This window comes from Haliotis rufescens, unplaced genomic scaffold (genome assembly GCF_023055435.1).
Source record: "Haliotis rufescens isolate VD_foot unplaced genomic scaffold, xgHalRufe1.0.p SCAF_5, whole genome shotgun sequence".
Classification (NCBI taxonomy): domain Eukaryota; kingdom Metazoa; phylum Mollusca; class Gastropoda; order Lepetellida; family Haliotidae; genus Haliotis; species Haliotis rufescens.
Window position 1 is genome coordinate 47,669,995 of NW_025964223.1, and position 60,948 is coordinate 47,730,942.

The following is a 60,948-nucleotide window of genomic DNA, read 5'->3' on the forward strand; positions in this document are numbered from 1 at the left end:
CTCTGTGATGTATGCATGTTGTGCATCGCTGAACATGTTTACACGACTCGCAATGCTCGGTCGCTCTTGTGCATAAGTTCCTATCTTTTTTTCAAGTAATAATATTGCCATTTTTGAGCATCTGCCACCTTAACATATATATTGTTTCCATACATTATAAGCAAGGCAAGACTGTAGACTGTGCGATGAGTATGGTTGTGCATGGTGATTGACACATGATTGTTTCCCTGATAATGTGCAGGTGGATATCCTGTGCCACGCTCTGATGTCTTGTGGCCGAGGAGACCTGGCAGCGGAACTCAGAGACAGGAAAATTGAGTTCAAACGTCAGCGATCATTTAGTGCTAGAGGTAGGCAATGGATTTCACTTCTATTTGATTTCACAACAGAAGCTATTCCCTTCTTACAATATCCACATAGAAAGCAGCAACTGCTAAAGTGGAACAGTCAATTCAGTATGCAACTTGAACAATCTAACAATCATATGGAGATCAAGCATTGGACGTAATAAATGTCATATTTTTTTGCTGTAACATATGTTATATCTACGAAGATATTATAACATTTCCAAGTAACTAAAAGCAACAAAAGCCTTCCCATTTTCATAAGAAGTCTCTGCTGAAAATAAGGTCGATTGTACGATTCCCACTATATCATGTGGTGTATATAAATCACTTTTTAATAGTGATAATACCAGGTGTTCGCGAAAAGGGGAGCGTATCCTGTCCCACCTGTGGCACCCGTCACAAACACATACAAATTAAAGGCAAGGGAATTGTGCAACTGAAAAAACACACGGGAACATATGCACAAGTCCAAATAGGGAATTGCATTATGTTTTACACTGATGTGTCACATTTGGAAATGTCCTCCACATGTTTACCATTACAGATTGAAAGTCGCGACACGGCACTATTATCAATATTTTGTACAGATCATACATCGATCATATTCTAAAATACTGTCCCAAGATTTCACGTCAATAACACATTATATTATATGCAGTCAAATTGCCATACTGTTTTCATCGATCAGATTCCTACCTGCGGAAGGCGTTTGTGAAGATAGCGCGAGATCAGAGCGTGATAGCGAACTGGAAGCACTTTGCGAGGCGGTTGGGTGTGAGCGAGTCGGATATGGTGGACATTGAGAGAAGCCGTCCCACCAGCCAGGACCGGTGCTACTCCAGCCTACAACTCTGGCGGGAACAGAACGGGGACAACGCCACCCTGGCCACACTCTCACAGAAACTCAGAGTCTGCAGACACAGACAACTTGCAAGTATGGGAACTAACCTCAACATTTCAATCTTCATTCTCATCTTCCCCATTTTCCTAATCCTCATCCTCGGCATGGTTGATGTCATCGTGTTGTCTTACATTCCTTCGTCTATTCGTCTTAACACTTCTACCAACCTCTGGCTCTTTCACCATCACCATCATAGCTTCACATAAGCATTTATGTTTATGAACATGTATGAAATTGTCTGCATGTAAACAAATTTTCTCATACTCTAACTTCTCTACGAGTATTGAGATATTCACCATTCTTTTTATGTAATTGCGGGTATTAATGTTTTCACAAGTCCTTTAGTTACGTTCAACCACATTAATATTCCTAATATTCTTTTTTTTCTGTCAACAGGGGACATTGAATCGATTGCCTAGATGATCGTCACCGTGAAGGAAACATACTCTCAATCTAGACCACAAGCAATATGTCGAATATGAGAATATTGTAACAATAACCTGTTGCCAGCATAGGACATAGCAACGTGTTCATAAATTGTCTACTAAGATGTATTCAGGAGAATTATATCCTGGTAGGCATGACTGTTAACATTAGAGAGAAACAGGACCTATTCGTGACAGTCATTACATACGTTGTACATTAATTTTGCAAAGGGATATTATTAGCCCTATTGTTAGGTTAACTGTGACGCTACTACGAGGTCATTTTCTTAAGTTAATTCAGTCTGTACTCTAAGATACTCTTTGTAAAGTTAACTTTGTCACTACCATAGGGTTAATATATTTTCAGTGTGCTTTGTCAGTATAGAAGCTGTTTATCGTTTAAGAACATTGTCACGTTTCATTTATGAATTAAAAGTAAAATGGTGACATATGTTTAGGCACGCTTAAACTTCCTTCAAAATACTACAATGCACATGCTTATACCAATAGCGCACGGCTGTGATATAAATGTACGGTAGTTTTTTTATTTGACCTTCGGACGATATTTCGTCCTATATATGTGACAAAGGGTACCTGTCACGTTTATTGACATATAACGGTTTATTTTTAACATTTCCAGTAGCAAAGAAGTATTGACTGTGTGAAAGTTATTCGTCAAACTATTGATATTTATTTACTTTGTAGTACTACATGTACATGTATTTTCAGTTATGATTTTTTTCATAAAAGGAGATATTATTATATTCTGTTGAATTCCAATTGCCAAATGATTCTCCAGTATTTGTAGATTTACACATGTACTTATAAATTTATAAATAATCTATCCTGTTATACGTTTAATTGATCATATAGATGACCATGCACATGTATACAGTTATTGCAATAAACTGTTACCCGTTTCTAGAAAACACCGTGTCTTAAGCTTCATCACACCATGGTCATTGTAACCTAAGTTGAAGATGCGTGGTGGTATGATTGAGCGAGTTGGGTTTACTGCCGCTTTGAACAGTATTCCAGTTTGTATTCTAGTATTCAGTTTGGTGTGGGAGGAAAGCCTTGAGTCATACACATACACAAAGTTACATCGTCAAAGATAGGAAATTGATTGTCTTTTATTCCAATTTTGAGACGCTTGCAGCAAATATTTCGTGATTGTAAACAGATATGGTTCACGTCCATAGTTAAGATGACTAAATCGTGTGTTTCCATATAATAGTACGTCCTGTACCTGAAACCCTCATCCTGTTTCAGACATATGGGTATTCTTCCATTCCACTGGGTATCTGGTTTGCAGGATAGAGGTCTAACTTGCCGTGCTGGACATCAACTGTGATTTCCGATGGTGCCATTGTTATAGTGTATATATGCACTTATATTTTCGGGTACACGGTCATTCCCCCTTAAGTATTCATTCTGAACAAAGATAACATTACTAAACATGGTGACCATAGAAATAGTTACATGTCTAGCTTCAAGGACAATGTCCGCTGAAGTTCTCCGAGAACAAATGTGTGAAATGATGGTCGTCTTCATTGATAAGTTAACGTATATCTGAAAATTGGGGATAATACATTTATAAGTTGGCATCCCCATGGGCACCAATTGTGTTTACCTTCTTGTTGATTTGTTTCTTTAAGCATATGAATCGTAATTTTCGCTCGGATTGGCAAAAACCAAACAAGGGGATTTGGCCAAGAAGTTTAACTATAAGTTTCAGCTATATCGATGATCTAAACGACTGTATGACAAAATGGATGACTTCATGTTTCCAATAGTTTACTTTCTAATAATGTCGGGCAATATTCCAGCAGCTCCAGCCTTTGGTGTATGCATTTCACAAATTTCCAATCTTTTACGCATCAGTGAAAAAAAAGGATGTCAGATGCAAATCCTCATTTCACTTGTTCCCTTGTTTTTCTTTTCAGGTGAACAATTGATTTGCCTTGAAATGTGTTTGTGACAGGTGCCACAGGTAGTGCAGGATACGATCACCTTCTCTTGAAAATCCGGTATCATCACCATTCATAAACACATGCTCATGATATAGTTGGAATCATACCTTGGACAATGGGTATTTCTAAGGAAAAGGAAAGAATGGTGTGGCTTTTATTTATATCCCGATGTTCTGTTGAGGAGAGGCACCGTGTCCCTGATGATGTTCAAAAGCTGATAAAGTTGCCTTTGAGCTAGTTCAATTATAATCATGATCTTTTGAGAAATGTCGAGGTCCTATGCTAACGTTTGAGACTGAGCGGAAACATGAAACGTCAACGCCAGGGAATAACCAATCTCGATTATCCGACGAAACAATTTCCATTGGGCGTGAAAGGCAAAATGGCACTGAAAAATATATGAATGGATCAGTGAATATCAGTGATAACACCAGGGGCGGTCGGGTAGCCTAGTGGTTAAACCGTTCGCTCGTCACGCCGAACACCCGGGTTCGATTCCCGACATGGGTACAATGTGTGAAGCCCATTTTTGGTGTCCCCATCCATGATATCACTTGAATATTGCTAAAAGCGGCGTAAAACCATACTCATTCACTAGTGATGACACCAGGTGTTCGTGAAAAGGGGCAAGCATATCCTGCCCTGCACCATTGTTCATAATCTTCCATCTCAGAAGAAATATTACATCCTCGCCTCGTCATTTAGGTACGTTTGGTTACCTCGTATTGTTGGATGAGTGTCTGCATTGGCTGCTGACTGGAGGCTGTGATTTGGGGATTAAGGACTTTACGGTGTACTGATTGATTAAGAATTCCCGTCCCTATGACCACACCTGACCACCCGATCCATTAAAGAAAGTTCCAGTGAGTAAGGCGAGAAAACGCCATGTGAAGGTCAAAGCATGAGACGCATCCTGTTGACGAACGACGTGTCTTATTGACTACGTTCCTCTGAATGTGTAACCATAATATTTCCGGAAAGGCTTGATCAGTTCTTTGATGGCGGAACCTTGAATTGAAAAGTTTACATGTAGTTGTAAGCAATAGATGCCTTTCAATGAAAGACATCTTAAGTTCTTAAGTTCTTAAGTACTTAGCAACTGAGAAATGTAGAAGCCATCAGCTGAAGCTGATGGTACTTTGCTGGGCATGACGGGGCAATTCACGATTGGAAAATCGAAATCATCCCACTTGTTGCAGATCATGGTACAGGGGCTGTCGTTATTTTTAATTTATGTGCACACATCAAGATGTGACACTGAATATGGTTTCTTAGTTGTTTCTTTCCAAGGCGTGTACGTAAAGACAGAAAATACTGTTTAACTTCCATCAAGTAGACTATAGGGTCCTTCATGTTTTATCAAGTAAGATAGGGTAATGAATAAAACATCACGTGGTGGATTCTGATATTCGAAACCCCCTCCTTAATCTATGGGTTTGATATATGAAACTAAAACTACAATCGTAGACAATCCGCTCACTGGCGTCCTGTCAAATTACCAGCGAGAATACATTATGATTTAAATTTGCTGTTGTCTGACGTGCTCGTGAATCATTAAGCTGAGTGGCATTTGAACCTTTCTGACAGACTAGAGTTTCCTTCCTCAAACATGTGAAAGGTATTCAGGGCGGATTGCTGACAATGCATTTTGTTAATATACACATTAAATTAAGTAAGGGGTCATATGCAAGGACGTTTATGTCTGTAAAACGTAACACCAAAACGCATCCGATATCTTGCACGTGCTGCACGCAGTAGCGCCACTTAAATGTGTTTTATGTCATTCCTGACTTTGACACTTACAAGACAGGTCGATTAATCTCCGAACATTTTCTGTCAATCTTATTGATTATGCTTATGATGCAGTTGTGATTTACTTGATTTCATTGATTGTTTGTGTATAAGCGATGAGGCGTCTACGGGGTATTGGCTGGAAAGTCAGCAATACGTTCAATGTTTCGCAGTCTGGTTAGCAGACTATGGAACAGATACAAACAAAACCAAAACTGTCGACCCCAATTAAAAAAAAAAATTCCTAAAATACATTTACCACCACAAAAATCACTTACACATAACCTTATTTATATTTTTAATTTTAATCAATGAATCATGTTTGAAAGTATAAATATACGTCATGGAGTACTTTCTTATTGTGTATTTACTCAAGAAATACTGTTTATATATCAGACATAAGAAATCGATATATCTCTTGAGTTAATAACATATTTACTATTCTAGAGACTTGAACTGCTCATGGGATATTCTGAGCATCAATCCTCCTCAATGATACAATGGCCAACATTTCGGAGAAAAATGCTTATTCCTTCATCATTCACCTGATAAAGGAGCAAGCATATACTCCGCAACGTTGTGTTCCTCATAATAAAGAAGTTGACATCCATATATTCTCTTCCTTATGTGTATCACTTCTAAATGCCTTTCAAAGACCTTCGCGTAAAAATACTGTATTTAGTCACGTTCAATAGTGACGTCATCTGGTTTGTTCTATGACGTTTCCGTATTTGTAAAAGTGGGTCAGTGACATTCGTGTTGATTGCCTTCGTCGGGCAGTTAATGGAAGACCTCGGGCTTCTGCTATTAATGCCCTGAAAAATAGCGTTACCCTTATAACATTGCTGAACACAGTGAGCCTGTTGAAATTATATCATCATGAAATATGACCGTCTGGACGAGCTGATGTTTTTTTATGTAAGTTAAAGGTTTCTAGCTAAGGCAACAGATGAAGACTGGATCCCTGCGGAGGTGTTTATAACAGTAGCTATGTGAGTTACTGATTGAATTAATTTGTTTAAAGCCATTTTAGTAAGGTTCTGCTTCCAGAAGCATGGAACAATGGGAAGATCATTAGAATATCATTGTATCAAAAGGGTGACCCAAAGGAGCCAAATAATTATCGGGTAAATTCACTCCTTAATGTAATGGGTAACTTGTTTACAATTATATATAATTGAATCAAGATTGAGTAAAATGAATAGAAATGTATATAAGATACACGACTCTCAAGCAGATTTCTATAAATAAACATGTATTGCGTATATACGGCTTCCATAGATGTCAGAAAAGTTCTTGACTTTGGACAAGAGGAAACAATTACTCTTTTTATAGGTGAAGAGTGTAGTTGTCACGGTTGAATGTATAATATTGTTGCCAGAATGTGTGATTGTGTGAAAGCATGTGTAAAGTGCAGAGTTATTTTCCATGTTTTCAATAGTCAAGCAATGCTGTATACATCTATTCATCTCATTTATTATGTTTTAACAACACCTCATGTATTTGTATTTAGCGGACCTTATTAGAAATAGTGGACCTTTAATGCTGCGATACAAATGGTATTAAAATTGTACTTAAATGAACAATTACATATATTTGAAATACTCCAAGGCGTGTGACACTTTGGCCAACCAAGCAAAATGAATATGATGCCAATCATGCATATGTTTTATAAATATATAAACCGGTTCATTGAATGTTGCTTGTAAATTAAATAATCTAAAATTGTATCAATCTTGACATATAGTGCTGAAAATATGAGGCTTTAAATTCAGAGATAAAATTGTTTCATTGTTTATCAAACTTTTTTTCTAATATAAACATTCAATCATGCTGTGTGTTGTCTTCAGTCAAAATATTAATCCCAAAGCGAACTTTAGTATCCTTAATCAAATGTTTGAATATATTTTATTTTCACCTTTTCATCCGACGCTTGCAGCAAATTAAAAACGGTTCTCGTGAAAATTAGTTTTTTTGTGAAAAGTGATGGCTGCAGGAGGACCCAGGCCACGTGTTTGGAAAGTCAATAGGTATAGGGTGAAAGTGATATGCACTTCCTCATAGGTTGGTTTATTACTTATTATCAATTGCCGTCATGGTGTTCGAAACAAGTGGGCCCACATGTGTATATCGCTAAGCTTCGTTGGGTGGGTTTAGTGCTGATAATCAATATCCGTAAAACCTGAAAATTAACTCGAAAATTTGATTGGAGTCGGTGGCTTTCCACGGAGAGTTATTGTCCTTTCTTTACTCAAGGATCCCATTGATGCCTTTCTCGAAGATTCTGGTCTGCACTTAAAGTTCTGTGCGGAGCGTGTACACCTTTGCCGCCAACTTGCCTCTGTACTTTTTCATAACAACAGGGAGATCTCGTTACTTTTCTATCCCTCAACATTGCCGAATTTGGGTAACTAGCTTGCGTGTACACCTTTGCCGCCAACTTGCCTCTGTACTTTTTCATAACAACAGGGAGATCTCGTTACTTTTCTATCCCTCAACATTGCCGAATTTGGGTAACCTGCCTATCTTCCACATGTACAAATTTCACAACTATAGGTTTAGGAGAGTTTTTTGTACGGCCATTTGTAGTGTGGCGTTACAGCCGGTGAATGTTTGCAACATCCAAGCCGGAAGTAAATCCCAGGTCCGAGAAAAGTTTCTGACACGCTATACCTGGTTGTTCACTGTCGGGGCTACCATAGACAAGCACGTTTTGTTTTCGGGAATACATTTCTTGTATAAGCAGTTTATTTTCCTATTCTTTTCTGATATCAGCGAACTCCTATCTAATATTTTCAATTTCGATATGCTCAGTGTTCATCTCGATATTTGTACTAAGTTATCAGTCACATCACGAATTTTCACTATTATCTCATTTATTTCTACCGTTTTTATATTCACTATTGCATTTATACTATTCGATTCGCATGAGGTAAGGCATCGCGAAATGATCATTATTTAGAAAACAAATGTTTGTTATAAAGTTTGTTATAAACTATATTCAAACGGATATCGGAGTATGAAATAATAACAGGTCATATATTGATCAAGGAAGTTTGTCAACGTACTTTCATATCTGTCACATGATCACCATTGAGTGTACACTTTACTGCCTTCCTATGTGCTATGAACAAATAACGCAAAGGCGATAACGTTTGAGGTGATAGGAACCACTTCAAACTGCAGACTTTGTGAGAGAGTAGTATGTGAGTTTAGCAGAGTTATCTGTTTCTCAAACCAGTCGTCGGCGACAGGGATCTACTTCACACTGGTCGTATCTGAAACCAGCCGTGATTCTCGTCCTTAATGCACACGACAAGTAAAGGTAGGGAAAGTTGACACGACAACGAATGTTTATTCTGATGGAGTAACCCTGAAACAATTCGATATGTGTGACCTGTTAAAGCAGTGTAGGTTGACATCCTTGAGGTTAAATATCCTTGTTTATTCAAAATGAAATTAGATACCATGCACATGTGAAATCCAGTGCATCACCCCGTTTCTGAAACCCCAGGGAGAAGTATTAAGCCAAAACGGAAACATACATGTACATGCACAAATTCCATGAAGCATCTTTTCACTTCTTTTTTTCATTTTGACTAAAAAGGTCAATTTTCATAACGTATTTCATTGGTATTATTGGTCATTTGGTTTTCGTTTTGTCAATGCATTGGTGTTCAAAATGGCATCCGTTATCTCTGCGTTCTAAATGTCCATGTCACCACAGCGCTTCCCTCTCACTTAATTGTCCGGCTTCAGTCACCATTCGGCAAAGTCCGGCGGCCGTCTTTGTCCAGTGTCTTGACATTCATTGTAAGAGTTCTTATTCTCTAATTGTTTGATCGTATATTTTGATCATGTATGTGTTTGATAGATTTTATCTCGTATATGTATGCAAACTTATTCATGTATTGAAATTGTTTTCGTAACTTTGATTTTCACGCAGGAGCGGGATATTTCTCATGTATTTATGGTCATTTGTACCTCCTCAATAATTGTTCTTATCTGGTTGTACCGTTGGATAGCTTATGTTCAGCTATTCAGTTTGGTACCCATTTCTTCCGTATTGGTGTAGTAGCTAGTTTGCTCCGGGTTTTCTCTATGTTTTGTTACTATACCTGGCTATTGCATTCCCCGGCTGACCAGAACAGGTTGTCCTCTTCGAGGTCCGCTCACGCGTATATAACCCTCGGCGAAATCACGGGTCTTCATCGACAGGGATCGCTAGACCGCATAGGGGTCGTCATATTACTGGGTGGTCATTCGAAACTCAGGTTTCGGTCGTAAGTAATTACGCGGCACTTCTAACTGACTTACCCTGGTTTTGTGGAATTGAGCTAAACATATTAGCTGGGGGTTTTCATACTCCGTTTTTCTGACGATCACCAACTGGATAACCAACTTTCCCTCGATTGACTGGTTTAGGTGAAATACCTATTTACGACTGTGAGTCAGGTGACTATTTTATTCAAGTGCCTGTTTTTAATGATTGTGAGTCAGGATACCCCGTAGAACAAGTAGTCTTTAGTCTGTGAGACTCGTTTGATATTCAGGCATTTTCGTCTATTTCATTACCAAAGAGATGTATTTCTAAGATAGGCCCTATGTGTTTGTTTCCAATGTGTTCCATGTGTTTAACCCAGCCGAGTCTATTCCGAGTTAATTAAATCTCATGTGTTAATTGGTCGTGGCCGATTTAACAGGCTGTCTATGCACCTTGTCAATTACCCTGTCAAAGTATTGATTTAGCTAGCCCCTTTTGTATTACTTTATACAGTTGCTTAGCTAATCAGCTTGTATATTTGTATATGATCGTTGTCAGTGTAAAAAAAGTATCCATTGTATTACCATCTATAGTTACAACTAGCTGATAATAAACCTGTGAACCTTTTATTTGGTAACGCATGAACTGATGTATACAAATAGATCAGTGTTGATATGCCTCTGTCACATTACGTATTGCATTGCTGATCCCATTTCAGTATGGAAATGCTCGGTTCACGTGAATTGAAATTGTTCCTGTTCGCATTTCCTGTTGAATATTAACAGGATATTATGCAGGGTGTGTTGACAATATTGTTAGACTAATCATCAATAATTATATTTGTTTTCATAAGCCAAACTGTCAAATATTCCTTATTTGATTCTTAATTTCATGGCGTGAATGGATGAAACAGCCTAATGTGGGAGGAAAGCGCGAAGTCTTAGATGTAGGTCTTAGGTGTTGACCACATGAGTTAAACGCATTTTTTTTCTAGAAATCGAATTCACGACATAGCGTTCTGGCACGCGAAAAGAACTCAATTCGTCATGTTGAATTGTGATGCTTTAGAGGATCCGTTCACATTAATATGTACTTCAATCTCAACCTCCAGTGCCCTATTCATACACCAATCTATCCCCATGAAATACATGTAGTCGGGTTATGTATTTCTTTATCATTTGTTATGTCTTTAAAAATCCAAATTGTAATGTAAATATTCTATATTGTTTTACTCGTACGCATATCATTATTTTGGACGTAGTGATATTCAATGTTTAAACCGAGGAAAAGTTTTGATATTTCCTTCTCTGTTTTCTGTATAGTGACGCGCTCACTCGCATTCTCTTTTCTCTGACCACCGCCGTGTAGCTGGTCATCATCAGTGGTTCGCATATAGAGCCATAGCGCATACTTCGAGGTAAGAAATTTAGCCAGTGATACATCCGCAAGAGCCAGGTCTTTTGCGATCGCGCTAACTTCCGGACTACGCCGCACAGAGTTTTTTTTAACCTCCTCCCACTGTTGGTATGCTCGCATTCTTTGACTATATAGTTGATTAGGCAAACCCTCGATAGTGACTTCTACTTTTGTAATCTTAGGGTTGTAGAATGCCTCGGATTCTCTGGACCATGGTTTAGAAGGGTCTCCAAACAACGTTAAAATATGCTTCACTTATCAAGCAGGCACATTCAGATTGATGTTCCACGTCGTACCACCTTTGTCCCTGGTGATCTTACGATGGCGAAGCACACGGTCATACAAAATGACTGGACTTCCAGTATACTGATTACGAACGTGTCTTGCTAATTCGGGATCTGTTACCATATCATACTCCAGTGAGATAGTGTCAACAAAATAGCTTGCTTCTGTGTCATTAGTGGCTTTGATAACTCTGTTGTAGTCATTAAAAGTGAGTTCATATTCCTAGAAATGATTGATAGGACATGTGCTCACTGGTAATTTAAAGTCAAGTGGAATATAGAAGCGGTTACCTAATGCATCAACTATAGTCTTATCTTCTTCGATGGTACGATCACCACCAGCAGAACCTACTCACAGTGTCGTTGCATTCCGATTAGGTCTTGTGTCAATAACTAGATAATGCTATAATTATAAGTTTTCCTGTTCTTTTGCTGGTCGCCAAACATCCATGTAACAGTAGTATACATCACTGTCGTCAAATCTCAAGACCACTTACCAGTAAGTTGAATCGTGATTTCATGATCAAGGAATGAAGTTCTTCGATAAATTTGTCGTGTGTATGTTGGTGGTGTACAATAATAAAATATAAAATGTATTGACACAACTGAAAGTGGTATTACTCTGAGTTTGCAAAAAATCGAGAAAATCGTTTTTGAGAAGTCTCATGGTATCTATTTCACTTGTCTCAAATACATGTACTTTCTGTGAATATATGGTTAATCTTTGAGACAGCGATTTGGTGGTACACGTGTTGGACCAAGCAATATATCCCTCTGTGTACGGATTTTAAGAAGCTTTGGTATTCAGTACAAAAAAGGAATGGACAGGTCTTCATATTTTAGCGTCAAGTAATAAGTTGATAGTAAAGATGTATGGTTTTCTGTGGTCTTCTGTGTGGCATTATTTGATATGTCCCTTCCTCTACCTACACTAACCCCTAATTGCACACATGCATCAAACATCTACTTCCACCACAAGCTGCACAAGTGAATGCATCACTATTTCAAGTGTAGGAAAACCTTGGTTTTTATCAGAATATAAACATTAATACAATCAAGTAATACAATCAAGGAGAACGATAGGATTCTGCTATCTTTTTATACGCTTTATTACTTATATGTCTGTATTCGTTATTTTCGCAATGCCATATTGTCAGATCGCTACTGATGTAATAGTCACAGGGATTATGCAAGGTAACGTCGCTCGTGTAATTTAGCATGATATAAACTGATTAAAGAATTGCATTCACCGATCATTCACCCTTTTTCGCTTTCCAGGTACCATCATGTCCATCAGAGGTCATCAGTTTGGTAGTGACAGTTCTTGTTTCATTCATCCGCTTTTCCATTTCTAGGATACCAACATATGCATGTGGTGATGGACACTGCGCGTGTACCACAACATGTGCGGACTGCAAAGGGAAGAAATTGACCTTTATACCAAGAATTGATGCGGGTATAACATCACTAGATATCTCAAGAAATGTCTTCACAGCCTTATCACATGCTTCATTTGTTAATGTAACAACGCGGAATATAATAATCTTGAAGATCCGTGACTGTAAAATCCAACATCTGGCAGCGGACACATTCGAAGGATTCACAAATCTCACAAAACTGTGGATGGATGACAACCCAGTTTCTATTATCTCTTTGATTCCTGCTTTGACTACTTCAGAGTTCCCGCGTATATCTTTATTAAATGCGAGCCGTCTGAATATCACTGACATGATATTCATCCATTATATGAAGGCAGATCGATTAGAGCATATTTATCTTCGTCATAACAAAATTAGTGTTTACAACCACTCTGTATTTTCGAACAAAAGACATATAGCAACAGTGTACGTTAAATATAATCGCATTAGTCAACTTACATTTGTTACGTCCATGTCATTTCAAAGGTTTCGTATCTCCGAAAATATGATTACAGCATGCCCTACATTTTGTGAAAACGACGGTGATACTCCAATCTTTCCAAACTTAAGGTATTTGGATCTTGGTTACAACAATTTGCATGATATCAGTTATCTTTTCAAATGTCTGCCCAAATTGGAAACACTTTATCTAAATGGAAATCCGATAGTACATGTGTTCAGCAATACTTTTGTTAAACTCCCTAATTTAACTATACTCTCGATGAGATCTCTGCCATCGAAACCAGACATTGAATCCTATGCGTTCAATAACAGTCATCTGAGAGAATTATATCTCACTAACAGTCATTTATCTTTTGATACACATGTCCATGAAGATGCTTTAAGGGGCATAAACCTACATATCCTTGATGTAACGGCAAACAGATTTAGGGATGTGACAGAAGATCAAATGCTAAATTTCTTTGGACACTTAAAATACGTACAGAATTTTGGTATGGGTTCTTGTCAACTTCAAAACATTCCTCGGTTCCTTTATAGACTGAAATATTTGGAGAGTATTTCTTTGTACAGTAATATAATTTCAAACATTCCAGAAGGTAGATTTTCCAATCTGACCCACCTGAAAAAATTATGGCTGGACCAAAATAAGATAGCTTCTATCACTGAACATGCCATACCAAGAAACATACGAGAACAATTATCTATCATTAATCTAGCAGACAATCCTTTCACCTGTGATTGTAATCTGAGGTGGTTTATCGACTGGGTACAAAGAAACAGCTCCTTATTTAAGCAGTACCCAAGACGATATGTATGCAGCAGCCCTAACACTAAGAGACACATAATGCTAAAGGATATTCATTTCAGTCCGAATGCTTGTTACCTTATGTTAAATACTACCATAACTGTGTTAGTAACCCTCTCAGTAATCATATTTGTTGTATGCTTAATATCCTTCCTGTATAAGCTTCGGTGGCGTATTCGTCATCTAATTTACATGAAATACTACCGCTCAAAACGACAAAGGAATCCAGCAAATATCCAAGACTATACATTCGATGCCTACGTAATTCTCAGTGATGAGGATGAAGACTGGGTGGTGGACGAAATGATCCCCAAACTGGAGGAACAGCATCAGCTGAAGCTGTGTATTCCCTACAGAAATTTCTGTTCAGGCTACATCCTTGACAACATCGACTCAGCCATACAGACAAGCCGCCACATCATCGTCGTCCTGTCCCCCTCCTTTGCTGATAGCGACTGGTGCCAAGCAAGTTTGACGATGGCTCAGACCTTCGTCCTGGATACTAGAGCTAACCCTCTCATTACAGTGCTACTGGGAGAGCCAGACGCCCGTAATTTGAGTCACTCCCTACACAAGCTACACCGCGACACGGCCCACATCACATGGGGGGAGGAGGACGATGCAAGAGAGACATTTTGGGGACGACTCGTGGCAGTTCTCAAAATTAATGAGAATCAGTGCGCATGCGTTCCGTTGAGGGGTTTGAGGCTTCACTCGACGAAATATAAATCGTATTCGACAAAAAGCATGAAGTAGCCACTATATATACATCGCATAATATCTATATTACTTCTTACATTGTCGCATTAGTTTCATGATCTTATGTCAATCTCTTTTCCTTATTTACACTGTTCAGTTGTGAATAAATTTATTCAAACATTGCATCATTCTTTTATTCATTTATTCATGCAGTTTGTGTTGGCGCTATTGAAATGTAATGGTAACTGAATTCCTAATAATCAAGCGAAACAGATGTGTTGAAGTAGGTTTCAGGTAGTCAAGCTTTACTTCCTTATTTTATAGGTGGCAAGCATTGTATAATGCCGCTACGTATACATGAGTTGACAGAGATCAACCTAAAGTTTCCTCATAATACAGATATGCAGATAAAGTGTACTGGGTGTAACCCTTGGATGCCTGGAGGGAGATACATAGACACATAAACAGACGTTGTTTATGCACGCACGCACACACAACTTCTGCATTCGTCTTCTCTGTAGCATTTTATTGTCATTCATTTTATGTCAATGCAGGGTGATTAAAACTACTTTCGTTATTTGTATTGCAGCATTTAATAGAGAAATAAATTCCGAGGACACAAGTCATCTTTGGTATTTGTACTATAATAACATATACCCCAGTTATCCACATTTTAGCCGTTAGCATACGTTGACTTTAGTCATTTATACAGGCCATGCGACTTTCATGAATTTTCAAGTAATTTTAAACCATCTTGATGACATGTTTGGAGTTATCTCTTTATAATTTATATGTTTAATTTATAAAACCAGAGCAGGTAGTATTTTAAACATCTAAATTCCGAAAAGCCGTACTATAGTGAAATTCACAGTGCAAAAAGGCGGAGACAAACATAAAAGGTTTTGACCACTATATATAAAACATGATTCTTTCATAACTGATTCCTTTTATTAAATTAATAAGAGATTACCAGGTAATATGAATTGAGAACAAAATAGAACTCATTACAATTGTGTATATTTGAGATGAATGACAGACGGAAAGTTGCAGATCATGAATGTTCACACTTTTGTAATCATATAAGCATTCAAAGCTCGTCACTAATATCCAACCATTGCACTGGCGAGAAATGGTCCTCGCCTGTCAACTCGTTTTATATTAGACAGGAACCCAGTCTATGATTGCACGTGTGAATTACATGAACATATTTTAACCGAGTTCCACAGATATAACTCAATGCAGAATTAATATAAACTGTTTATGTGATTTAGAACATAGTCAACACATATTTGCATATTGAACTTCAAAACAATATTGGCGGCAGGATAGTAGATCAATGGCTAACGTGTCCCTGGTTCGATTCCCGCTGTCGGCACATTGTTTGAAGCCGATTTAAGTGGCCCATCTGCGTTTAACAGCTAAGTTAGAGCGGCTATTACAGAACTGCATGCGAAAAAACATATTTATTCTTATATATTATTTTGACTTATGACAAATACAGTCAAACAGGCCGTTTTTATTCAATATTTAAAGGTCATCCGGTCAAAATATACGCAGAAAATAAGATTAAAGCGCACATAAAATATTGTATATTATGAGATTTACCTAATATTTTTGCATATTGAAGTTAGTTTACACATTTTAGGATTGGGTTAGTCGGAAACTTTTCATTTCTATAATATATAAAGGGTAATCAATTTATTACCAATACTTCAGGTGCAATTATATATCAAAGCATATAAGCTATAGGCATCATCAAGGGTCGTAGACGAGTATGTATGTGGTAAAATCTAAGCTTTCTCATATCTGACAAAGGTAGTTAATTAACGAAGAAAGGGCAACCGTAACAGTAGCTGGCCAAACTATGAACGTGAGTGAGTGAGCATGGTTTTACGCCGCTTTCAGCAATATCCCAGCAATATCACGGCGGGGGACACCAGAAAATTGGCTTCACACCTTGTACCCATGTCGGGAATCGAACCCGGGTCTTCGGCGTGACGAGCGAACGCTTTAACCACGAGGCTAAACGGGTATGGATAGTCTACGGGTATGATATGTAATATACTAAAGAGGTTCCACTGGCACGCCCTATAACGGGTATGAGTTGTCTACCAGTATCTTAATAACATACTAAAGAGGTTCCACTGGCTCGCCCTATAACGGGTATGAGTTATCTACGAGTATCATAATAACATACAAAAGAGGTTCCACTGGCACGCCCTATAACGGGTATGGATAGTCTACGGGTATCATATGTAATATACTAAAGAGGTTCCACTGACACGCCCTATAACGGGTATGAGTTGTCTACGAGTATCATAATAACATACTAAAGAGGTTCCACTGGGAAGCCCTATAACAGATATGAGAAGTCTACGAGTAACATAGGGCATGGATAGGTTCACGAAATCCATACATAACATGAACAATGAACGTTAACAAAGATGTTGCAGCAATAATACAACTATTCTGTGGCTGCGGCCTGCAAGTAGTCTGGACGAGACGGATGAACAGTTGTGTTCGATCTTCGCCTAATCACAATCAGTCAGGATTTGCTGGTTACCATCGGATTCCCATGGTAGTCGGCTCTTGTGGCAAGTTGCTCTAACCATCCGATTCCTATGGTAGTCGGCTCTTGTGGCAAGTTGCTGTTACCATCCGATTCCCATGGTAGTCAGCTCTTGTGGCAAGTTGCTGTTACCATCCGATTCCCATGGTAGTCGGTTCTTGTGGCAGGATGCTGGTTACCATCCGATTCCCATGGTAGTCAGCTCTTGTGGCAAGTTGCTGTTACCATCCGATTCCCATGGTAGTCGGCTCTTGTAGCAAGTTGCTGTTACCATCCGATTCCCATGGTAGTCGGTTCTTGTGGCAAGATGCTGGTTACCATCCGATTCCTATGGTAGTCGGTTCTTGTGGCAAGTTGCTGTTACCATCCGATTCCTATGGTAGTCGGCTCTTGTGGCAAGTTGCTGTTACCATCCGATTCCCATGGTAGTCGGCTCTTGTGGCAAGTTGCTGTTACCATCCGATTCCCATGGTAGTCAGCTCTTGTGGCAAGTTGCTGTTACCATCCGATTTCCATGGTAGTCGGCTCTTGTGGCAAGTTGATGTTGCCATCCGATTCCCATGGTAGTCAGCTCTTGTGGCAAGTTGCTGTTGCCATCCGATTCCCATGGTGGTCGGCTCTTGTGGCAAGTTGCTGTTACCATCCGATTCCCATGGTAGTCAGCTCTTGTGGCAAGTTGCTGTTACCATCCGATTTCCATGGTAGTCGGCTCTTGTGGCAAGTTGATGTTGCCATCCGATTCCCATGGTAGTCAGTTCTTGTGGCAAGTTGCTGTTGCCATCCGATTCCCATGGTGGTCGGCTCTTGTGGCAAGTTGCTGTTACATGTACATGTTCTGTGGACCTAGTCTGTCCTTGAATCACCACGCCTCTCTCCTTGATCCGAGAACATTATTAATTCTAAATATGTCACGCTAGCGGCAGTGTGTGTAGTTCGCGAGTAAGGCTATTCAGAAATGATTGTATATGTGGCCAAGGCTCCATGTCCTCAAACCGGGACGTCATTACAGTGTATCATAGAGGATTGTAGTCAGTGGTCATTGTTTGTCAAGCCGATACTGGCACCCACAGAAGGCGTCATTCATGGGATAGAGTTACCCAGTATGCCCTCAACAAACACTGTACTTTTGTGGTCGGTGTCACCGTGTCAGTCGCAAATAACTTTTTGTTGAATTGAAAACGTCAACGCTATTTATTACGTTCCGAGGTCTATTTAAAAGTGTCCTGTAACTGGACGTTCTGGCGACTAGTTTGATACAAGCAAATCCCATTTCGTTTTCAGCGTTGACTGTTGACAGTTGCTTGGGCTTCTGTACAGTCTCCAACAGAAACGCGTTACGTCTGGTGCTCAGACAAGAGGTTTTGTTCGAAATATGCTTCTGTTCACCCTGCAGTGAAAAGGGTACCTGTTTGGTAAGTGAGTGAGTGAGTATGGTTTTATGCCGCTTTTAGCAATATTCGAGCAATATCAAGGCGGAGGCACCAGAATTGGCTTCACACATTGTACCCATGTGGGGAATCGAACCCGGGTATTCGGCGTGACGAGCGAACGCTTTAACCACAATACTACCCCACCGCCCTCCCTTCAGGTAAGATGGTAATGTGACATCATAGAGCCTCACACGCAGCTTGCGATGTGTACTGCCAAGAGTAGATGGGAATTAGTAGTAGTCGTAAATACAGATTAAAATAAATAAATGCAGCAAAGAGGGTTGTGGGTGATCCTCAGTCAGGCTGGTTAGGCTCATCATCAGCTCAGGGCCCTTGCCTCCTCTACACGCCGCCCAGACAGCGAATGGAGAAAAAAACGTCCACCGGTTAGCGCTGCCTAGTCGAACCCACCCAGAACTTCCCAACACTGAAGCAGAGACTGTATACGTGCTTATTCCAACGAATTTTGTCTTTAGCAATTTCCGTGACGACTTCTACATATTCTGAGTCGTACCATTGATAGACAAACCACAATCATCGCGAAGACGGTAATAAACGTATCGAGTTACTCAATCGTGTTCGCTTACGATACTGTGTTTGTCCCAAAGCTGGGCATCCACGGTCAATGTGTTGGACAGTCTCATTAAATACATTGCATAATTTACATTTCATATTTACATTTTGATGCTGTGTTTGGTGCATTTTGAGGGGTGTTGGGTATCTGTGCTGAGGAGGTCCAGGATGATAACCTTCCTCATTGCTAAGCAAAAAGCTTAAGGATTTAGTGACAAACATAAAAGCAAAGAACTTAAATAATCGTCCTGAAATATATTCCTCTTCTAATAGAATATGACACGGTTGATTGTACCCTTATAGCCCTGTGGATCGTTGCCCATTCTATCAAGCGATGACCAGTGTCTGGCCCAGACTCGATTATTAGCATGTCCCCTAGAATGGCTGGACCGCTGCAATTGGACATACACTCTATGCTCAAAAACCTCAAGAAACGCAGTTCGAAGAGGTAAATATAACCTTCAGTAATAATTTAATATTCACCTTCCCGAACATGGGTATGGTGCTGACAAACCAACGATCATAAAAGTTGTGACTATGGGATTCGAACAAACGGATCAGTCGACCCTGGACAAATCTGCACTTGGTCAATCGTTATTTCCCGTTTAAAGTAAAGGGACAATATTTATGTTATGATCTTTGTTTAATATTTAATATTGTGATGTGACAGCGAGCAGTGAAGTTCTATGATTATCCGCATTACGTAACATTTGCGTGACATGACATTAAGTGATCTCGACCCATTAAGTCACGCGTCACGAGTTATTTAAAATGATTACCTATTATTTATTATTTTAATAAGTATAGAATAAAAAAACTTTAAGATGTATTTGAGTTACTATAGCTAACTGACAAACAACTCATATATTCGTAATGATATAGAAAACGTTACAGAAACCCAATCTTTTATTTACGAGACAGGTTACCAGCCTAACAACCGTGTCACTGATACAACCAGTACCGTGGGCTTGGCTTCACACAACCTGACCTCGCTACTATGTCAAGTTACAATAAAATTAATCAATAAATTGTTGACTCGCGTTTAATGAAATGCACATTTGATCACCGAGTACGTGTTCATAAAAATATATATAATAGATTTAAAGTATTCTTTAATATCAACCTTATGTCACAGCAACAATCAAATTCCAATTTGTAAGAGGTTATATCTACAATAAACGCCAAAATGCAATGTCAATAAGATTAATAAGAAAGTGAGGTAAATTACATTATTAACGACATAAAAGTGTCGAACTTGGATTGCTACAGGTTTTAATAATAAGTGCAATATGGAAAATTATACACACTGCTCTGCATAAAGATAGATAATTCTTCCAATGTACTGTGTCTGCATGAAAGGTACTTTTTGGGTTACTCGTAAACAGACGAAAAAAGATTTTGACATAATCAAAAGCACAAGCATATATTGAACATGATGGAGGATATTATTTTAACGTATTTTTAATCACAAGCACAAGCATTGTACGCTGAAATGTCGAATCATAAGCTATTATGATATATGCATGTATACATATGTGTATGTATAAATATAAAATAATTCACCTTCGTATTCTTCCCACAAAGTGCAAATACCTCCGGCAATACAGTCAATGACCTATCGATTTTCCTACATGAATATAAACGACTTCAATAACCATGTGTCTAATGAGAAGAAATGCTCCCTGATACATAACAAGCAAAGCCATGCCATTCAGATCGTGCTTATGAAACTTGCCCCCGTGTCATATGAAGGTACATATAGAACACTCGGCATATTCAACAGGGTGGGTGAGATTGGCGATCTAAGAACACGGTCTGACTAACGTCAACCAGAAACCTAGTTAGCTCAGTTATATCATTGACACAACTCCCTACCACATGGTTGAAGAATATCTTGACTCGGACCCCCACTCATCTGTTGCCTAGCACGCCCTCCGGACAGCCTAAACTTGCCACCTGAACAATGTACTAATACAGAAGGGCCATTGATGTGTATGTGTCCACCGTACGATTGATATAGACGTCAAGCGAGGTTTTCTACACCGCTGGCAGGGACCCAAATATCGCTCATTCAGTGTGTTTACATTAAATCACTGTTGGGGAATAAATAGGCTATTGAACACTGCCCGCCGCGATAAGGGCTGACACATGCGCAGAACCCTGCTGGTTGACTTGAAAGGCAGCTATCATTAATGGTGGCTGTCGAGGCAAGGTGTATATGTACCGTAATGATTGTCTGACAACTGACGGAAGGTGTACTCCTTATATCCCAGCTTCATGTAGTCCTACGGCACAGTAATGGTAAGTATTGTGGAAACATCGCGGTAAAATATCAAGATATGCTAGTTACAATGTGTGCATATGTTTCAGTTATAGTTAGAACAACAGGCTAGGGTTAAGGTACTCAACAAGCTCCTGTGTTTGACATAACAGTACTACCAAGTGTGACAGTATGCATTTTCCCGGCTTATGTTTGTGAATGTACTCTTAACCTATATGTAAAATGCGACCATGATCGATTAATTAATTAATCTTTTGTAAACTCTGATTATCAGAATGCAAGCATATTGTTTAATATTCCTGTTCCAATGTTACCCTTTTCGAAGTTACACCAACATCCCAGTTTCTGCGGGGGCCTAGTGGTTAAAGCGTTCGCTCGTCACGCCAAACCCCGGCCGCTTCATACCAAAAGACGTAAAAAGATTGTACTTGTTGTTACCCTGTCTGGCACACGGCATTAAGGGGCTAAAACAAGGACTGGTCGGCTCGGAGTCAGTATACTGTGTCTGAGTGGGGTATTCATGTTAAACTGCGGCATGGTATCTCAGTGTGCTAGCACTATAAATCGGCAACAGTCCGGACTAGTACAAGCACACACACACACACACACACACACACACACACACACACACACACACACACACACACACACACACACACACACACACACACACACACACACACACACACACACACACACACACACACACACACACACACGTCGCTATATAAGTGCAATAATCTTGTCCAAATTATTAAATCTCTCCTATTAACATTAATACCTTAGTTTGGTCTTAAATAGTCGTACTCCAGCTTGAAACGCTTGGGTTGTCTTAACTTCAGTTACTTTATTGCTGTAGTTGTTAACATGTTCTCATAACAAAGTATGTTGTTTAATATTAGGCTTGTAATACTGCGCACTTAACGCCATGCATAGCGATCTGACCCACCACATGGCTTATTGACTCATGATCAAGGCGACGTCTCCCTGGTAAGGTTGCCGACTATTTATGTGTTTGGGGCGTGCTACTGTGTTTCATCGGAATTTAGATTTAGTTTTTACCCGAGTACTGAAAACTGAACCTGCCGATACTGAAATATGTCAAAACCAAACTCTGGCTAGTCTAAATACCGGATCAGGGATGCGAACGTTGTGTTCGTATAATAACAGCAAAAGACCCACCTCCCGCTGAAATATCACTAATCCTGACCACTGTATAAATCGAACTTTATTTTTGGTCCCACACAAGTACGGTTTCGACCGCCCCCATGGTGCTTTTGATAAAGAGTCTGCCCGGAGAGCCGAAGTTGATGGTTCGATCCCCGGTCGCGTCATACCAATAGACGTTATAAATTAAAAATGTGTACATGGCGCTCGGCACTGAGGAGATAAAACAAGGATTGGTCGGCACGGAGTCAGTATACAGTGTCTGAGTCGGGTATATAAGCGCAATACTCTTGAATGCCAAGTTAAACCCAATTTCACCTCACCACCGAATATGTATACTATCATATCGCCCCTTAAGTGGCTTGTCTGATTTCTACAAGATCCTACTGACGAAGGTCGATATCCATAACGGAGACTGGAACACTGTGAATGAAATGAAATAAAGTTATAGGGAAAATGTAAAGTTGTAAGTACATTTGTATGTTCATATACAACTATACGCCGTTAACCCCAGCGGATCCGTACCCAGTAAGATTGTCCGGATTAACGACTTCTCGTTATAGGGTCATGTTCCTCTGTATTTGTACCGATAGGAGTAACATGTTCTGGCCCAACGTTGTTTGTTCTGTATATTGGGTCATGTTCCTCTGTCTTTGTACCGATAGGAGAAGCATGTTCTGGCCCAACGTTGTTTCTTCTGTATATTGGGTCATGTTCCTCTGTCTTTGTACCGATAGGAGTAACATGTTCTGGCCCAACGTTGTTTCTTCTGTATATTGGGTCATGTTCCTCTGTCTTTGTACCGATAGGAGTAACATGTTCTGGCCCAACGTTGTTTCTTCTGTATATTGGGTCATGTTCCTCTGTCTTTGTACCGATAGGAGTAACATGTTCTGGGCTGACGGTGTTTCTTCTGTATATTGGGTCATGTCCCCCTGTATTTGTACCGATAGGAGAAGCATGTTCTGGCCCAACGTTGTTTCTTCTGTATATTGGGTCATGTTCCTCTGTCTTTGTACCGATAGGAGTAACATGTTCTGGGCTGACGGTGTTTCTTCTGTATATTGGGTCATGTCCCCCTGTATTTGTACCGATAGGAGTAACATGTTCTGGCCCAACGTTGTTTCTTCTGTATATTGGGTCATGTTCCTCTGTATTTGTACCGATAGGAGTAACATGTTCTGGCCCAACGTTGTTTCTTCTGTATATTGGGTCATGGTCCTCTGTATTTGTACCGATAGGAGTAACATGTTCTGGCCCAACGTTGTTTCTTCTGTATATTGGGTCATGTTCCTCTGTATTTGTACCGATAGGAGTAACATGTTCTGGCCCAACGTTGTTTCTTCTGTATATTGGGTCATGTTCCTCTGTATTTGTACCGATAGGAGTAACATGTTCTGGCCCAACGTTGTTTCTTCTGTATATTGGGTCATGTTCCTCTGTATTTGTACCGATAGGAGTAACATGTTCTGGCCCAACGTTGTTTCTTCTGTATATTGGGTCATGGTCCTCTGTATTTGTACCGATAGGAGTAACATGTTCTGGCCCAACGTTGTTTCTTCTGTATATTGGGTCATGTTCCTCTGTCTTTGTACCGATAGGAGAAGCATGTTCTGGGCTGACGGTGTTTCTTCTGTATATTGGGTCATGTTCCTCTGTCTTTGTACCGATAGGAGTAACATGTTCTGGCCCAACGGTGTTTCTTCTGTATATTGGGTCATGTTCCTCTGTCTTTGTACCGATAGGAGTAGCATGTTCCGGGCTGACGGTGTTTGTTCTGTATGTTGGGTCATGTCCCCCTGTATTTGTACCGATAGGAGTAGCATGTTCTGGGCTGATAGTGTTTCTTCTGTATATTGGGTCATGTTCCTCTGTCTTTGTACCGATAGGAGCAGCATCTTCTGGGCTGACGGTGTTTCTTCTGTATATTGGGTCATGTTCCTCTGTATTTGTACCGATAGGAGTAACATGTTCTGGGCTGATAGTGTTTCTTCTGTATATTGGGTCATGTTCCTCTGTCTTTGTACCGATAGGAGTAGCATGTTCTAGGCTGACGGTGTTTCTTCTGTATGTTGGGTCATGTCCCCCTGTATTTGTACCGATAGGAGTAGCATGTTCTGGGCTGATAGTGTTTCTTCTGTATATTGGGTCATGTTCCTCTGTCTTTGTACCGATAGGAGCAGCATCTTCTGGGCTGACGGTGTTTCTTCTGTATATTGGGTCATGTTCCTCTGTCTTTGTACCGATAGGAGTAACATGTTCTGGGCTGATAGTGTTTCTTCTGTATATTGGGTCATGTTCCTCTGTCTTTGTACCGATAGGAGAAGCATGTTCTGGGCTGATAGTGTTTCTTCTGTATATTGGGTCATGTTCCTCTGTCTTTGTACCGATAGGAGTAGCATGTTCTAGGCTGACGGTGTTTCTTCTGTATATTGGGTCATGTTCCTCTGTCGTTGTACCGATAGGAGAAGCATGTTCTGGGCTGACGGTGTTTCTTCTGTATATTGGGTCATGTTCCTCTGTCTTTGTACCGATAGGAGTAACATGTTCTGGGCTGATAGTGTTTCTTCTGTATATTGGGTCATGTTCCTCTGTCTTTGTACCGATAGGAGAAGCATGTTCTGGGCTGATAGTGTTTCTTCTGTATATTGGGTCATGTTCCTCTGTCTTTGTACCGATAGGAGCAGCATCTTCTGAGCTGACGGTGTTTCTTCTGTATATTGGATCATGTTCCTCTGTCTTTGTACCGATAGGAGTAGCATGTTCTGGGCTGATAGTGTTTCTTCTGTATATTGGGTCATGTCCCCCTGTATTTATACCGATAGGAGTAGCATGTTCTGGGCTGACGGTGTTTCTTCTGTATATTGGGTCATGTCCCCCTGTATTTGTACCGATAGGAGAAGCATGTTCTGGGCTGATAATGTTTCTTCTGTATGTTGGGTCATGAACCCCTGTATTTATACCGATAGGAGTAGCATGTTCTGGGCTGACGGTGTTTCTTCTGTATGTTAGGTCATGTCCCCCTGTATTTGTACCGATAGGAGTAGCATGTTCTGGGCTGACGGTGTTTCTTCTGTATCCTGGGTCATGAACCCCTGTATTTGTACCGATAGGAGTAGCATGTTCTAGGCTGACGGTGTTTCTTCTGTATATTGGGTCAAGTTCCTCTGTCTTTGTACCGATAGGAGCAGCATGTTCTTGGCTGACGGTGTTTCTTCTGTATATTGGGTCATGTTCCTCTGTCGTTGTACCGATAGGAGAAGCATCTTCTGGGCTGACGGTGTTTCTTCTGTATATTGGGTCATGTTCCTCTGTCTTTGTACCGATAGGAGTAGCATGTTCTGGGCTGACGGTGTTTCTTCTGTATATTGGGTCATGTTCCTCTGTCTTTGTACCGATAGGAGAAGCATGTTCTGGGCTGACGGTGTTTCTTCTGTATATTGGGTCATGTTCCTCTGTCTTTGTACCGATAGGAGTAGCATGTTCTGGGCTGATAGTGTTTCTTCTGTATATTGGGTCATGTTCCTCTGTCTTTGTACCGATAGGAGTAGCATGTTCTGGGCTGACGGTGTTTCTTCTGTATATTTGGTCATGTTCCCCTGTATTTGTACCGATAGGAGTAGCATGTTCTGGGCTGACGGTGTTTCTTCTGTATGTTTGGTCATGTTCCTCTGTCTTTGTACCGATAGGAGTAGCATGTTCTGGGCTGACGGTGTTTCTTCTGTATGTTAGGTCATGTCCCCCTGTATTTGTACCGATAGGAGTAGCATGTTCTGGGCTGACGGTGTTTCTTCTGTATCCTGGGTCATGTCCCCCTGTATTTGTACCGATAGGAGTAGCATGTTCTGGGCTGACGGTGTTTCTTCTGTATATTGGGTCAAGTTCCTCTGTCTTTGTACCGATAGGAGTAGCATGTTCTTGGCTGATAGTGTTTCTTCTGTATATTGGGTCATGTTCCTCTGTCTTTGTACCGATAGGAGAAGCATGTTCTGGGCTGACGGTGTTTCTTCTGTATATTGGGTCATGTTCCTCTGTCTTTGTACCGATAGGAGTAGCATGTTCTGGGCTGACGGTGTTTCTTCTGTATATTGGGTCATGTTCCTCTGTCTTTGTACCGATAGGAGAAGCATGTTCTGGGCTGACGGTGTTTCTTCTGTATATTTGGGTCATGTTCCTCTGTCTTTGTACCGATAGGAGTAGCATGTTCTGGGCTGATAGTGTTTCTTCTGTATATTGGGTCATGTTCCTCTGTCTTTGTACCGATAGGAGTAGCATGTTCTGGGCTGATAGTGTTTCTTCTGTATATTTGGTCATGTTCCTCTGTATTTGTACCGATAGGAGTAGCATGTTCTGGGCTGACGGTGTTTCTTCTGTATGTTGGGTCATGTTCCTCTGTCTTTGTACCGATAGGAGTAACATGTTCTGGGCTGACGGTGTTTCTTCTGTATATTGGGTCATGTTCCTCTGTATTTGTACCGATAGGAGAAGCATATTCTGGGCTGATAATGTTTCTTCTGTATGTTGGGTCATGAACCCCTGTATTTGTACCGATAGGAGTAGCATGTTCTGGGCTGATAGTGTTTCTTCTGTATATTGGGTCATGTCCCCCTGTATTTGTATCGATAGGAGTAGCATGTTCTGGGCTGACGGTGTTTCTTCTGTATATTGGGTCATGTCCCCCTGTATTTGTACCGATAGGAGTAGCATGTTCTGGGCTGATAGTGTTTCTTCTGTATATTGGGTCATGTCCCCCTGTATTTGTATCGATAGGAGTAGCATGTTCTGGGCTGACGGTGTTTCTTCTGTATGTTGGGTCATGTTCCTCTGTATTTGTACCGATAGGAGCAGCATGTTCTGGGCTGATAGTGTTTCTTCTGTATATTGGGTCATGTCCCCCTGTATTTGTATCGAGAATGAGTAGCATGTTCTAGGCTGACGGTGTTTCTTCTGTATATTGGGTCATGTTCCTCTGTATTTGTACCGATAGGAGTAGCATCTTCTGGGCTGACGGTGTTTCTTCTGTATATTGGGTCATGTTCCTCTGTCTTTGTACCGATAGGAGTAGCATGTTCTGGGCCAACGGTGTTTCCTCTGTATATTAAGAACCTATGTATCTTACACGTATCACGTTTTGAGTAGTTAGATATTGATATACGTTTAAGCTTTTTTCAGAAATAGTATTAATGCAACTGAGATTATTTCATTCTACTTTGAACTATCAGTATCTAATAATGATAGGCCCATTGTAAACCCGAATATGTATATACGTTAAAGGCATATGCACAGTAAGGATTTTTCATATTTTTACCCAAATAAATATAGTCGAGGAAAAACATTGTTGCACATTTTCATCCATTTGATACTACACCGGCTTACGTGTATTAACCATGAGCAGGTTGGGATACAAAGTGACGCTCTCATACCGAACCGAATCACAACGGTGAAACCATATCCAATCGGGTGATACAAATGTACATATCATATTAAATCACCCGTATGACGAAACCATGGATGACGGAAGTCCGGACCAGCAGCCTTTCTCTGTGTGTATATCACCCGAGTGATATGATGTATTTTTAACATGAAGCAATCAGGGAGTCTCGCCTAGAGACGTGGCCTTGCATTCTGACAAGCCATTCATAAAACCATACCTTATAACATATGCCCCAATGTTCATATCCTGCAGTATACTTCATATTTTAATATATCAAAAACATCGTAAAACGATATGCACTGACAAGTCGTTATCCCTTTTTCAAATTGAAATATTTCACGTGTGGATTTGTCCAAAGTAACTCATAATTTGTTGTATATTGTCATAGAGTCATGGCGGCACTTAACATTTTCCCATAATAGCTATATTGTATCAGCTAAATACACCAAGATCACAAAATGTTCTTTTCCTCAGGACGGTTCCACTCACGAGCATATGACAATGTAATGGCAACCCAAAATTCTTTCTACCACGAACGCCGCAGTGTTTAACAAGTGCAAAGCGATTAAAGGACTCAACTTGCACGCCACGATGATCAATCGCGTATAGAATATTTGAAGATAAGGAGCTGGAAAATATTCCAGTTAACACAGAAACGATAATGATCCATGCTAATTTGATCCCTTCTTTGCAAGGTTGGATAAGATCATATCTTTAAATCTCGACTTGACAGTCGGTAGTGTGCACTTGTGAATACGTTGTCTTTACGCACACACGAATAGTTCACCTCTGTGGTTAAAGTATAGACGACCTGGTTTGTCTGGACGCAATCAAAACGTTTTACAACCCAATCTGCAGTGGGTTTTACTCCAGTTGTGTTAAGGGGTATAAAGTCATTCCACTCCGTGCCTTTTCAGTACCATTACTCTTGCGTGTTAAATACAGCAAAATGTCTCCACGGTTTTATGAATGACTGTTCAGATTCGATTTGAAAATATAACTAAATTTATAAATTAGTTTTCCTTTAGTGGTTCTTGTTATATAAAAGCGATTTCATAAAGACAAAAATATTAATCATGTTACTCAATTCTCTCAATACACTCAGTATCTATAAAAGAAATCCTTTAATATTGTGTAGGGTAATTAAAACATGCATTGATCTTGATGTGGAATTTCCTCGGAGGTAATGAAGGATCATTCCACAATGGCAATTAGAAACTAGAAAACAAATGTTTGTAACCCATATTGAAAACATGCAGTAGAAAAGTCTCTTAAGGGTTGAAATTAAATGACTATTAACATATATCAATTCAGAAGAATGTGTGTAATAAAATATGTACATATTCCAACAGTCTGATAAAAGTATTCCATGTAAATATATTAATCATAAACTGGAAGCTTTTCAATCCCGTTTTTGTTGTTCAAGTCAGAATTTGTCAAAGAAACTCAGCGGGGTATGTGTGCATAAAATGATAACATATAACACAATCTTAGTCCACACGACATAGTAGGCATAAACTATCTGCTTTACATTTAACGGTTGATCCGTTAGATTTAGATAGACTTGTGAACGCAGGGGCCTCTGGGTCTTGGTGTGTGACATGACATTGGTAACGCACTTGTTTACTGGAGTAAACCGCTTTTTGTCGAAGTAAGTGTTAGATAAACGAATGCATTGTGCCGTTGGGGACATATATAGAATTACATTTGACATTAAATCAAACGGATTAGAGTTAATCATTATAAATAAAAGCGACACAACCCTTCAAGATTAATTTATTCATAAAAATTCTCTGTCAAAAACCGAGTCGATTGTACGATTCCGACGATATCAGGTTCATAAATCACCATCAAGCAGGTGGTTGCGGAAAGGTGAGCGTATCCTGCCCCACCGGTGGCACCAATTACAGCCACATGCAAAGTAATATAATTGTTACTTATATTTTCAAAAAGACTTTAAACAGTCATTCCTAAAACCGGGAAGAAATTATTCAAAACACAAGAGTAATAGTAATGAAAAGGCACAAATGCTTTATAACCTTTTACTTTAGGAGACAAGTCAGATGTTCACCTGAGAAATACGGGAATGTATGGTACAAGCCAAAATATGGAATACAATCGCACATAATTTTGGTCACTGGTTCGTCAAATTTTGACATGTCCTCCTCGGATCGTGTCTACCTTAAAATCTTTTGAAAGCTTTACTGATGCCTTGAATGTTGTAATCTTGATCAAACAACTTTTCAGCAAGTTTGTTTGTTTGTTGTTTTGCGTCGCACTCAGCAATATTCAAGCTATATGACGGCGGGCTGTAAATAATCGAGTCTGGACCAGACAGTCCAGTGATTGACATCATGAGTATCGATCCACGCAATTGGAATACGATGACATACGTCAACCAAGTCAGCGAGCCTGACCACCCGATCCCGTTAGTCGCCTCTTACGACAACCATAGTCACCTTTTACGTCAAGCATGGGTTGTTGAAGACCTATTCTACCCCGGAATATTCACGGGTCCTTTTGAGCAAGAGTCGAAAGTCACAATGTAATTGTATAAATCTATGATTTACGTCGTTTTCTTTGTCAGGTTTCTGATAAGGCCAGTTTAGTGGAACGAGTATCAATACGTAAGTATATCTGATTTTCAATCAAGTTTTCTGAAATAGTCGTCCATCTCCTGTTGATCGACAAAAAATAATTTTTAAAGCGCAAAAAAGATGATTGGTATGATGTGCCTTGCGGCATCGATCGTTAAATAGCTTATAGGCCAGTCCACAACATGGTAACAAAACAAACAAGGCTGAAAATATATGCATTTTATTCTTAGACACACACTGATTGAAGTAAATGACTTATTTAATTGAGACCTTACAGTAATGAATGTTATATATACGTAAAATCTATTTTATTTGAATACTATCTTTTTTCTTTTTGCAGTGGGATGTGTGATCTTCATTGGACTCTTTGGAATCGTTAAATTTGTTTTAGGTTGGTATACTGTAGCCTCTTTTTCTTGTTCATTGCACGTTAAGACATGTAAGATATACATTACACATTGTTTGTTAAACCTAAATTTGGACAATGAGTATGGCATGTCATTAAAGTAGCAGTTTGTAAAATACGCGACATCGTGCCTTTCGCTGAAGTAAATGTCATTTACGCGTTGTGTAAAGTAATTCATAAGCACAAGCAATGGCTAAAATAGCCCACATCACATCGCTAGCATTGAGTAATACAGCCTATATCACATCGGTAGCATTGGGTAAAACCACAAGCATTTGATAAAATAGCCCATACCACTGTGCAAGGAGTGCACCAGCTTACCCTATTCTGTTAAGCACACCATATCACCACATCAAGGTTAAGTGTGTCGTAAAACAACATTGGGTTAAAGTGTATCAGAGCACAAAATTGGGTTAAGTGTGTCATATCACCTCACTGGGTTTAAGCGTGTCATATCACCATATTGGTTAAGGTACACCATATCATCACATTGGAGTAAGTGTGCCATATCATCACATTGGATTAAGTGTGCTATATCATCACATTGGAGTAAGTGTGCCATATCATCACATTGGATTAAGTGTGCCATATCATCACATTGGGCTAAGTACGCCATATCATAACATTGGGCTAAGTACGCAACATCACCATGATGGGTTAAGTCTGCCATATCACCACATTAGGTAAATCGCACCATATCACCATATTGTGTAAAATGCATCATTTCACCACAGTTCACCATGTCATAGCATTGGGGTAAGTGTGCAATATCACCACATTGGTAAAGCTCACAATATCACCATATTAGGTTAAATGTACCATATCACCACATTGGGTAAAGCGCACCACATCACCATATTAGGTCAAGTGTACCATATCACCACATTGGGTAAAGCGCACCACATCACCATATTAGGTTAAATGTACCATATCACCACATTGGGTAAAGAGGGGGGGGGGGGCACGCGTGGCCCAGTCGTCTAAGGCGCCGCGATTCGCTGTGTAGAGTTGCGTCCCTTAGGCACACCAGAAACCTATGATTGTTTCTACCGATTATGTTTCTAGGTTTGTCAGCACCATCCCCGTGCTCGTGGGTTTCACCGAAGTGGTTAACGTCTGAGACCTGCATCACGTCGGGCTTTCCTCCCACATTAAGCTGACAAGCCGTGATATAACTGGAATACTGTTAAAAGCGGCATTAAACCAAACTCACTCACTCACTCATTGGTGTGTGTCACAATGTAATCTACTCTTAATGTAATTGAATTGCGTTTTCATAAATAACCGAACGGCTGCGTATGTCATTGATGTATTACCGATATACATGTAAGTATGTATATCCTTAAGGCAGGTTGCTGATGTGGAATTCTTCTGAGTAAGTAGAGGGGCGGTCGGGTAGCCTAGTGGTTAAAGCGTTCGCTCGTCACGCCGAAGACCCGGGTTCGAATCCCGACATGGGTACAATGTGTGAAGCCCATTTCCTCCGCCGTGATATTGCTGGAATATTGCTAAAAGCGGCGTAAAACCAAACTCACTCACTCACACTCACTCTGAGTAAGTAAGTTGCCTTAACACCGCTTTGAACAATATTTCAGTTATATCATGCCGCGTCGGCTTGTAGTGAGGGGAAAGCCCGTAATGATGCATTTCTTGGACGTTTACTACTTTGGTGAAACTCACGAGCACGTGTATGGTGCTGACAATCTGAGCGAATCTAGGATTACAACCTACGATCTTCGGTTTCTGACATGTCCAGCTCTGCACTGCTAATCGCGGTGTCTCAGACGACTGGGCCACCCGTTCCTTCCTAATACTTCTGAAATATTTCCTGTGATGAATGTACACGCTCGAAAGTGACATATTGATACTGTCAGCATGCCACACTGCTTCAGCAATACGCTAAGTGTTGCCGTGGTTGGCTAAGTAGGTTACATAAGTAGGCTTATCTGCATAACGAATTACAGGCTGAGTCAGTCCTCGATCAATAGATAGGATATCTCGTGTCCCTTAAACACCTTTATTGGTATGTCAGGTCGTCGGCATTCACTGTAAGGTGTATTGTATCGGTGCAAGGGGTGTTTCACTTCAGTGCACTAATACTGTGCACGTACGCATGACTTGTAGTTGGCACAAGTCCAAGAACATAGTACAGTCAAAGTTGATATTTTTCAGAGCGATATCTGACATTTTAGCAGATAGTTCATGCACACCACCCTCGGCCCCCGTCAAGTTATGTTGTAGAATTGGTCATCAGCAACAAACTTTTCGTAATCGTGGGATCGTGGGGTTAGGCTTTCTGACTTGGTTAATGCCTGGCATCGTATCCGAATTGCGTAGACCGATGCTCGTGGTGTCAATCACTGGTTTTTCTGGTCCTCGATTGGGTTCCGCTTCGCTAATAATATTTCACGGTATTTCCGTTATATCACGAGGTGCCGAGAAACATAATCAAGGCTAAACTTGATTAGTATCCGCATTTCTTGGACGCTTAAGGGACGTAACATTGCACAGTGAATTGCGGATCCTTGGACAACTGGGCTACTCTTGTAGTGAGTCAATAAGTGTGTGGGTAAACGCCGATTTGAAAAGTATTTCATTCGTATTGCTGCATGTCGGCATGTGTCAGTAACAACGATGGCGCGGATAATACAACTCTTACAACAATATCGTTGCAGTGTTAGTACCTCGCTATATTATTACACATGGACAATGCCTATTTAAAATCTTGTGCATTACAACTGTTCACATATGTACACATACACATCTCTAATGCTGACGGGGTTAAGCAGTCATCCGTAGTAACGGGAGCCCGTATTTCCGAGGAAAGGAACATTATATTTTTTTCCAGAAGATTGGGGAAAGTTTCATAAATCAGTCTGTACAAGACCACGACAAAGAGCTTGTAGAACCACACCGAGATATTCGACCTTGCCTTCTTTGGTAGGGTTATGTCAGCAAGAGGTCATATGGCCAGGCTCATTATGAGGGTCCATCATTCACATTGCGTCCTCGAATTAAACGTGTGCGTCATCACGAACATGTGATGTCATAGCTAAGAATGTGACCTCCACATTTCTAGGTCAGGATTTACAAACAACAAGGACCGTTGTCCTTTAGATTAATGGAGATTTCATGTTAATCGTGATGTTTATTGTACAGCGAATAATTAATTATAACTACTTTTATAATTCCCTTCAACTTCAACACTAACCTTTACATGTTGTTATTATGTATACATCTAGTTACTTTGAGTCCCTTGTCTTAGGCGTACCAGAAACCTAATTGTATGATCGAGGGTTTGAATCCAAAATCGACTGATCCTGATTCATGGTTTGTCAACACCATACCAGCTCATGGGTTTTACCACGTGGTAATCGTCTAAGATCTTCACCACTACGGACTTCCAAGCTGACACTCGGGGATACAACAATTGTACAAAGCGGCGTAAAAAGACATCCACTCACGTCGAACAGAGTAGACTTTGGTAGTCTCAACATGTACAATGTGTATGTAAGATTCTCTTTGTCGCCGTGTTGTGGACACAGGTGGCCCAGTCATTATAAGCTGTGCAAAGTGTCGTTCATTATTAAGCATGTTACACTTTCTAACGTTTACATATACAAAAGTAGATGGACGGCATAAATCACTTTTCTTTTATTTCTCAAATATTTACCCAATGTACATTTCCGGAAACCACGTGGGGATTCGGGGTTAGAATAGGTCTCATGCAACCTATGCTGGTCGTGAGAGGCGACCAATTGAGCCGGGTGGCTATGCTTGGTGAATTGGTTGAGAGCGTGTTCTGGTACCCCGACGTTGTGGATCGTCGCTCAAAATATGGATTACTGGATCGTCTGGTCCAGTCTCCATTATTTACAGGCAGCCGTCATGTAGCTGGAATATTGCAAACACATAACAAACAAACGGGCAGAATAGGTATCTAATACGTATACCCCATGTAATAGCTGACTCAGAGTAGGGTCCGCTTGTTCCAATAATTTACCTGTCTCAGTGTCTTCGTACCCCTGATTGATGACGTGGGCTGATGTTCATGTTATCGACCACTGGTTTGATTGACACGGCCTGAATTAATGACATTCTCTGGTTATGTGGCCATAAAATTAATGAAACTCACTTATTGTAATCTAGAGAAGCACGGAGGCTCTAAACCCTGCCAGACGTGGGGTTCTCTTCGGACTTCAGCAATAAACCGCCAAATCAGTTAGTTGAAAATCACATGTCCAAAAGAATAATGTATTAGGATAAAAAAGATATCACCTTGCAAAACAAATGATAAATCACCTAGAAAGAAGTTGTGTGCCCTCAAAGATGGCAGGTGTTATTGATATACGGCCGGTTGTCAAATTCCATAGGTTGGGGTGAAATGCCTTTTGTGATGACATTCTGAATAGTATAGTGCGTTATTTATATACCTTGATTGCTTTTTCGAGAATGGCTTTGGAGCTTACATCCAAGGTTTGGCTCTGATAATGAGCCTATGTCTGCCAGGAATATGCCCCGTCGCATGGATTCAACAGTTTTGTGAGTTTCTGCATCACTTTGTGAGTTTCTCCCATGCCTGTTCAAAGTGACGGAACGTGTGGCCAAATGGTTTGAGAATTTCCTGATGTCGGGGTCAAATATCACATCTATCCCAATTAATTGTACCCGTGCTGGTGGGTTTCGACTCCGAGCCGTCTCTCAACATAGAGCTGTGTGTTTTTGTGATATGACTGAAATACTGTTAAAAGCGACGTTAAACCCTACTCACTCACTCACATAGAATATAATAACCCATTCCTTCATAAAAATACAGATTGTTTAGACATTTGAAAAAGTGGAATGAGAATGCATATCTCAGACTAAATAACACTGAACAATATACAATGTAACACGATCAAGCATTAATCATCAGTTGTTTTCGAGTTGTTTGCATTCGTTTCAAAACAATTATTCACATCTTTTACCTCTTTTGTCATCTTTTTGTCATGCTTTGCGTGTATTCACAAATAAAACTCGATCAGCATAGCATATGTATTATGAAGAGACACACATACTTTTTAAAGATTTCTGAGAATCTCGCATGTTGTGTTCCGTGAACTACAACATTACGACCCCTGGTTTTCCAAATGGGATTTCTGTATTCCGAACCTATCCAATTTCTTTTTTATTTTTATTTTTTTTGTTATTTATTTATTTAATTTTATTTTTTGGTGTGTGTGTGTGTGTGGGGGGGGGGGGGGGGGGGGGGTGCGTGTGGTTGATACAGGCTTAAATAGAATAATCCCTTGTTTTGTCAAAATGTCCTGCTTAATGTCCCAACGTATTCTGACACAACGTGTTTTCGACCTCATGTTTTCGTGTTTACTGTTTTAATCTACATACACGCATATAATAAAACGTCATCATTTATACATCTCTGTTGCCAGGATGGGTATACATGAACGAATGCGCCGACATGGTTCTCCTTCCGGTTTACCTGATACTTGGAGGAGTAATCTCCCTTGTTCCATCTTTGTTGTCTTTTTACCGGCGTATCAACCATAAAGCTCGTTCCAAGAAGGTCGTGGACGACCTGTGGTGGATCCTTGGTGCTGTCTTCTTCCTGACACTGGTGCATATAGTGGCTGGTTAGTTCTTTTGCCTTATACGTGAGGTGAGGTAGGGTAACTTAGGGGGTAAAGCTTTCCCTTTTCACGCTGCAGACCCGTGTTCAATTCCCCACATGGGTACAATGTGTGAATCCCATTTCTGGTGCCCCCCGTCGTGATATTGCAGGAAATTTGCTAAAAGCAAAATAAAAGTTTACTTTCAGCAATATTGTTGGAGCTTGTGACCCAAACATATAGAAACAATTTAAACGGTCCTTACCAATGTATTTACTGTCATTGTATATACTACTAAGACACTTATAGGAACCGCATATTTTGTTCTTGCCCCTGTGATCACGACGGTGGACACCAAAAATCGGCTTCGCGTATTGCACCAATTTGGGGAATCAACCCAGGGCCACAAATTAGATGTTGTCGCCCGTGAAGTTTCGGGGACTCCAGCAACCCATGCTTGCCGTAAAAGGTGACTATGGTTGTCGTAAGAGGCGACTAACGGGATCGGTCAGGCACGCTGACTTGGTTGGTGCATGTCATCGTATCCCAAATGCGTGGATCGATGCTCATGATGCCAATCACTGGATTGTCTGGTCCGGACTCGATTATTTACAGACCGCTGACAAATAGCTTGAATATTGATGAGTGCGGCGTTAAAAAACAAACAAAAAACATTAGATTTTGTTGAAAATGATATACGGCCAGACAAGGTTTCCAGTAACTGTTGATGGCGCTCGAATTTTCTTATGACTGTCGCCCATGAACCCTGTGGCGTGGATCGTTGCATTAAGTCACAAGTTCACTAGTCCAGGCACGGGTATTTTAAGCCGCCTTCTATATTGCTGACTGCATCGTTAACAAACATTCAATCACTCACAACTTACATTTTTCACATGTTAACAGTGAGGCCAATACAAAATGATACGTTTATAATAGCTTGTGAATATCCTTTTGGCAACACGTTTGCAAAGAGTGCATCATCTACAGAAGGAACATCCTTCTAGGATAGACCTAAAGTAATAGCCAATGATTGTCGTAAGAGAGGACTAAATGGATCGGGCGATCAGTGACTTGGTTGATTGTCATAGAACCCCGACGGCATAGATCATTGCTTAATATCCACTATTTGGCCTCGCCCATTTTGTCCAGGGCGCTAATAAAGCTGGAACATTGTGGCTGGGTGGTTAAACTACATTCACTCACACAATATCTGCCTACTTATATCCTAATGAATCCTCGACTGCAATATGACCCCCATTACCGTTGTACTTTCAGGGTCCATGTACATCCTGGTGTCTGTTGTGCAAGCCAGAGTTATCGGGCGTTTGTGCACCGCGCCCTGGCTACCTCCATTTGGCGTCGCGGCCTTGTGTTTAGACTGGGTGTGTTTCGCTGTGTTCATGTGTGTATTCTGTGACGTGGAGTACAAGGCACCCCCACCAAGCACAGAACCGGCCCTACCCAATTACTGGAGACACAGGCATAGACTCAGGCGCTACTAAAACCCGCGAGTTATCTCCCCTTTGGTGGGTTATCTTGCCAGATATACGCGTGAAGCTACAGAATGATGCTACACTCAACGATGGAATTTTACAATTCTGAATATAGACCGACTTAACAAGCACAGCACAAAGACACAGAAATTATTGTCTTGCACTATTAAGTTGGGGTAAATATTACATCAGATTATTGCGACTTTCTAGCCATTGTTACCTTAAAGTGAGTCATAAACATTTCACGTTTGCTATACTCTATACTATATGTACACTGGTGAGTGTGTCGTTCATGTTGTTCACGTTCTTTATCTTTATCACCAGTATGTCCATGTAAAGAGGGAAATCGAACCTAATTTAAACTTGCTTGACGAACGGCAAACCATTCCTAAGTATGGGTTAATGTATCCAACAGACCCATCATAAATTACAGGTTGCCGGGATATCTACACATCACAGATAAAAAAAAAAGTTTAACTAATTTGTTAAGTGGTTGCAAATTCATATGACGAGATTTGTAATTCTTTCCTTTGATGGATATTGTGCAAGGGTCAAACAGCGAGGAATGGTTAAGATCCACGTGTGGATGAAGCGACAAATGCCTCTAGGGATGCTGTTTTTGCACTGTGGTCATGACTTGGATGATATACACCTCCACGTAGACTCTACTGCTATCCTGGTTTGTGTAGATATACGTGTAGGGCAAACGCCTTTCCTATATTCGTACGATCTAATTTGTAAACTTCACATTTGGATCGGAGATGAGCATAATTACTTTTCTGTTATTAAGTTTTATATGAACTTCACTTTGAGATAATGAAATAAATTTAAATCAGAATATGAAATGTATTGGCTGCAGCAGGTAGAACTGGAGTAAGACGGTTGGGTATGTTCCTACTATGTGAGCACATTCTTGGGCAGAAAATTATAAAAACAAAACAGCAGATATCTCATATTCAAATCTTTATAACAAACTGTTTACATATCATTATAGCGTAAGCCTTTTTGGCATTAAGTTCTAGTCGGACTTTGGAGCTCTCACATGGGATTGAAGCAATGAAATGCCCTACTAAAATAGATAACATACGTGTAGTACTTGCATACCTAGGTCGCTAGTGGCTAGTGTCTCATTCCACAAAGCAATGTTAGCGCTACGACTTTTGTAAGTCTAAGATTCTTAAAATATAGGAGTTACGACCGTCTTAATGTAGAATGAGACCCAGGTGGTCGACAACAGATGAAAGTGAATGACGTATTTTAAAGGAAGCCATCGAGCGACTCCCAAAGTAACACGTGACCTACATACGTCACAATGGAATAGCCTTTATTCACAAGACACTAACGCCATGGCAACCAGTTACCCGAGTGCGAAATCGGCACCCCCGGAAGCGCTCGTTAAATCTCTAACATCATCGTCATCATCATCATCAACTATTTACGATATATACTACTCAAAAGAAGTTAAAGAACATGCGATTCACCAATATTCCTTTAGGTTATCTGTCAAGGCATGAAAAAAACGCAAAATATAGCACAATAATGTAAGCCTCATTCTGAGGAAAAAGCCGCACTTAGAATGTACGTTCGATGGCTACCTTTGATGTGTATTGTACTACACGGTTTTGACTTTCAGGGCACGTAAGCGTGTTATATCCCACTTGAAGTTTAATTTTCGTATTTTTGTATGGTTTAAGTTAGAAAAAGAATCGTAGACAGCTAATGTGTAGACCATGTGTGCACTTGTCTTTTGGTATATATGTTTTACATAGATATATGTTTTACATAGATGCTTAGACTGCATGTGTGTGACTATTTAATATTTAGATATGACGTGTTTTAAATGGCAGTTTTACACGGGTACGTTACCATAAAACGATTTTTATGTATTTAGTCATCATTAATATAGCAAGCTACATGTAGTTGTTATATCTAAAAGGTGACTCTATTCAAACCGTAGCTATAGCTGGTTGCTTTCATTGTTAGGTCGGGTGAAAATGATATTCAAACAATTTTATATGGTTACCCGAATTTCTAAATATATTATTTTCAAATTGCCATAAATTGTCCATGTAGCATGAAAACGAGCGTCCCTGTCATTTTCTCAGTCAAACCATCCCTATCATGATCAGTTTATCAACAGACATAATCCACGTCCAATAGTTGCCCGGTGCAGAACATTGCATATTTTAACGTAGTTTAATTATACGTGAGTGCCATATTAAATGTCTATACAAATGTGTGTTATATGTATATATTCCATGTAAAGAAGCGAATTGTGATACGTGTTCATGGACACTGAGATTGCTCTCAAAGAGACATATACATTCATGTTATCATTTACATTGTTGTAAATAAATATATCAGAAAAGCAAATCCTTTTAATTTATTGATTTGTAAGTGCATGGACGAGAACTGGACGCAAACCCACGCCTGGACAAAGCATCATATAGGAAAAGATGATCAATGTTGTTAACGTAATTCTCGCCCTTTTACTAAAGAGCACAACACATCAGCCATTCGCATTGTCTCGCATTATGATCCTTAACCTAACGTCACCATACACTTGCTCTTTGATTTCACAGTGAATCATTGTTAATCTGGACCCCATTAAACGTGAGCCAACGCCTTCTTTTATCGGGTCTTAGTCTATAACTGGGGACACTACTCTAAGCCATTACTAGTTAATCCAGAAAATCGATTATCCGGACGAATTCGATAAAAAAGATATCCCCCAGATAAACGGGGTTTCGATGCAATCTCTCTGTGTCATTTAAGGCTTTCCTCCCGCATTAAATGACACAGTTGCATGTATATGAGGGCATTATTGTTCAAAACGCTGCTAAATCTATTTTTGGTCATCTATACATGTGCTCGAAATATACAGTGATATACATGTTACTAACAGCGGTATTTGATTTGCGATCACTTGTCACGACATTCCTCTGTGGTTTGCTCGGTAGTCAGTACTACAGTGTCGACATGTAAACCTTGATCAACGTAGTCCGGTTTCAGTCAGGTCATATATCGCCTTTTCGTCACCTGGCTAGGCTCTAGCATACTGCAAAATTGTTTCTGAATTTAGACATATGTTTTTCAAAACCGTTAATACATTTGATTGCAAATTAGCAACGTGCTAAAACAACGCCCATCTTACAACTCTAACATTCGTAGACATTATGAGTGACGTAAATTATGTAATGGTTACTTAACGATAAAAAGTAGCACCGACTTGTATAATGTAGTTATATATAGTAATATAGTATAATATAGTATAATATATGGTTATATATAGGTCCGTGGTAGTAGCAACGACTGAATCGCAAAAGTGAATGTTAAATCTGGAAGGGAAATTTGACAAGTTGACATATCGATTATGTCGATTATACTATGATGACAAATGGTTCGTCAGCATCTTACCCGTGCTTATACAGGTATATACCAGGAAGGAAACTTGCAGTTTGTACTTAAAATATGTCATTTGTACACCTTGTCACAAGAATACCTCATTTTGATCCTGATGATTTTTCACAAGAACTAAACACACGACTTCTCCAAGAGACCGCCTCCGTGGCTTGGGGGATAGCTATAGAAAGTCTGTCCGGTCGTGTCGTACCAAAAGACGATAAATGATATTATTTATTCATTTGTCTCCCTGTCTGGTGCTCCGCATCACAAGGGTAAGACAAGGACTGGTCGGCCTGGGGTCAGTATGCTGTGTCTAAAATGGGGTATCCATGTTAAAATGAGGCATGGTATTTCATCATGTCAGAACTATAAAACCGACATTAGTCCGGAATAGTACAAGCAGCCACACACATTGTCATTTAGGGCAGGTGAACGCGACGTTTCACCTCACCTCACCTCATCCGGCAGTACATATTAATCAACACAACATTTTACATTGGAAAGTGATGGTCAGCAATCATAATATACTGAACCAAATTAAAAACTTCACAATCCTAAAATTTTAACATTTTGACAAGTTATCATTGTGGGCCCTTATTGTGTATTTAAACAGTAATGGCCACGTATTGTCTTCAGATGACACCCGTTTTTGTGCAGATGAATCGATCAAAATCATGTGCACAGCACTATAGTGGCAAAAGTGGTTTTTCACGTGCACCTGGTCACGTGGCCATTATACCGCGCGCGTTTTCAGCCATACTTGTTAGCAGTCATTAACAAAAAAAGAAAAACACAAGAAAACAAAAGTCTTTACGGCCCTTTGTCATGCCACGCCTTTCAAATGTGCAACGTGAACGTGCCATCGGCACGTTGCAGACGGCAACGTCCGTAGCTGAAGTCGCAAGGACGATGGGTTGTAGTCGACGGACTGTTTATGATTTACAGACGCGTCTACAGCAAACGGGTACCACCGCTGATCGCCTTCGGCCAGGTCGACCACGTGTAATGTCACATGCAGAGGATCGTCAGATTGTCTTACGTCACCTCCGTTACCGATTTTTAACGGCTACATCAACCAGAAATGAACTGTTTAGGGGTAGACTGAGTGCGCAAACTGTTCGAAACCGTCTGAGGACTGCTCACCTTCAAGAACGTGTGCCATACTGCGGGCCGATTCTGACTCAATTACACAGACGTCAACGTCAATTGTGGGCACAGCGACACTTACGATGGACTCAGAGGAATTGGAATCAAGCCGTCTTCACTGACGAATCTGATTTAATCTTCGATTTGCTGATGGTAGGGCGAGGGTGTGGAGGCGTCGTCATGAAGGTTACGCACAGTGTTGTGTACAGGAAGTTGACAGATTTTGAGGCGGAAGTGTCATGGTGTGGGGTGCTTTCTGTGGCAATGCACGTTCCAGGCTTCTTGTCATCCGTGGCAATCTCAACGCTGCTGCTTACCGGGACCAGGTACTGGCACCAGAACTTCTGCCTTTTTTGGCGGCACATGGACCCGGTTTGATCTCCCAACACGACAATGCCAGACCCCAGACAGCAATTTTGACAAGGAATTTCCTTCAGAATGCGGAAGTCAACATCATGAACTGGCCGTCAAGGTCTCCCGATCTCAATCCCATCGAACACGTCTGGGATGATCTTGGCAGAAGTCTGCGCACTCTCCAGAACCAACCACAGAATTTGCAAGATCTTGGCACCATTTTGCAGCAACAATGGCGTCGTCTTCCCAATCATGTGTTCACAAGCATCACAAGGTCCATGCGGAGGCGTTGTGTGGCAGTTGTCAACGCACATGGTGGCCATACACGCTACTGAACTTGTGTGCCATCAGATTCTCGTGCTTGGGACTTATGATTTAAACTGTTGATGTTATTACCGAATACCGTAGGTGCTTGGAACAAATTATGGTTACCACCGTTAATTTAAATCCTTCTTTGGACATTTGTCCGTTGTATATCATATATGGGATTACTTTTAAAAATGTGAAGTTTTTAATTTGACTCAGTATACGTCACATATCTGTAAAGTATTATTAGTACTCTGAAGCCAGTGACATATCACATAATTGTTTAATTAGTATTTAAATGCCTGAATGCCTGTCTATTCATCCATTCATCTTTTTGTACTTATGGATACCGCTAATTGTAAATAAAAGCGACAACACCTTTCCATTATCATAAGAAATGAATACACAATGCCATTTAGAAAGTGGTCAAATGTAACAAATGTTATATTTGGGATAACACTTTCTTAATTAAGCACAGATTCCCGTACTTTCTCTCTGTATTCATAGCTTTAGGCCATGGGAGCCGTGCCAACTTACACTTGTCAGAGGGGTACACAAAGTACGTGATCTAGACTACCAGCTGTCGGAATTTCATTTTTGTGGAAGCCTCGGTGGCTGAGTGGGTTATATCGCTGATTTTGTGTGCTGGCGATTAGGTGCCTCACTCTGCCAGTGTGGGTTCGAATCCAGGACGGGACTCAACCCAAAAAAGCACGAGAAAGTGTTATCCCAAATATAACATTTGTTATCATAAGAAATCTCTTAAAAAACAGAGACCATTGTACGATTCCGACTATATCATAAGCATGTGTTTATGAATCCCTTTAAAATAGTGATGATACCAGGTGTTCGCGAAAGGTGAGCGTATCCTGCTGGTCCCTGGCACAATAGCATATTACTCTCCTTTGTTAATCATATATTATATTCAAATTACTCATATACCTTATGTTAATAATTGTACTGTGGGGCTGTGGCCTTCATGTCCCATTAATAAGTATTCAACATGACAAGCAATGGGCCTGGAGAAATTGTGATATATGTAAATATATACAATATGTGTATGTCTAACGATGTAACTTTGCTGATGAACCATATATCTCAGGGTCAACTGATTGGTTCATTCACATAATAAGCAATTTAGACTGTCCTCAACAAGACATGAACATGAACAACATGAACATGAACATTCGTCTCCGTCACACTGTGACATTATTATAATTAAGGGTGTAGTGGAACTGTATCTTCTTCATATTAAGTACATTCAGTAGCATGCATAAAACTGTGGTTTATTAATAATTTTACATTAATGTCACTTTCATTTTAATGCACTTTTTATGAAAATATATTTCATAGTAAATCTTTTTTAAGTAAACCATTCTTAAAGGATTGTTCTAACTGAAAAAAACTCATCAACACAATGTTTTATTTGTATTATTTAATTAATGGGAATATTAATACCAAATCCCCACTGATAAATAAACTGTTTCCGATACGGGCGTTTGCGTCCAATCTCCGAGGCGCTATGTTTCAATCCTAGCATCATCGTGACGAACCGTGACGTTTCTGTGATGCATTACGTGATATGAGTGACAGCCAAGAGCGAGTGTGACCATGCATGGGTGTTGAGAGAGTTTATATCTCTCTGTTAATAGCCTACATGAAGGTTTTGTCTCGCTGGCCTTGACAAAACGTCTTCTTTACCCCACTTCTGTCCTGCCATAAAATGTCAAATGGAAATTTGACAGTATTTTAATTATATTTAAACGATACTTAAGTTAAATGCCTCTAAAAGTCAAGAATGAGTCTTAATTTTCATTTTTAGACTTTAAATGCTATTTTATCAAAATTCTATAAAGGCGTTAGAAATTCACACTTTCCTGTTCTATGACGTCACTGTTTCCCGTTGACGACACGTTTGACTGATGAGAGTAACTTTGTCATGGTATCGTACGTGACTGACAGTCATTAGGAATGCCGAGTACGAACTCTACACTGAATGTCCGTTTGTACGCTGTCATCCTGCCCACGTTCGATTTCAGAGGACATTAATGTTTGTTCCTTCATCCAGCACGCAGCGGCTACCGTTATTGGGTTCAAACAGTGGCAGATTTTAAGACCATACAAATCCGGCTTCCTGGTATGGTCCACTAAGGTAAAATGTCCAAACTGACGATCACACAGGAAAGTGGTACGAGTGTTTGCCTGTCACCCCGAAGCTCCAAATTCGATTCAATAATTGGGATAAAGTGTGACGTCAACTCGAGGTATCATAATGTAGCTGCAACCATGTTAAAAGTGATTTGCAACTTCACTCACTCAGGTAATAAATTTATTCCATTTCTGACAAAACAGACATAGAACGTAGTGTGTCATAATTCCTATAATGCGTGTATCCGGACGTGGATTCGAATCCCTAATTCGATTATGACGTTACATGTATATATGTTAACAATATACCCCTGATCGTGGAAATAAACCCAACTGATGAAGGTCTACGACCTTTGTTGGAGTTTAGCTGCTTTCTTGAGCTGATAAAACCTCATATAAGTCAACTCAAATATTATTCAAAGAGGTGTTAATCTCCAACCCCTTATGCACTCGCGTCGTTATGTGTGCATTCACTCTAAGTTATTCAAATGTTGACTGATACCCCGTTCATATGCACAACATTTACTCACGTAAATAATTTTGCACATGTGTAACTATACATACGTGTGTATATGTAAATTAACTATGCGTTCACATGAAAATTAACTTAGGTATGGAAATAAGGTATGTTAATGGTGTAAGCTATACAAATTCATCAGTCTGTTCACGGCTTTCAACATGAAAAGGTTGTTTTCCAAAGTCGAAAGAAAAAAGAGTTACCTTACAGATCTAGAAATCTTCGCATGAAGCAACATGTGACCGATTAAATCTTTACACAATTTTTTGACTCCTTGAAACTCTGGACGTCCGCAAAAAAGTTGGTATTGCTGTATACTGAATAGTGTCAACTTCAGAATACAGAACTGTTGACAATTTGTTTGGTGTTGGCAAATCAACCTATCCATTAATTAGATCATCCTCTGACGTTGGTATAAACGTTCACATTACAACAAAGGCACACAGTGCAAATTTACAATTACATTTGCAATTGTTCCATACATGAAGCAAATTTGCTTCTAGTGTAAATATACGCACACGAGTAAACGCGTTCACTTAACAAGAAAACTCACGTATGTATATTTACACACGCAAGCAAATATACACACATATGTATAGAGGTGCATGTGGTCGGGGTATTAGAGATGAGATTAGAGATAGACAATGCAACAGTAAGAAATTGCTCACTGATTCATTGCCATAGGCACATCTGTTTGAACATTCTTTCGATGATCTAACTAGGTCAACCTTACACATTATACAACCTGAGGATAAATCGTCCTTTTTAAAGAATTCTTTTTACGTAAAAACCGAACGCTTAAAGTCATGAGGATGTCACACATGACAGATAGTTATATCCATCAACATGTGCAAACAAATGACTCTTGTCATGTCTTATCAGGAGCCTGAAAGTAGATTGGACGGCCACAGTAAGGATCCCGGTGTGGGTTACCAATGGCTTTTAAGATGTGTCCTGTCCTCGCTGATTTTGTATGTCATCTTACCCCAATAGTTTGTTGCTGAAGCTATTGGTCACAATGGGCCTGAGGGATAGCCTAGTGGTTACAGCGTTTGCTCGCCACGCCGAAGACACGCGTACGATTCACCACAAGGGTACAATGTGTGAAGCCCATTTCTGGTATCCCCTGCCTTGACATTGTTGATTATTGCTGAAATGCAGCGTAAAACCATACTCACTCACTCACTCTATTGGTCACGCTCATTGCTTCGTGTAAGTGTTTGGGTTGACACTTGACACTTGTTCAAGCGTTCATTTGACACGGCGAAGAATTCATTTCTATTCCCAGTATTGGTACAATGTGTGAAACCCGTTCTTGATGTTTACCGCCGTGATATAACAGCTGAAGAGGCGTAATATCAACCTCACTCATCCTTATTTTTTTCAGTCACATATTAATGATAATGCCGTGGTTACCATTAATTTAGATACTATTTGCATTGTGTGCTTGTATGCCCATGATACATCACTAGTGTCTTGTTATATGATGGGTGACAACTTAGAAATGTCCTATAATATCATACTGTACTAACGTCAATACAACACTAAACGTGTTTAGCATATCCAAATAAAGGAATATAATTATACAAATATATATTTATTCACTTAACTATAGTGTAAGCCTACAAATTGGTATAAGGAATATAACATCACGATTAGCACTAATGGAGACGACAGTATAAACAGTTAAACAATGTCATGTGGTATATACAAAGTCTAGAGCACATTGTATACAAATAGAGCTACATATATACATAGTGGCGGACCAGCCGCCTTGGGTAAAGACACTCTGAAAGCACAGTGGGTATGTATCAAACAGCTTGCTGACAAACATGGTTCCGTTGTTACTTTTGATTTTATTGCTCGTGAAAAGCCAGTCAACACGTCGGAGATAGTTCTCAAGAGAAGGATATGTACTGATGATATAATTCTGCAAAAATGTCGTAATATGGAAACACAGACTCACATCATACATTGCATTGACAATAAATTAATCCTGATTTTTTAAATTTGTTTCACTCTTCCGCGACGTCAAATCCTTCTTCACTGCTGTTCATTAACCCGTCTATTGAGGCCCCTCCGTTGTGCATCGTTCCTATCGTGGGATACATCTCCGACATGGTATCTAAGGAAGTGTCTCTTACGTCAGCAGCTGCATCAACACTGTCACTGAAAGCATCCAACATCGACCCTCTCACGTCATTGACAGTATCTGCAACGTTAGCAGCAGCATTCATCAGGGAGTCAGCCATATTGCCCACTGCATCACTTCCTGCATCATTAGCATCCCCAACCACATCTTGCATCGTATCAACCATGCCATTTTGAGCATCTGAAACATCACCGACCGTGTCGTCCATTAAATCAGCTATACCATCATCATCAGAAAGATCATCTTGATCATCAGGTGTGCTGTCATCAGTGATTGTGTCGATTCTGTCTTCCAAAGCATCTCTCATATTTTCCAAGGGTGTGTCATCATCATCATCATCAGAAAGATCATCTTGATCATCAGGCGTCCTGTCATCAGTGATTGTGTCTATCCTGTCTTCTAAAGCGTCTCTCATAGTTTCCAAGGGTGTGTCGTCATCATCATCAGAAAGATCATCTTGATCATCAGGTGTGCTGTCATCAGTGATTGTGTCGATTCTCTCTTCCAAAACATCTCTCATATTTTCCGAGGGTGTGTCATCATTATTGTTAAAGAGGTCATCTTGATCATCAGGTGTGCTGTCATCAGTGATTGTGTCGATTCGCTCTTCTAAAACGTCTCTCATATTTTCCAAGGGTGTGTCGTCATCATCATCAGAAAGATCATCTTGATCATCAGGTGTGCTGTCATCAGTGATTGTGTCGATTCTCTCTTCCAAAACATCTCTCATATTTTCCGAGGGTGTGTCATCATTATTGTTAAAGAGGTCATCTTGATCATCAGGTGTGCTGTCATCAGTGATTGTGTCGATTCGCTCTTCTAAAACGTCTCTCATATTTTCCAAGGGTGTGTCATCATCATCAGAAAGATCATCTCGACCATCAGGTGTGCTGTCATCAGTGATTGTGTCGATTCTCTCTTCCAAAGCATCTCTCATATTTCCCCAGGGTGTGTCATCATTATCGTTAAAGAGGTCATCTTGATCATCGGGTGTACTGTCATCAGTGATTGTGTCTATCCTGTCTTCTAAAGCGTCTCTCATAGTTTCCAAGGGTGTGTCGTCATCATCATCAGAAAGATCATCTTGATCATCAGGTGTGCTGTCATCAGTGATTGTGTCGATTCTGTCTTCTAAAGCGTCTCTCATGTTTTCCAAGGGGGTGTCATCATTATCATCAGAAAGATCATCTCGATCATCAGGTGTGCTGTCATCAGTGATTGTGTCGATCCTGTCTTCCAGAGCATCTCTCAAATTTCCCCAGGGGGTGTCATCATTATCGTTAAAGAGGTCATCTTGATCATCAGGTGTACTGTCATCAGTGATTGTGTCGAATCTCTCTTCCAAAGCATCTCTTATATTCTCCAAAGGAGAGTCATCACTGCCACCATTATCAACAACGTCATCTTGGCCTTCAGATGTGTCATCATCATCATCATCATCAGTCATTTCCTCGATTCTATCTTCTAAAGCGTCTCTCATAGTCTCCAAAGGAAAGTCATCACTGTCATCAGTATCAACAACGTCATCTTGGCCTTCAGATGTGTCATCATCATCATCATCAGTCATTTCCTCGATTCTGTCTTCTAAAGCGTCTCTCATAATCTCCAATGGAGAGTCATCAATGTTATCATTATCAACAACGTCATCTTGGCCTTCAGATGTAACATCATCATCAGTCATTTCCTCAATTCTGTCTTCTAAAGCGTCTCTCATAATCGCCAATGGAGAGTCATCAATGTCATCGTTATCAACAACGTCATCTTGGCCTTCAGATGTGTCATCATCATCATCATCAGTCATTTCCTCGATTCTGTCTTCTAAAGCATCTCTCAAAGTCTCCAATGGAGAGTCATCACTGTCATCATTATCAACAACGTCATCTTGGCCTTCAGATGTGTCATCATCATCATCATCATCAGTCATTTCCTCGACTCTGTCTTCTAAAGCATCTCTCAAAGTCTCCAATGGAGAGTCATCACTGTCATCATTATCAACAACGTCATCTTGGCCTTCAGATGTGTCATCATCATCATCATCATCATCATCATCATCATCATCAGTCATTTCCTCGATTCTGTCTTCTAAAGCGTCTCTCATAGTCTCCAATGGAGAGTCATCAATGTCATCGTTATCAACGTCATCTTGGCCTTCAGATGTGTCATCATCATCATCAGTCATTTCCTCGATTCTGTCTTCTAAAGCGTCTCTCATATTCTCCAAAGGGGCGTCATCGTCGCTGCTATCATCATCCAATTCGTTGTCATCTAAGATATCTGGTTGATTTAAAATGAATCATTACTACACAATGACATAGAAAATAGCATGTGATTTGCAATTAGCATTAATTGATTTATTATACGTGTAAAACATTTGTTGTTAATGCGATAGTACGCAGGAAATGTTTTGTTAAGAAAGATTAATTCAGTCAACTAATCATTAGTTACAGAAACCTCTAATTCTATATTGAATCAAGTAATAACTAAAACAACCAACCATAAACAATTAATTGTTTAATTCAAAATGTTACGATATCGACACATGGATACGAAAGTAAACAACGATGTTGCATGCCAGTGACTAACATGTGGTTAGACCAAGAAGGATGCTGACATTGATAAATAGTACATTGTTGGAGTAAGCGTCATGTTATTGCTCTATGTATGACATATATATATATATGAATATACTTACCATCAATCACGCATTGTACAAACATAACATGTGACGAGTCGGAAGCTTGAGTAAGTTCAAGTGTTAAAATGTACAAAGGGAATAGCCTACCATAGTGATGGTACTTTGTTATATAGTGACAATATAATACTTATTATATCCACCTTAAACAAAATGAAATATACTCTGTTATTTCCAAATTCATACACTATTCATACATAGTTGTATTATTAAAGATATTTTTAAATGATAATACAATGATAATTTCTTGGTAGAGAAAGACCGTAAGATTAATATGACTTTTCAACATATTTGATATTCCATGGCGCCAACATAGTAATAATATGGATTGTAAATTGTACTCCGATTATTTATTACGAATAAGTCTTGGGTATGTATTATAGCTTACATAGATGGAATTTAAACTACTGCTCAGCACGAGGTAGTGTAATAAGATATATAAAACACGATTGTCTTAATTGTTAGTTTCATTTTGCTATTATGTTCAGTGGTATGATAAACTGAATGTTAACTGGTTCCTATTCCACGATTTTTATACCAGATTAAATTATACATTATATATTGTGTTTATTACTCTGATTGTCAACAACTGTGTCCGCCTTTGAGTACATGTTGAAAATGATATAACGTTGTGCAACAATGAAAACTTGCACATTTCTGAATACATGTTCATGGACTGATTGTTACTGTTTTAATGCGCTATATTTTCATTATGAACAAACTTGCTTGCAATACTGAACAATACGCATGTAAAACACGTCCCGACTAAATTATCGCATCAGGGCCAGGTACATATGTATGCGTGATTAAGCGGACCATTTTTAATCATCAAGAAGAAATGACACAGTGAATGTACAGTTGAAACTCTTCTCTAATTACATATCAAATCCCAAATCCATTTCGAAATCATCCATCAACATCAAGGGCAATGGATTTGGATATCCAAAACCCTGTGCTTGAGGTTGCGTTTGAGGCCCCATGCCTGGACCCATTTGAGGTGCCATGTATGGTCCCATATATGGACCCATTGGTCGTCCAATGCCTTGACCCATATTAGGACCCATCTGATTTCCCATATATGGACCCATTGGTCGTCCAATGCCTTGACCCATATTAGGACCCATCTGATTTCCCATATATGGACCCATTGGTCGTCCAATGCCTTGACCCATATTAGGACCCATCTGATTTCCCGTGTATGGACCCATGTATGGTCCCATACTTGGACCCATTTGACGTCCCATGTATGGACTCACAGGCTGAGAACCCATACCCATTCCCCTGTTCATTGCCATGGCGGCCATCATACCGCCCATGTTATCCATACCATCCATGCCCATCATATCTCCCATGTCCCCCATCGCATCCCCCATACCACCCACCATATCGCCCATATAATCCCTAGCATCTCCTAGCATATCACCCATACCACCCACCATATCGCCCATATTATCCCTAGCATCTCCTAGCATATCACCCATATCTCCCACCGCATCACCCATACCACCCACCATATCGCCCATAGTATCCCTAGCATCTCCTAGCATATCACCCATATCACCCATAGCATCGCCCATACCACCCATCATATCGCCCATAGTATCCCTAGCATCTCCTAGAATACCACCCATACTTCCCATCGCATCGCCCATAGCATCACCCATACCACCCACCATATCGCCCATAGCATCACTAGCATCAGCAACCATGTCACCCATACCTCCCATCGCATCACCCATACCACCCATCATATCCCCCATAGTATCTCCAGCGTCTCCTAGCAAGTCACCCTTACCTCCCATCGCATCGCCCATAGCATCACTAGCATCACCAACCACATCACCAAAACCTCCCATCGCATCCCCAATCGTGTCCTCAGTATCACCTACTATATCGCCGACATCACCCACAGCATCCCCAACGCCTCCTACCATATCATCTACAGCATCTCCAGCATCCCCTGCCAAATCACCAAAAGTATCCCCAGTTTCCCCAAACATATCTCCTCCCATAGCGACAGCACTCGCTGGGTTCATCCCCCCAGCTGCTATAGCCATAGCGGGAGTCATGTCCTCAACACCATCACCAAGAGCATCTAGACCACCATCTACCTCATCCGCCCTATCGCCCAAAGCATCACCAATATCAGAAACACCGTCAGAAAACCCCTCACCAACTTCCCAAAACGCGTCTGCTGAAGCACCACCAAGTACACCGTCAACAGTATCTGGAATATCACCAACTGTACCTTCTAAGACATCCTCCAGATCTGTTTCTGCACCTTCCAATGATGTTTCAAGACTATCTTCAACATCATCCCTGATATCATCAGCTTGGTCATCGGCATCGTCCAACAAGTCCTCAAACGCATCTGTTGCCTGGTCGACCACATCGGCCCTTGCCTCAGCAATATCTTCTATGGCATCATCAAAATCGTCGGAAGCTTCATCTTCAACTTCACGGCTGTTGTCATCAACATCATCAGTCACATCGTCAACATCATCTACCACATCGTTCACATCATCTGCCACATCATCAACATCATCTGTGACGTCATCAACTATATCAGTCACATCATCTCCAACTTCTGCCATATCATCACGAATATCGCCAACGATATCATTTACATCGTCGTTAACATCATCGACAATGTCAGCAGCTGCATCGATGACATTATTAGCTGCGTCAGAAGCAGTGTCAACGACATCTGCTGCGTTGTCGGCAATGTCATTCCTGACATCGTTGATATTCTCAACAACGTTCTCAACCACATCAGGCACAATGTCTGGCGTCTATAATGAAAGAAAAAATATTTATAAAATATTAATTTTACGTGCTAAATAACCAGATATTTTTATTAAATATTCATTTAAGGAACGTTCAAAGAAATGCATACCGTCGGAAAATTCATATATATGAAAATATTGTGGAGTACGACATTTGTATGGTCGCAGACTCACGTCGTCAGGGATGCCGACAGCGTTACCCAGCATACCCAGGCCATTCTGGTTCTGTCCAAAGCTACCCTGTTGATTCTGCCCATTGAACATCCCTGCCTGAGCTGCTCCGCCCGTAATCTGTAACAGACACATGACATTGAAGAACGAAAAACAAAAAGAAGTAGAATAAAAAGAAGATAATTCGGAGAAATTAATTATTGAATTAGGACGAATATCTATTTACAATATATCATCTTTGAACTTGCAAATTATCTCAAAACACTGCCGGGTTATGTTGTTTTTATTGATTATGTCAACTTGTCAGGATGTGGGATGAAAAACAGCCAACACTTCATAATGTGACATTATAATGGGCGGATTGCTGTTGAGATAGGCATTAACATAAAAACATGTTGTTTATCAGTACGTTACACGGATCTTACGGTCAAAGTGCAAGATCGTGACTCGGGGAGTTCCATGAAAGCTTTTATAGAATATTCTCGTACACCTGTAGTCCTATTTACGTTCTCTCGCTGTCATAAACTTCGGCGTGATAAATAACTACATACAACTAGTGTCTTGACAACATGTTCACAGGCGGCGGACTTTAAATACTGACTAGTGAGCACATTCATCTACCTTCAAGATACAACATATGGCGATAACCATAACTCATATTTCACAATGTGTCGAGCATGTGCATTATTATTTTCTATATCAAGAATATATCTAAATAACCACTTTTGATTTTTTAAAATATAACATGGGTTGTCGATTTCCGACATAGGTACAATGTGTGAAGTCCATTTCTGGTGTTCCCCGCCGTTATATTGCTGGAATATTGCTAAAAGCGGCGAAAGAACAAACTCACTCACTCACTTTTAAAAATGGATAACTATATATACAGTGTCAAAATAAGGATATAATGTATAAGTAACGTGTTTGCATAAGCATATTGTTTATAAGCAATATGTCGAACAACAATTTCTGTATGAACAATATGTATGAAAATTCAAAACATCAATGCTTGAAACCAATTAGTCTCGACTATCTGCCGAAGCGTATTTTATTGGGCGTTAAGGGCAAAATTGTGTTGAAACCCGTTCGAATGGATAACTGAAAATCAATGATGACTCAAGGTGTTCGCGAAAAATATTGTATCAAGATACCCGCGTTCGAGACAAAAGGGTTAATGCATGTGTACATTCGTCAAATATTACCTTAAGTTATCTGTTTATAATACGAAATACGAACGAAAGTTACTTAGAATAATACTGTTTCTTCTTTTGTACTTATAAGAAGTATGAGGATACTGTGACAAATGGAAGGGATAAACATACTAAGTCCTTTAGTTTGTGTCGGTACATTTGTCCAGCAGCCCCTAAAGGACCAGAGCGACCTCTGTTACTGATATGACGTATGCCCTACCATGTCCCTCTGTAATGAGGTAATGGATGGTGTATGATACGACTGGTAACATACGAACCGCCCAAGATCTTTGATATATAGAAATAGGACACGCAAGCCGAACGTGGCGCCATGGTCCCATATTAGATGACAAGTATGACTGTATAACTCCTTACTACGGCACACGCATGCGGATAGGGGTTCATGAGACATAGTTACTTTATCAAAACATATTTGGTTGTGAGGTGGAAGATGTTTTATGACATTTATATTTACTTATTCATGAATGATATTGAAGTTACGTATGATTAACTGTCAAGGCAGTTTATATTCATAGAATAGATTAGAATTTGTGTTCAAATCAATAACAAAAGATTATTTTGAGTTTATTATTATCATTATTATTGTTGTTGTTGTTGTTGTTGTTGTTGTTGTTGTTGTTTACACTTGATATCGTTTTCAGTATGTCAGCGGAAACTAGCAATGTACTTTGCGGTCACCTTGACAAGCAACCATACGAACCGCTGCTCACACAAACCGTCCCAGGACTGGTGGAAACCACAGTATGGCGGAAAACAGTCAATGTACTTCCTCGGTGGAAAAATGAACTGATACACTCACATTAAACCCAGCCGCCCAATACAAATCAGATGAACGCGTGAGATAATTTATAGTCAAAGGAGAAATGGATTTTAGCTGCGCGCATAGTTTATGCATGAAAGCTGTGGTCAAGTCGATCCTGTGTTGGTGAACGTGGCATGTTCACAGCGACGTCTTCCAGACATACTTTAATGTCATCTTGTGTCCGATGCATTCCTATTTTGACTTGTACCATATTTTCCCGTGTTTGTGTAGGTAAACAATGTACTTTCCTGTGCATATATTCGTGACTGGTGTCACCGGTGGAGCAGAATACACTCGCCATTTCACGAACGCCTGGCATCATCACTATTTGATAGTGATTCCTATCCACAATGCCATGCTCATGATACAGTCGGTATCGTACAATCCCTATGAATTTGGAAAGGGTTTTCGTTTGTGTTTTTCATAATTTAAATTAACTCGAAAAGCAAAAGCCTACCATGAGAATTACCCTGGGTAATTTACAGACGTCACATCACTTTGAATTTATTGTGTAGTGAAGGATGAGATCTGATGAGATAGTCAATAAGTCACGATTTCCTTGTGCTAGTTTTGGCTTGTGATGCGTCACTTACCTCTTTTACAGCCTATCTATGTCACATAAGAACGTTTCTTGCCCCGATCACATTCCCATTCACTTATGCATCTGCATGGTTGAATTTGATGGCTATTAGTGCGTTCAAAAATCGATACTAACCATTTTCAACATTTGGCCTGTGAATGTCCAAAAATATATATTGTTTTCCTTAGGTTTTGTTTTATTTGGGAAGCAAGACCACAAACATGACAGCATTACCCACTACTTTGCGGGAATATCAGGTTTTACAAAGAACAATCTCAGCACTGGTATCAGCTAAAATAAATTATTATATGGAATGTGCTGATACAATAAGGGAACACAATTTAATAACGATGCAATATAACAAATTTTCCCGGCGATTTCAATTTATTATAAAATGCTTGTTTCAAGTAAGACTAACATGTTGAAAATTGATGGTTAGTGGTGTGGCATTAAGCCCCGACGGTTGGGTCGTTGCTCATGATGTTGATGACTGGATTGTCGCCTCCCGATTCGATCGTTTGCATGCCGCCGTCATATGGCAGTAATATTGCCGAGTTCTATGCAACAAACAAACACTTACTTTTTTGGAAATTGTGAGAGTTGAGGTTGCTACCGGTACTGCAGGACATGTATATCCTTTTTGCGTATACCTGGTGTCAGCACTGATCAGTTCATATAGTTTTTCTTACTATTTTGCATTTTACGCCGCAATGCATCTGTTTCGGTAGATAATGGAGACTGTATTCAATGCAACACCCTTTGGAATATGTTTTGGATGATATTTGAAAAGGGTTATTTTCTTGCGTTGATGTCTTGGATTTACTACATTATCAAACATTCCAAGGTCATCTTTGGGTCATACATGGCCAGGCATGACAAACACGTGTTTTCCTTTGTGAGAAATGTCTTATTGCTCTGGATATTGCAATGTAGACAGAAGGGTGTCATTGCCTAGCATCCTCGGAACTGGTGTCCAACGAGTGAGTGAGTGAGTTTTGAGATAAACGCTTTCATCACGATGTAAAGAATATCAGGGTGTGTCAGCTAAATATGGGCAAGAAGTTCACAGTGTCATAAAGTGACACAGACATCTATTACTTTTTTGCGGCAAACGGACGCTGGCAATCTATATGTTGCACCGGTAACAGTTTTACCCTAACTCTTCATTGTATGATGGAATGTTTTTGCCAAAGATACTAGACCTTGACTGTATTCAGACCTGAGATTATTCATACGTTATTTACATATTTAACATTAAAACCTAGACGTGTTGAGAAGTGTATTCCTCTTATGACTTGTGGTCATAAATGTGGGTCATGTGCCGTGAGCGACGTGATACATGAACGTAACTAGTTGTTCTACGACCTTTGATGTGTCATATATCTTCCTTCAACTACGCAGTGCGTGGATGGGTCATCAATCGCCACGGCTAAACTCCAAATCCCCCGTGCTCTTCCTAACAGTCATATTCACATGGCTATCTAAAATCCCTGTGTCTGGTTGGATACTTATACGTTTTGATACAAAGAGAACACTTCTCCAAATCATTGGATTATGAAGTTTGTCTGCTGAATTATTAAAGCAGAGATTAAGAGTATAAACATAAAAAGAAGTAGTTTATCATGTTTGATGAGTTTTATTTAAGTCTATTGACAATATTCTGGAAGCTTAGAAAATTAGCCTCAACATTTGATTCTGACATGAGTTTCTGTTTTCAGACTGGTTTAGAAGACATACGAATATTGTATTTAAGTAGGGTCGGATACCAAAAAAATTATAGGAAAATATCGTCGACAGAGAACGCCATAAACATCACAGATAAACAGACAGTTGTATTCATTCTCGATATAACCCTTATTACAATTAATACAGTCTTTTATCTCCAGGTTTGTGTAAAGATAACCAGATTTATTATTGAAAGAGTGCGAACTACAACGAAACTTTGGCTATTGCAAACCAAAAATTGTTATTGATGAAAGAAAGAATTCACTATCAAAAATATTCTTATAAAGTTTGGATTTAGCTGATGTGGACTTTTTGTAAACGTAAGATGCCAATTGTGTACATATTTGCATTGCAACCGGAACAGATTCTGGAATGTAAGATAAATAATAACCTGCTCCCTGCTTCTCCTACACATAACCAAAACCAAAACTATATAAGTAAATGCTGTTAGAGTCATCGACTGTTTATACAATTGAAAATAATACTCTGACAATTCAGACGCATAATAATTTAAGATGCCTTATTGCCTGGAGCTGAACACGAGACCATTCACTGAAGGTTGATGTACACGTGGTTATTGCATTAAGACGTCGATCTTACATGACAGCCGCACACTAGCTAAAGACTGCTGTACGTTTGTCTGTACGTGGATGACATTAAGCTAATAGTCAGCAACAGCATAACTGTGCCATGGCGGTCTTAAAGACAAATGGTTGAAGGGTTGTACAAGAACACGTATCGACTTGTACAACACATTTCCGTTCACAACTAAGATATAATTACATCTGTTGACATACATCCATGTAGAGGGCACAGTGGCTGTGACCACCTATTCCCATGTCATACACTACATGCGCCAATCGTAAGGGTGTGGATTTATTATATCCTCAAAAGATGACATATTTAAATGTACGAATTCTGATTTAGACCAAGATAAAGTAACCGTGATTGTTAAGTTGACTAACATAACCCAAGCCTTAGCCATAAGACATTTATCTTTTTCACAATCCCCATATATAACGGGTGTCACTGTAACATAAACGTAATACTTCATGTCTAATGCAAATGTGACGACATCTGGACAATTGACCATTGTCGTCTGTACTATGATAGAGAACTACGAATTCATTTTACAAAGACATTTATCAAGCGTAATCTCTATACGAGAAATGAGGTTTTAGTCTTGGAGTCTTGTACTACCTATTGTTTAGTTTGATGTAATTTCAAGCAATATAGTTTATTATAGTAATTGTACAAAAACCGTGTTAAACAACCCGATTCACAATAATGATCACATTACGAATCTAATCTAAAACTAATCTTCACATTTGACCTGTCTGATAAGTATGTCCTTGGCTGCATATGGTCTTCATATGCAACAGAGTATTCATTCTCATAAGGCGTTGTTGCTCTATCTGTATAATAGGATAGTGTTTAATGAGAATACGCATGTGAAATGCAAAACTGTGGACTGACTGTGTATTTTTATGTTGAATATAATATTGCAAAATATATCTTACCAAGTTGTCCTCATCACTTCCTTTGCCGAGGTTTCCCGAGACTCCCAGGCCAACAAGAACACCGCCAATGCCAACAATACCCATAATTGTTCCGATGATCAGCCATTTTAACAATGACGTAGATTTGGCGGCGGGTTTCAAGGCAGCGGCCTGCAACAGTGAAATTATTTATCAAAGTACAGGAAAGCACTAAAATAAATGACCTGAAATAAATTATTTCTATGTACTGTCGTATATATTACCACGACAGAGATATAGAATTTTGAAAAGAAACAACATTAGAAAATGTCAAATGTACAGTTTACATTAAACGTGTAGATACATATTAGTAACTATGTAGTAGAATGTACTGTCGCTAACAATGTCACGTGGTGAAAGAACCCCTTAATGAAAATGAAATTGTTGTTCTTGTTAATTCATTGGTTCATTATTGATTATCATAACTTAACGGAAATATGTATAGTTATGTGGAAAATACTTGAGTGTCCATCAATTTAATTATGTCTTGTACACTTGCAAGCCTATCTTACCGAAAAGTAAAGGTATGGAAACAATAAATGTGTAGACGTGATTAGACGTTAAACAGCTATTGTCATTCAAGTTTTGTTAAACATCGTTATAGTATTATAGTTCTATTATGTACTTACTTCTAGATCGTAACCTCCCATTATGGCAGTTTGAAATGAAAAAGAAATTCCTCGAAACACAAGGTAGGATCCAACAGGGGAGGATGCGACCAGCACACCCTTGACGAAATTTTGGCTTAATTCTTCCAAAAAGTTGCCTTAAATAAACCATGCCCACGTGTCCTGGTCTTGCCCTATCAGCGCAATCGACGTCATGTCATTGGCATTCCTGGAAACGAGGCTGAGCGTGAGGTTGTTGTTGGGCCAAACAAGAGACACATTGAGAGAAGTGTGGATCATTCATCTCCAGAACCTGCTTGACAGTTATGTCTAGTTCTTTTCCCACTCAGCGCTGATGACTGTTGCTTCGGGGCAAACTGGGAGATGTCGTGAAACCTTTCACTGAAAATAAATGTAGACAGGTATACCTAGGTCAGAGGTTTATGGGATAAGCATGTATCGGGCT

The 60,948-nt window shown here is 39.8% G+C and overlaps 4 protein-coding genes across 6 annotated transcripts in view; 3 read left to right on the forward strand and 1 right to left on the reverse strand.

The window, feature by feature from the left end:
* Positions 1–2,602, forward strand: part of LOC124137126 — a 20,861-nt gene extending 18,259 nt beyond the window's left edge. Inside the window, exons 11-13 of the mRNA XM_046503304.2 lie at positions 242–350; positions 1,036–1,281; positions 1,645–2,602. Coding sequence (XP_046359260.2) covers positions 242–350; positions 1,036–1,281; positions 1,645–1,667 — 378 coding nt within the window. The 3' untranslated portion in view covers positions 1,668–2,602. The remainder of the gene's footprint in view (positions 1–241; positions 351–1,035; positions 1,282–1,644) is intronic.
* A 9,028-nt stretch (positions 2,603–11,630) lies between these two features.
* LOC124137169 (toll-like receptor 3) lies at positions 11,631–14,929 on the forward strand. Its single transcript, XM_048384315.1, has 2 exons — positions 11,631–11,656; positions 12,757–14,929. Exons 1-2 carry the CDS (start codon positions 11,631–11,633, stop codon positions 14,840–14,842), a joined length of 2,112 nt encoding a protein of 703 aa, XP_048240272.1. The 3' UTR covers positions 14,843–14,929.
* A 6,575-nt stretch (positions 14,930–21,504) lies between these two features.
* On the forward strand, positions 21,505–40,714 carry LOC124137125. The gene is made up of 5 exons (XM_046503303.2): positions 21,505–21,658; positions 30,827–30,866; positions 31,177–31,227; positions 36,672–36,872; positions 38,124–40,714. The coding sequence occupies exons 1-5, from the start codon at positions 21,656–21,658 to the stop codon at positions 38,348–38,350; spliced, it is 522 nt and encodes a 173-aa protein (XP_046359259.1). The 5' UTR covers positions 21,505–21,655; the 3' UTR covers positions 38,351–40,714.
* A 7,087-nt stretch (positions 40,715–47,801) lies between these two features.
* LOC124137124 (otolith matrix protein OMM-64-like) lies at positions 47,802–60,652 on the reverse strand. Of its 3 annotated transcripts, none has more exons than XM_048384060.1 (6): positions 60,504–60,652; positions 59,857–60,006; positions 54,022–54,138; positions 53,310–53,853; positions 50,532–50,643; positions 47,802–50,288 (listed from the first exon to the last, which is right to left on the reverse strand). In XM_048384060.1, exons 1-6 carry the CDS (start codon positions 60,522–60,524, stop codon positions 48,233–48,235), a joined length of 3,000 nt encoding a protein of 999 aa, XP_048240017.1. In that variant the 5' UTR covers positions 60,525–60,652; the 3' UTR covers positions 47,802–48,232. The 3 variants fall into 3 exon arrangements, with proteins under 3 accessions (XP_048240017.1, XP_048240016.1, XP_046359255.2); XM_048384059.1 differs by having other exon boundaries at positions 47,802–50,144; positions 50,388–50,643; XM_046503299.2 differs by having other exon boundaries at positions 47,802–50,643.
* Between the last annotated feature and the right edge of the window lie 296 nt (positions 60,653–60,948).

Excerpts from the sequence above, each read along its gene's own strand:
- LOC124137169 (XM_048384315.1), top strand. The coding sequence starts at position 11,631 with ATGATTGATAGGACATGTGCTCACTG. Across the intron at positions 11,657-12,756 it reads GATAGGACATGTGCTCACTG|GATACCAACATATGCATGTG; the intron begins GTAATTTAAAGT and ends TTCCATTTCTAG.
- LOC124137125 (XM_046503303.2), top strand. Across the intron at positions 30,867-31,176 it reads AGTGGAACGAGTATCAATAC|TGGGATGTGTGATCTTCATT; the intron begins GTAAGTATATCT and ends TTCTTTTTGCAG. Across the intron at positions 36,873-38,123 it reads ACTGGTGCATATAGTGGCTG|GGTCCATGTACATCCTGGTG; the intron begins GTTAGTTCTTTT and ends TTGTACTTTCAG.
- LOC124137124 (XM_046503299.2), bottom strand. The coding sequence starts at position 60,524 with ATGGGAGGTTACGATCTAGAA. Across the intron at positions 60,007-60,503 it reads TGGGAGGTTACGATCTAGAA|GCCGCTGCCTTGAAACCCGC; the intron begins GTAAGTACATAA and ends TCACTGTTGCAG. Across the intron at positions 53,854-54,021 it reads CTGTCGGCATCCCTGACGAC|ACGCCAGACATTGTGCCTGA; the intron begins GTGAGTCTGCGA and ends CTTTCATTATAG.